General features: G+C 35.9%; 1 long non-coding RNA gene across 1 annotated transcript; it reads left to right on the top strand.

Moving 5' to 3' along the window:
• The first annotated feature begins 27,233 nt into the window (after positions 1–27,233).
• Positions 27,234–44,854, top strand: LOC114672774 (uncharacterized). Its single transcript, XR_003723237.2, has 2 exons — positions 27,234–27,956; positions 42,129–44,854. It is a non-coding gene; the product is annotated as an uncharacterized LOC114672774 (long non-coding RNA).
• The last annotated feature ends 27,235 nt before the right edge of the window (positions 44,855–72,089 follow it).

The raw sequence follows: 72,089 nt of genomic DNA, 5'->3' as shown, positions 1-72,089 counted from the left end.
CATTATATACTGAGGCACACTAGCTAAAGTCAGGGGTTTTAGAAAGATTGTCTGCATCCTGGCTTCACCACTTTCTAGGCAATGCCAATTTTCTCATTTATCATATAGGGCTGCTAACAATGCCTACCGAATATAGCTTTTTTGAGAATTAAATGAGATCAGACACACAGCATAGCACTTGGCCCATAAGAAAGACTATAAAAATGGCAAATTGTTGTGTATGACAATGATAATAAAATTGTAGCTTATAACTTTAAACAGTTTTCACATAGACTCCCTCATTTGGTTTTTATATACACACAAATTTCAACTACAGACAGAGAAATCATTGTTGTCTCCCCAGAGTTTCAAATGAGGTTAAGTTCCTTGTACCAACTCACAAAGCTAGCAAAAAAGTAGAGCTAAAATCTGAACCAAGATTTCTGAGTGCAGGTCCAGTACTCTCCCTGCTGCATCACAGTCCTACAATAAAATGTTCCTTCACAATCAATTCACTTTCATAGATAATTACATATAAGTCAATTGAAATTCTAATTACATCTTGAGAAATGAATATATACACATGGATCACCCTGCTGGAGAACTGAGCAAAAACAATTATAAATCAAATTCCTGTGAAGTGAATCATATTTTCCCATTGCAACTTATAAGAAAACAAGAATACAATTTAAGCTGATATCTGTTGATAAGCAAAATCAAAATCTAGAATGCTATATTTTGGTAATATTTTAATCTCTAAGCATACTATTCATATTCGAACCTCTGGTTGTTCACTCTGTCATTAAATTTTTCAATCCAACCTGTGCCTAGTTCATAGAAATATCTAACAGCTCCAAATTATAAACAAAATGAATTTATTAATTTTCTTTAGCCTTTGCCAACACTAATATAATTTTAAAAAACAGGTTTCAAACTATAACTTTGCATTATATCATTAGGTGTTTAAGTTGAAAATACATCAAATATATTTTCTATTGAAATGAAAACTCTGCTGTACATATATATAAATTAATCCTATCTCATTTGCCTTGTAAATGCAGTAGTCTAGGTATGTAATATCATCTGAAAATGGGAAAGTATACATTTCAATTTTTATAAGACTGTACTTCATCAGTTTCATTATCAACTTCATACTTCAAGAAATGCATTAAAATTAAAAATATTTAAGAATGTTTCTTATTAAAGAGCAGTGTTGAATCATAATCTAGTGATTTTTAGCACAAGCAACAGATGAAAGAGTCATCAGATGGCTAAAATAGCTACAATAAAGTGTACAAAATATATGATTATAATAATTAAATATTTTAATTGTTAGTAATTACTGTAAATTACTTTAAAAACTAATATAATCAAATTTGAGTAAGCTGACTTGTTTATACCCATTTCTACTTGATATCCTGGCAATAAAATGGATCTCAAAACATATTCTTATGGTTCATAAAAAGCTAACAAATGTTTTAAAAATCGTGTAAGGAAATTTAATGTAATATTATTTAGTTATTCCCAGTGTTTTTCTGAGAACAACTATTTTCTAGTTCGTATGATTAAAATAGGTAGGAAGTGCTGCTAGATAAATTAAAATAAAATATGGCAACAAGATAACTACCCAGGCTTATGCTGATTTCAAACAATTCAAACAAAAGTATAAAACAAATATCAATGGAAAGCAACCAATAAGGACACCACAACCTTAAAAGTTGTTTTTTAATTTAAAACTCTGTATTTGCCTTTGTTCAAAATCTCCATATTAAGTATGAAAAAATAAAACAATTTCAAAATTATTAATAACTTTCCAAGCATTCCAAAATACATGCCAATTAATTGGCATGGCATTGTCTCCAGTCTTAACAATTTCCAGTTTTTTTAATATGATGTGATTTCCAGTGCTAGTCATAGGTTTATTGGTCTTGGATAGACAGAGACCAAATAAAGAACAGATCAACATCAAAGAGAAAGTTTTATAAGGTCTCTAAAACAGAGTCTGGCTAATATTTATTGAGTGCCAATTTTGAACAATGTAATAAGATATTCTAAATAATTAAAAACATTAAGTAGAAGAAAAAATCCATTAGTCCATGTTGTGAGAGAGAGATACCACACATTTGCCACCATTGCAGATATTCAAATGCCATTGGATCACATTCTTCAAGTCAATAAGAAAATAGTCAGAACACCTGATAAAATTTAAGCAAGACCCTCAATACATAAGCAGAAATAAGAAATACAAAATTAATATAAGCATATTCAGTCTATTCGGTGCATTTAAATGCATTATTGCTATGACTTTGGTATATACAAGAAACACTTGAAAGCAAACTGTGAACTTAAGAATTTCTAACATTCGTAAGGCTTCTTTACATTTCAGTTCCAAATAGACTTTTAATAAATAGAAACTTGAGCTATATTTTCAGATTTTCTTATTTTAGTCATAATATACATATTGATGTTTTTATTATGACAGGTTATAGGTTTTGTTTTCGTTTATTTGGTGGCAATGATTTTAAATAACCATTCCTGTTCACTCTTGACTTAGTTTTGTTGATCTGGGTGCTAATTATTATTATTACTCTCACTGTTTTCCATCTGTCATCTCATTTGCAGGGTCTTAGACTGCTTAAGCTTACAAAAACACAAAACATTCAGGGTTGCTTCACTGTTGAGTTTTTCTATATCATTAATACCATTATCAGGAGAGCACAACTCAAAAACCAGACAAATCATCTGCAATGCATGTTTCGCTATTGACTACTTTAGCATTTTTGAATCACTTAAGTATCAGGCACTGTGCTAGGTTCCAGGGATATAAAGATGAATAAGATTAAATATTAGCAGTACATTATGTTGAGTTACAATTATGTTGTAAACATTTTTTCTTATGAACCTGATCGTATCTGTTTTCTGTGGATTTTTTTCAAGCTTTCTTAACATTGAGTTCACCTTTAAATCCAGGATTATGTAAGTATCTCCAGGTAATTCTATTCTCCCACTAAAACAGAAGCAACATTAATGTAAAATACTCCATAGTGTTTGTTATGTAGGAGATTGATCACCTAAACTAATTACTAATATGCTATCTATGATACAGTTACCTGCACTCTCCAACCTCTTCCCCATTATAGAATCAATGCTATAAATTACACTAGCAGCATTTATATCAGGGTTGTCAAATTTATTCATATTATGAATTCTGCTATAGGGTTTCAGTTTAATTACTTGAATTAGATAACCATACCATATGTATATCCAGTTAATTTATACCTGGTTTTAGGGCCTGTTCTATAGTTTAAAACTCCTATCGACTTGCTAATATAAAAGGAAATTTGAAGATAACTTGTAACATACATTTTTTATTATTCTAAAATTATACTATAAACAGAAGCATTTTTGTAAAGCTGAACACTACATTTATATTCTTCACATCACCTTTTCACAATAATCTCCAGTATTAAAATGGAGATTGATTTCCACAGAAGTAATGATGGCTCCAAAATGTAATAGAAATAATACAGAAACACAACTAATCTCTTATACATAAAGAAAATGTTTTTCTAATGAAATATTATTAACATATTTCCTCAAATTGTTAAGAAAAAACAACTTGCCAGTGATACAACATTTCATAAATATCTTCTTCGCTCTGAACAATAGAGACTATATATTGTTAATATATCTCAATTTAGCCAAGCAGAGGTAAAATATTTTTATTTGATGTTACTTTGTTTGATTCTCTGTACCTCACAGGACTCCTTTTATGCAAACCCAGGCAGGGTCATAGGTTTTAAGAAACTCCATCTCTCTGACTGCAGTCAGGGCATAGTCCCATGGTTCTGCAGTTTGTTCACTTCACAAAGCATGTTGGCTCTGGGGACAAGTAGGGACTGAAACCCAGTCATTATTGCTCCACTTGCCAAACTATGTGGTGCCCCATTACAGGACTGACAGGTGTTGTGGCATCTTAGAGGAAGGTGTACTCTTTGCAACTTTATGCCCAGGGATGCTCACTTTTTACCATTCATCTGTCAAGAGGCAGAATCTTTCAGTAATTCTCACAAGGCACTATATATGTTAACAACAAACTCACCTTTTTCTGCGGGTAGGGTAAGAATTGGAGGAGGATATAAAACTAGAATTAACAGACTCCCTCCTCTCCCTCATTATTTACATCCAAACACACCAAAATGTATCTCTAACTCTTTTGTCCCATTACCGCTGCCTTTGTTTAAGACTACACATTATCTGACCTGAAACTGACTTTGAAATGGTTTTTCCTTTAGGCTCTCTGAGTCTTCAGAGTCTAATTTATATCCCTATTTTCTGCTTACCATTCAGCCTCAAATCTGGTACACCATGCTCACCCACTCCATTTGTCTCCACTCAGTCCCATCATAGGCATTGTGAACCTGAATGTGTCATATCCTCTCCAGTCTTAATGATTCTCCTGGTGTGCTCCTGGTACCTGGTATCTATTCCTTCACTTCTTTTCTGCCTAGCTTATTGACTTTCAAGGGGAGTAGATTTGTATGTCTTTGAGGTATAACAACAAGTATAATTTTTATTCCAAATCTTCATTTTTAAATTTAATTTAGAGCTGCTTCTACTCCCCTAGTCATGTTTGTCTCAGACTTGGAAACCTGCAAAGGGCTCGGGACTGGGCAAGAGTTGGGAAGTGGCATCTTTACTGTTTTCCCTGTCTCATTCTTCAAGTCTTCCCCTGTCACTCACTGTGTTGTTTCTGGTCTCTCCCAAGTTAGAAATATGTTGGTTCTTTCAAGGAGAGCTTCTGTGAGACTCTGAAGTCCACTCTTCACACCCTGAGTTTGCTGAAGTATTTATTTCTCCTGTAACATTCACTGCTATGGGCCACGCACCCATGTACCCACTGATGCCGTGTAAAGGGGCGATTCTATTGCAGGCTTGTGGGGCCCATCCCAGAAGGCTAGTCTACCCCTCAAATCACTGCAGTCTTAGATGGGTGTGCCAAGTCAGGTAACAGCAGTTGTGAATGAATGGGAGGGGGCTTGTCCTCTGGAGTCCAGCCTCCACCACAGTAATCTGGGCACTCTTCCCCTCTCTGAGACTCAGCTTCCTTCTCTGTAAAATGAGTTGATCCCTCCTAGGGTTGCATGAGGATTGGACAAGGTCTTGCTTACACATCACTTAGCCCATGATTTTTACATATAGTAGGTGCTCATTAATGAGCAATACTGATTCAGGGTGACTGGGGCACCCAAATCATGCACCTTCTTTGGGGAAACACCCCCAGGAGCCCATGTTTGTTGTCCAAATAAACAGATGAGCCAACTGCTGTTCAGGAGGCCACAGGCTGTCCTCTATTGCTACCAACCCCTATTGCTATGTTCCCCTACATATAGACTCTCATTCTGGGGTCCTCTCACCCTGCTACTGATTAGTCCTGTTTCCGATGCTCTCTATAGTACACCAGACCAGGACATCCTCTTCTCTGTCATCAATTGTAAGAAGTACAGTCTCCTTTCAATGCAGATTTCTCTCTTTGATCTGCTATCTCAGATAGCTTTAGCTAGACTTTGGCCTTTGACGTTTTAAAGTTCAGGCAATAGTCTATGCTCTCCAAATTCCAAGGAATGAAGGTCAAATATTCCAAACACTTACCTCCACCCCACTAACTATGCTCTGATCACAAGGTGGCAAAAGGTCCCTGAGTAGTTTTGTAATATAGATTTGGATGTGTATTTACCCTTTGAAATTCACCCTCAAATATCTTCTAAGCAATTTTGTGTACCTTTACCAAGATTTCCTCCATGTTAACATCTTGCAAAATTATAATACAATATCACTACAGGATATTAACATTGAAACAAGCTACTCATCATATTCAAATTTCCTCAGTATTACTTTTACTCGTTTGTGATTTTATGTGTATTTAGTTCTATACACCTTTATATCATGAGTAGGATCATATATCTGCCATCTACCATTGCAGTCCAGATACAGAACAGCTCCAACACTTCAAGGAATGCTTGTGTTGTCTTTTTATAACCCTACCCACCCTCACCCCCACCCCCAAACTTTGTCAAGCACTAATCTTATTTCCATTTCTATAACTTAGTCATTTCAAAAGTAATAAACAAATAGAATCATATGGTATGTAAACTTTTGAGATTGGCTGTCTTATTCAGCATAATTTCCTGGAGGTTCATATAAATTGTTGATCAATATGTCATTCCTTTTTATTGCTGAGTTGTATTCTACGCAATGGGTACCACAGTCTGTTTAACCAGTCACCTAATAGAGAACCTTTTATTGATTTTATTGTTTCCTTATTTGTTGTTACCATAAAGAAATCTATAATCAACACTTCAATACTCTGTGTGTGTGTGTGTGTGTGTGTGTGTGTGTGTGTGTGTGTGTGTGTGTGTGTGATGCCTCTGTAATAAATGCCTGAGAATCCAATTTCTGGGTCATACATTAAGGACATGTTTAATTTTATATGAAACTTCCAAATTATTTTCCAATTTGTTTCCAATTTTTCCCAGTTTTAACTTCCTTAGGAAATTTCATACTGTTTTCATAATGGCTGTGCCAATTTACATTCTCACCAACAGTATATTGTCTCCCTTTTCTCCACAATTAGTAATTGTTAACCATTGCTTAATAGCTAATAAGAAAAAATTAAAGTCAAGAGGAAAAGATCTATGAAGTATGAAGTATCAAATAGAAAAAAGTATTTTGCTAATATTGAATTCTGATCACTAGCAAAGCAGCTAAATTTAATCTGGACATAAACTTTATGACACTAAATATACAAAGATTCTTTTACAGATGTCATATATGCAAGAGAATATAAATCGTTTTGCAGTCCTATGTTATAAAAACATTAATTCAGCACTTTTAATGCCACAGATACTTTACATCAACAGACACTTATAATCAAATTATACACTAATGCCCTAAGACATCAGTGAATGTAAGTTCTCTCTGCATCTAGAATGATACTAGTTATCAACCATCTTTGGAGAAACCTAAAAAATAAAATCACACAAATCATTTCCATGTGCTCCAGTTTAGATGAAAAAATTCAGCTAAGAAAGACTGAAGGAAAATGTTTGATACTTTATAGGTTTTGGACATATTGTAGTTTATTCTCTTCTTGTTAATCGTCCTAACAAAGAAATGACATTAAGTTATCAAACTGGACCCTGGGACTTGCAGAGCATCTTGTGACTACTTGCAGTCAAGAAAATGTCTAGAACTTGCTTATATAGGCTTCCTATCCACATAACTTCCAATTTTCACAAAATACCTGATTTTCCACTGTTCCCCCTTGTTGCTAGACTAGATTTGACTGATGACTTCCTTTCTCTTCTATTTATCATGTATAAGACATCTACAATAGCATCAGATATTTTATTATACTTTAAAGAAATGGTCTTATTAGCTGTTCATAGCATCACCATCTTATTTAAACATTATATTTAATATATGCAACTTGAAGATTTTTAAAGATATATGTTATACATAAAAATATTTAAAATTATGGTTTCCTTTTCTCACCTTGCAAAATGGTTAGTGTGATGGAAGAGTCTCCCAAATGTCACCATTATATTGATAGACAACCTTTCACCAGTGTTAAGTGAAGGTTGAATACTCTTAAGTGTGATCAGACTTAAACAGGCAAAAGAAATCTAAAGAAGCCTATAGTCTAATTTGAGATAAAATATTAACCCAAATTAACTAATTAAAAAGCAATGCAAAGGCTATGAAAGCATAAATGCAACTGATGTTTAATGAGTAGTATATGAAAAATTTTCTAGAGGACAGAAAACAAATGCTTGGTACTCTGGGCTGGGGCCGAGAAAACTTTGAAAAAGATGTCAGAAATAATGGAAAATACGTCAGTCTTTGCCTGGTATTATAGTGCATTCTTCCTCACACTTTCTTATTATCCCAGGTTAGATAATTTACTCGTCTCCTCACTACCAAGATCTGTGAGGTATTCTCAGTTACAACTGGCCATAGAAATACCTTCTTTTTTTATTTTTACCTTTTTCTGCCTCAAGTCCATTTAAATTCACTTACGCTGTTTTAACAGGTAACCTCAAAACTTTAGGCTGTAGGCCAAAGTGTTGGAATTTTACAACGTCCAATTCTGACATTAAGTCATCTGTATGTAATAGTAGTCACACTCTACAAATGTTACAAAGAAATTTCTGGTGCTCAGAAATGTATAGCTTAAATATCTAGCATGCTTCGGAAGAGAGTAACTTACAATTGTATACAACTATCAGTTATAGGATAGCCCTGCTTGGACCAGAGTTTTAAAATGTCCCATCAAAAACCTACTCAAAATCTTGTACTGCTCAAACTCATCAAGTGTTAATTAGATCATCCTCAAAGACAAGAGGATGGTTCAAATATATTCTGTACGATAATTTCTACTTCTGATCATTAACTTGGTGTAGATCTTTGAAATGTGATTATACTTGTTACATGAGGAACTGTGAATCAGAAGACAGAAATGAAATTATAATAATAATAGATAATATTTTCAAAGTTATAATGGCATTTGTACACCAGAATGGTTCCTTATTTGAGGTGTGTTTGCTAACTAAAGCAATTAAGTGTTTCAATTCAGGGTAACAAAATGCAGCAACTCCTTTCAAGGTTTCATTAAGTTTAAAATTTTATAGTGAACACTAGCTAAGATTATTAATATACAATATGTATTACGGTTTTGTAAAGTTTCACTGTCCTTTGCTGCACAAGCCCAAGAGTGTTTCATATTACTTAAAATGTAATCAATCAGTCTAAAAGACTGATTCACTGTTTAAGCCAGAGCAATCTTTTGAAATAAATGTGCAGTAACTGACAGCAACAGTTTTCACAAAGGTATTCTGAAAATGGAAAGAATAAATACACTTTACTTAAGTATCTTCAGTAATTTCCACTTGGTAGCACATGAGGGAACACAAAATAGCTTTAATGAGTAGTGAGTGAATTTAACTATTTGTGCATTGCACCATATTGATTTTAAGAAAAATAATAATAACATGCCAGGACTTCTCATAAATCATACTGTAATTCCTTCCAAGAGGCTATAATTCTGCATTGGCAGGCAAATGTATTTTTAATTCAATTTATAAATGGGTTAAAAAATACTAAAGGACACAAACTATGCTCTAATATTCCTCTGGAACAATGGTCTTAGAACAAGATGTTAAAAGGAGACATTTTCTGTGTTGGTTTTGGTTGAGACCCAAAAAGGAATAACCAAATAGTTGACAAGAACCTTTACATTTTTAATCACAATGCTAGGTCATCTGTGCAGAACTTGTAAAAGAGGCTTTCAAGAACCACCAGTTTTATAAGCCAGAATCCCTTGCAGCTGAAAAGTTTGGAAACAAGGAAGAAAAATATTTTTGGCTGGGAGCGGGGGCGGGAAATTGTTGAGCTGCTATAATCTCTCTACTATCACCTTACCTCAAACTTTGGAGAAACTTCAGGGAGACTGCTTCAGAAGCTTATCTGTATACAATGATGCCAGAAACAGAAGAGTTAATGTCTGATATGCATTTTAGAAGTCCTCTCCTAAGACCATTGTTGTAGGAGAATTCCAGAGGATTAGTAGAGCATAGTTTGTGTCATTCAGTATTTTTTTAAGCCACACATACATTGAATTAAAACACTGTATTCCTAGCTAAGCAGAGTGAATTTTTAGCTACAGTCTCCCTGGGAGAGGTAAGATTCTGTAAATGTTTCCTAAAGACTAAAGAGGGCAACTAAGAAGAAAGAATTTGCTGAAAGACATTTCAAATTCTGTTCAAGAACAATGCATAGGTGAAAGGAATAATCCCAACATAGGGGACGAATTTCCAGATTTCCAGGGGCTGGGGGAGAAATATTATGCATGTAACTGGAAGAAAATGCATTTCCTGTATCATAGAAAATTCAGCCAAATAGTCCCAGTATGGGACCTCTGAGAAATACAGATATCTGTCTGTCTCAATAGGTTATGTTAGGCTGTGGTAACAAACAGTCCCTTAATTTTAATGGCATAAAACCACAAGGATTAATTTGTTGTTCAAGTATAATGGTTGCTGTGGGTCTGTTGGAGGCAGAAGCTGGCTCCTCTCATCGAAGTTTCAGTGATTTCATGATGAAACAACAGCCATCTTCTGTAAAGTTGTAGACTGCAGTGTTTAAAGGAAAAGAAAGATCTCTGGAAACTCCCATCCCAGTTCAGCCTATCAGTGACATTTTTCATTTTTGTTCAAAACTTCAAAACTCATTAAACAGAACTGGTTAAAAGCCCTACCCAACCACAGAAAGCCAGGAAGTTCAATCCTACCATGTGTCTAAGAGGCACACAGCCAGAAATTTTTGATAGCATTCACATGCACTGTACCCCTTGAAGATAAAACAAAAAACTACTGAAAAAGAAAGAGAATCCACCAAACCCAGGGGAAGTTTATCCAGGGTTACATTTAAGTCAATCAAATCACAATTCATCTTTACCTCCCCTACCTTTCTGAGGCCTAACCCTAGAAGAGCCAGAGGCAGCATCCTTGAACAGGGCAGAAAGCATAGAGGCGAACTGGGGAAACACAGGAAAGGCTGACCAATTCCCCTTTTCCCAATAGAAGTGGCCAGAAAAATGCTGGGAAAACTTTCATAGTAAATAAATTTAAGACCTCCTTTTTATATGAATAGTATGTAAAAGAAATGTCACTACTCATGTGATTAGCAGTAATTGCTGAACATTTTATTCTCTAATAGTAAATGAAATAGGAAGCCTATCTGACATTTTATTCACGAGCAAGAAAATATTTAGCCCCACAGAGCAGGTTTGAATGAAAAATAGTGAAAGTAAAGTGGAGAAAGACCACTTGGCTTAAATAAGGACAAATGAAAAACAGCTCATGCTAGATGAGTAAATTTTCAGTGAACGGTAAACAGGAAAAAAGTATTCAAAGAAAAAAAAGCTTCAAAGTGAAGCTTTACGAAAACTATCAGAATACCTTAAGAATATCAGAGGAAATTATCACATATAACCAAGAGAATCTCAGAAACATTAAGATAAAAAGCTATCACAGAAATAGGAAAAACATTTAGAAATCAGGCTAGACTACCCTGGAGTTTTCCCCGGATACATGAAACCAAAATTAAAGATAAAAATGCAGTGAAAATCTGACTTAAGTCAGAAACACCTAGGAAAATGCTCCATCACAGCAAAATGAATGGCAGAAAATCTGATTAGATTCTGTAACATTGGCCAAATAGGAATGCTGGGAAGACAAAAAACGTAATTTATTTCCAACAAACTAGATTTAGGTATAGAGTGATAACCCCTTATAGTATCAGAACACATTAATAGTAAAACTCCCAAATGCAAACTACCATTAAATCAGTAACTAATCTTAACCTTTGAATTTTTCTTTTTCAGTGATATAGAAAGTATCAAAGAAGCGGATATGCATGTTTAAAGAGATCAAATATTCAAAATAAAAATGAGTAAAATACTGTTTGTTTTATGTAAATTGGCCATGTTTTAATTTTTTTTAATTATTTTTTATTATTATACTTTAAGTTCTAGGGTACATGTGCATAACGTGCGGTTTGTTACATATGTATACCTGTGCCATGTTGGTGTGCTGCACCCATCAACTTGTCAGCACCCATCAACTCGTCATTTACATCAGGTATAACTCCCAATGCAATCCCTCCCCCCTCCCCCCTTCCCATGATAGGCCCTGGTGTGTGATGTTCCCCTTCCCGAGTCCAAGTGATCTCATTGTTCAGTTCCCACCTATGAGTGAGAACGTGCGGTGTTTGGTTTTCTGTTCTTGTGATAGTTTGCTAAGAATGATGGTTTCCAGCCGCATCCATGTCCCTACAAAGGACACAAACTCATCCTTTTTTATGGCTGCATAGTATTCCATGGTGTATATGTGCCACATTTTCTTAATCCAGTCTGTCACTGATGGACATTTGGGTTGATTCCAAGTCTTTGCTATTGTGAATAGCAACATTCTTAAAGAAAAGAATTTTAAACCCAGAATTTCATATCCAGCCAAACTAAGTTTCATAAGTGAAGGAGAAATAAAATCCTTTACAGATAAGCAAATGCTTAGAGATTTTGTCACCACTAGGCCTGCCTTACAAGAGACCCTGAAGGAAGCACTAAACATGGAAAGGAACAACCGGTACCAGCCATTGCAAAAACATGCCAAAATGTAAAGACCATTGAGGCTAGGAAGAAACTGCATCAACTAACGAGCAAAATAACCAGTTAATATCATAATGGCAGGATCAAGTTCACACATAACAATATTAACCTTAAATGTCACTGGACTAAATGCTCCAATTAAAAGACACAGACTGGCAAACTGGATCAAGAGTCAAGACCCATCAGTCTGCTGTATTCAGGAGACCCATCTCACATGCAGAGACATACATAGGCTCAAAATAAAGGGATGGAGGAAGATTTACCAAGCAAATGGAGAACAAAAAAAGCAGGGGTTGCAATACTAGTCTCTGATAAAACAGACTTTAAACCATCAAAGATCAAAAGAGACAAAGAAGGCCATTACATAATGGTAAAAGGATCAATTCAACAGGAAGAGCTAACTATCCTAAATATATATGCACCCAATACAGGAGCACCCAGATTCATCAAGCAAGTCCTTAGAGACTTACAAAGAGACTTAGACTCCCATACAATAATAATGGGAGACTTCAACACCCCACTGTCAACATTAGACAGATCAATGAGACAGAAAGTTAACAAGGATATCCAGGAACTGAACTCAGCTCTGCAGCAAGCAGACCTCACAGACATCTATAGAACTCTCCACCCCAAATCAACAGAATATACATTCTTCTCAGCACCACATCACACTTATTCCAAAATTGACCACATAGTTGGAAGTAAAGCACTCCTCAGCAAATGTACAAGAACAGAAATTGTAACAAACTGTCTCTCAGACCACAGTGCAATCAAACTAGAACTCAGGACTAAGAAACTCAATCAAAACCGCTCAACTACATGGAAACTGAACAACCTGCTCCTGAATGACTACTGGGTACATAACGAAATGAAGGCAGAAATAAAGATGTTCTTTGAAACCAATGAGAACAAAGATACAACATACCAGAATCTCTGAGACACATTTAAAGCAGTGTGTAGAGGGAAATTTATAGCACTAAATGCCCACAAGAAAAAGCAGGAGAGATCTAAAATTGACACTTTAACATCACAATTAAAAGAACTAGAGAAGCAAGAGCAAACACATTCAAAACCTAGCAGAAGGCAAGAAATAATTAATTTTTAAAAGACCCTTTTAAAAAAGATATATAGAAAAATTTCATAGCACAGAGTTCTTATCTATGTTACATCCAGTTTTTCCTATTATAAACATCTTACATAAGTATGGTACATTTGTCACAATTCATGAACAAACAAAAGTTACATTACTGTTAACTACAGTACATACCTTATTCAGATCTCCCTAGTTTTTATCAAGTGTCCTTCTTCTATTGCAGGATCCCATACAGGATACTATGTATTAGTTGTCATATATCCTTAGCCTCTTCTTGGTTATGACAGTTTCTCAGACTTTCTTTGTTTTTGATGAGCTTGACAGTTTTGAGGAGTACTGACAGATATTTTGTATAATGTTCCTCGGTTGGGATTTACCTATTTTTTTCACAAATGGACTAAAGTTATGAATTTTGGGGAGGAAGACCACAGAGGTAAACCATCATTCTCACTAAATCAAGGGTACATTCTATCGTTATGATCACCACTGTTGATGTCGACCTTGGTCACCTGGTTGAGGTCATGTTTGTCTGGTTTCTGCACTGTAATGTTACTTTTTCCTCCTCCTTTCCATGCACACTGTTTAGATGGAAGTTACTATGTGCAGCCATGCTTAAAGAGTGGAAAATTATACTCCACTTCCTTGAGGGCAAGTATCTACATAAATTATTGAAATTGTTTTGCATAGATTTGCCTGTTCTTCCCAATTCAGTCATTCATTTGATAATGTGTTTATATCAGCATGAACTCATGGATATTTTAGGCACAAATTCCACATATTTTCAAAACAGCCTTACAGAGATATAATTCACATATTATACAATTTACTCACTTCAAATTGGCTCTAATTTGAAGAGATGGTAAAAATCAGTGCTTACTCAGATATAGAGTCACTCAACAATCATCAATCCAGGTCTAAATAAGTACATAAAAGTTATCAATTAAGCCATCTATGACCATGTGTTTAAACTACAATAGTCTAATTTGTATTGTTATATTTGTTCTATAACCTATAAAATCAAATTCATGTTATATTAAAATGTGATGAAACCATTATTAAAAGGCAGGAGAAATCCAATAGAAAGAAAGATATTTCAAGTTCATTGGTTTTACTTTTCTGTACAAACCTCTCATTATTAGAAAAGTAAATTATTTCATTTAAGATTATTTTATTAGTGGCTTTTAATTGTATACTTAATACAGGAATGACTTTCTGTAGGTACTGAGCACACAAATTTATTTTACACCCATGCTCCATCCTATCATCGTAAACTTCAGGTAAGACGTGCAGGCCAGAAAAGTGTTTTTCACCCCTATTTTACATATTAGGAAACTAACACGTCATGAGATGAAGAGATTGTTCAAGGTCCAATAACCGGAAATCAATGTCAGTCAGAATTTGAAACTAAATCTTAAACTTTTAGTCATTGCATGTCACCTCTTTTACCAATTGGAAATGGTATTACTATGGTTTTGGATATGATTTAAAACTGTCTAAATGTTCTAAAAATCACATTTCAATGCATTTCAAAACTATTTAATAAGAACTACATCCAAAGATATTTTTAATGGTAATAAATAAGATACAACTTTTGTCTTCCAGGACCACGATTTGGAAAGATAAATAGACCAATGAACAAAAATAATAATATATTAAATAATACATATAAAAACAGAAGCTTGTAAAAGTAGAGAGATTCCAGGACTTTTGGAATGATTTATTGAGAATATGATGCTAAGTTCATTTTTTAAGTGTAAGTCGGAGTTTTCCCATGTGATCTGAAAAAGACTATTCCAGTTGCGGGAATCTCAATGTGCAAAGCCACAGAGATACAGTTTTAAATTGAGTGGCTGTATTAGTAAGTACTAGATTATTTTACTTTTAAATACTGTTTCCAACATCTAAAAATTAAGCATAAATTAATAATTACATTCATTAGTACTTTATTCTTATAAAGTGATTCTTATATTTGATGTATCTATAGTCTTTCTAATTCCACAAGGAGAGCTAAATGGAAAGATAAATAATTATCTTCCCCAACATGCAAATAACTCCCATGGTTTTCTGCCATTATTACAGACAAAACATCTGATTATCATCCATATTCTCAAGCTGTAATTTGAAATCATTTATTTCTATTGAATCAAACTCCATACCCTTCCTTACGCTTTAACATAATCATGGAACCTTCGTTTTTGGGTCAGCTAATAATACTTTTAGTTTTAATCTCCTAATCTCTCTGTAAAACCCACAGTAACCATTCCTATGGATTGATGAATAGGACCGGAAGCTCCAGGTCCAACAGAACCATCATCAAATCCACTTGTTTTTAGCAGTCACCCAGACCTAAGTATTTTGCTAGGCTACATAAGGACCTATATAAATAACATGTGGAATGTATTCCAATTCACATTTATTTCATCAATCTTGTTCACACACATTTTAAGTGTAATTAAAGACGAAATGATAGACTAAATTTTTATTGAAAGTTTATGCAGTACCTGTGAGAAGAATCTTGAATTCAGAATCAACCATATATGCAAATGCTTCCACTTAATTTAATCATCTACAAAAATAAGGTAAGATCATGAACTCATGAATATGTTCTAGAATGATCTTCACTGATTATAATCAAAAAGTTCTTTAGAAATAAGGGGTAATGGACTACCATCAATCTATTTTAGTTAGATAGAATGAGGTTTTATGGAAAAAAAATAAAAATATCAATGAAAACCATGTACAGCCAGACAAAGTAATCTGCTACAGACTTCAGTATTTAAGGTTATGTTACACAACTACTTGGAGGGAATGTTTTGCAAGGAATGTATCTGAGGCATGGGTAAATGAACTACATGGTTAAGGCCACTTACAGAAAACATACGAGAGAGCATGACTCATGTTTTTATGACCCATGTCTTATTCACATGCTTTATGACCCATGTCCTACTTAACAAGCTCCCTCTCTCACACTGCCACCCCAACTCTGACAAAAAATAAATTCTGTCACCAACCACTACCAGGAATCCAATCACACTAGTGTTACTAACATATATGTGACTTTGTTGAACATTTTGAGATCACAGGAAGCAGTACCACTGCACAGAGTACACTGTAACTGAAAAATTCCATTGGACGTCTATCTTCTGAAGTGTTTTCTGGTCCCTGGCCACTTAATCCTCTTGTCTGTTATCCATACAGCATTTAGTCTCACTCTTCACACTTACTCACTCTGACATTTCTTGTGCAACATAGCTTCCTATTTTGTCAAACCTTAGGTACGAGGGAGCACCAGGAAGTTCCTTCACTTTGTATATTATGTATTGCTATGACATTAAATACACTTATGATGCAAATGTTTTACTTTTGTAACCAAAGAAAAATGAAAAAATAATAAAAATTACACATTAAGAAACGGGTTTCAACTCAAGACTAAATGAATGTATTAAGATGTGCCTTATGCAACTGTGAATGCACATAAAATAATGCATTTGTTCACAGTAGTGCTAGAAGAATACAGATGATGATTATGGGAATTATTCAAAGTAAGAAAAGAGTGTAATGACACAGGAAAAGTTAGTGTGATAGGGAAGTATAGTATGTACTCCTTCAGTTTACCATATATGAAGCGAAATTAGGTAAAATAGGAGAGATGAATGATTTGGATTAGTCTATTCGAAAAATAGTTCCCAACTGAATGCTCACTAGGAACCAGACACCTCTTACGAAAATTGTTCTATCTTTCTCTCAACCTCATGGATAAATTCTAGTCATTCAACTTCATTTTTTAATGCACATAACACAATTTCTCCTATTATGAATTCATTTCTCCCATTACGAATTCATCTCATTGTAAATTTCATTTATTTTAGTTGCTTGTAAATTCTTTCTCATTAGCCTGTAAGTCTCTCAAGGGCAGGATTATATCTGTCCACTTCCCACAGACAATATATGACCCAGAGCCTACCTACTCTCATGCTTAACACAAAAGAGGTACCCAATAAATACCTGAAGAATTAATCAATCAATTCACTATAGACTAAGTATTGCTCTACAACCATATTTTCCTTCTTAAAAATATATATTGGAGATTTTACCATGATGGTATTTAAAGTACAACATTCCACTTACCGTCTTAGTAAACCAGAAACATACTGCATGAATATTCCAACATTTATTTATTTTCCTATTAGACATTTGGAGTTTTTTAAATTATTTAATAAAATCATGTTTACACAGTTTTGCACCTCCTTTATAATATCTCTTCCTGAGTCTTTTTCTTGCCTTATTTAAATGATTTCCATTATAAACGTTGAGTAAAAGTGATGACAGCATACATTCTAACATTTCTTCCAAGCTTAGAGAAAAAGCACTTAGTGTTTCACCATTAAGTATGGTATTAGCTCTAGGTTTATTGCAGATGTTCCTTATCAAGTTGAGGAAGTTCCCTTCTATTCCTAATTTGCTAACAGTTTTTATCAAGAATAAATGTTGTATTTTCCAATAATTTTTCTACATCTGAGATCACCATATGGTTTTTCTTTTTCTTTTTTTTTTTTTTTAGACGGAGTCTTGCTCTGACACCAGGCTGGAGTACAGTGGCACGATCTTGGCTCACTGCAACCTCTGCATCCTGGGTTCATGCAATTCTCCTGCCTTAGCTTCCCAAGTAGCTGGACCTACAGGCGCACACCACCACACCCAGCTAATTTTTGTATTTTTAGTCGAGATGGGGTTTCACCATGTTGCCAGGATGGTCTTGATCTCTTGACCTCATTACCCACCCACCACAGCCTCCCAAAGTGCTGGGATTATAGGTGTTAGCCACCACGCTCAGCTAGTTTTTCTTTTTACTCTGTTAATATGGTGAACTATTTAATTGATTTTGCAATGTTAAACCAACATTGCATTTCTGGGATGAACCTAACTTGTTCTTGATGTATTATCTTTATTTGCCATTGCTATTTATACTTGCTAACGTTTCATTAATAATGTTTACATCTATTTTCTATAGGATATTGGCCTGTTGTTTTATTTTCTTATGATACCTTTTATGTTGGTCTCATAGTTGGAAAATGTTCCCTCCTCTGCAGTTTCCTGAAAGAGTTTATAGAGATCTGGTATTATTTCTTCCTTAAATATTAGAAATATTTTATTAGTAAGGTCATCTGTGCCTTCGGTTTACTTTGTGGGAAGATTTTTTTGTTTTGTGTTTGGGTTTTTAACAGCTGATTTGCCACATAATTCAAATACCATGTAATTTACTCATTTTATGTGAACAATTAAATGATTTTTAGTGAATTTACAGATGTGCGCAACCATCAGCACAATCCCATTACAGAATAGTTCCACTGCCCCGAAAGATTCCTTGTGCCCATATGCAGTCACTCACCACTGCCAGTGCCAGACGAAAACCACTCTACTTTCAAATTCCACAGATATGTTTTTCTGTGCATTTCATATAATTATATCATATGATGTTTTTTGTTTCTGGCTTCTTTCAAGTAGCATAATATTTTAAAGGTATATCCATGTTGTAGCATGTATCAGTACTTCATTCCTTTTCACTGATGAACATTTTCCATAGTATGGATATACCTTATTTATCCATTTGCTAATTTGGTGTGGAAAAGTTTTAACTACAGATACATTTTCTTTAAAAGACACAGAGTCATTAAAGTTATCTATTTCTTCTTGTGTATACATAATATATTGCTGGAGGTTCACGGGAGCATTTCTGAGGATAAACTTCTAAAAGAGGAACTATAAAGAAAATTATTAAGAGCATTTGTAATGTAATATATATCCAAGTAAAAATTACTTAAAATGCATGTTAGATGAGCTGAACCAGTCTACAATGACTCCAATTATGTACTGAATGTTTATTTCCCCATCCCTTACCAACACAAGGAGTCTATCAATGTTTTCATCTTTGTCCCAACTCATCAGCAAAGACTGTCTTACTATTGTGTTATTTTGCATTGCTTTAATTACTAGAGAGTTTATATATTTATTGTTTACTTTTACATATTATTTATATATTTATTGTTTACTTTTACTTTAATTACTAGAGAGTTTATATATTTATTGTTTACTTTTATATATTTATTGTTTACTTATATATTTATTGTTTACTTTTATTATACTCACTCTCAGCCCAGTTTCCTCCCCCATATGAATCTTTTCCAGACCACTCGCACTTTACCCTATCCTGAATTGCCTGGTGACACAACTTTTGTATTGTTATTTTGTATAGCCTTGGGAACAATAGATATTTAATAAGAATATCCTGAATCACGTGATAGTCTATTTTTGTTAGCTTATCATCGATTTTTGCCTTCTCTGCTTAACAAGAACACAGAATTCTTAAGAACAAGAACAAACTCTCATGTACCATTATATCCTGAATATCAAACAGAAAATTAGTTTATCAACAATAAGTATTTGCATATTAATTGATGTGAATTTAACTAATCGAGACCAAAGCTAGGCTTTTAACATTACCTACAAATAAAATTGCAAAAAGAAAAAACATTTGCACTCCATAATCATAGGCTTAACCAGCAGCTGACCTTCACATCCTCATCTCACAAGGACTGCTTTCAGCAGGCTATGTGTGTGTGTGTGTATGTGTGTGCATGTATATATGTAGATATACATATGTACATATATACACACACAGAGATTCTCCCTCCCTATGTATGCATATGCTCTCTATATACATAGACAGAACATATATATATATAAAGTATATATAAAGAAGATGTGTTCATATAATATTGTACATATACGTATATATGTATATAAAGGTCAAGTCAAAAATTAAGAAAATAAAGGCACTTTCCTTTTGAAAAATGAAGCTCACCGTTTCAAAATCAACATGTATCACAAGGCACTGTTGTTGACTCTCCTGGTACACCTGGAGCAATACAGTTTTTATGCTAATTATTTCTCTTCATGCTGGCTACTAGATAGATATCTTGCAGCTAACCATAGTTACATTATAATAGAATGAGATTGTCTGAAGACACAAAATCCTCTTATGTCGTCCAATTTAGAATCCATTTCACAAACTCTATGGTGCTACCAAGAAACTGAATGTGCTGGGAATCTTACATTTTTGCATATATTACTGTTACACTGAACTTCAGTTATGATATTTGTAAAGACAATAATTCTACCTTTATAGGCAATTTGATATAATGTTCCATCTATAACAACAAAAAATGTAATTTGTTTTCTAGTCTAGGTTCCCAGGTTTGCATTTAGTCTTACTCGTTTTGTTAGAGAAAATACACTCATAGTTTTTATTGACAACGACACCAAAACTCTAGGGAAGGAAACAGTATTTGACTTACCCTTGCAGCCAGTAAAGACAGGCTATTCTTAACATTAACTAGTGAATACATTTAGAAAATTAACAAAATGTATTCTAGTCAAATCCTAGCGAGCCTCATATTTTATAAAAACAGCATATAATTATTTCAATGGTGCTTTTAAAATTTTATTCAAATCCATGAGTCATTTAATATCTACCATTTATTTTCTTCCTAATTCACATAATGAAAATAACTTATAACTAATATTATTAGCAATAAAGCCAATAAAATAAAATAGGACAAATGGTCTATCAGTGGTCCTGGGCAAATTCCACTATAAAAAAACTAAGATAATATATTAGGTTTGTGTTCCATTTCATAGATTAAATCACTGAACAAAATATTCCACAAGCTAAATATTTTTAGTGTTCATAAAAACTGGGTAACTGACCTGACAATAATGAAAGCAAGGATAGTTCCTACCTGTGTCATATTAAGTATACTTACAAGAAGAAGAAAAATGTAGAATAGCTAAAAAATAAAAAAAAAAGAAACCCAACTGAGACTTTATTATTAAATAATATTTTAACTGTTTTTCTTTTGCCTCTTATTTGTTATCAAAACTCTTTAATAGCAGCACAAATGCCCAAATGAACTTTTATGGCCCACACAATAAGCATTACAAGATTTCCAAACATCATGAAATTTATGCCTTATTAATAACTTTGAGAAAATCATCTCCCATACATACATATTAATTTAAATTTGACTTTCATGACACCTGTTAATAGTTCATTCAGAGAAAATATTCCTCTCATCAAAGGCATATCAAAATCCACGCTGCATTACTGATGTTTTACAAGCACTCTTTAAATATATTTTATGTATTCTTCTATCAAGTGTTACAATGCCAGGCATTTACTTGGCACCTGAAAGTTTTGTTTTTCTTTTTCCAATGCTTAAACCTAGCTGTTACTAATTTTTAAACATAAAAATAGAATAGGTAGATATTAAATATTCCCATTGTACAGAAATCAACACTGAGCCTTAGAAAAAATAAGACAGCTTTACAAAGAAGACACTGCTAGTCATGAGAAACAGTAGAATTCAAGTCTTCTGGTGTCAGATCCACTGCTTTTTCTATTTATTCATGCTGCCTCCCAGTGGCACTGGATTAGTCTCTCTTGGGAGATTTTTAGAACTAGGATCTTCTCTCTTCGAGGACATTTAAGAATAGATACAGCAATTGTATCTGTTGAGTGATAACACTTTTTTAAAAAAGTAACTTTTATTAAGGTTTAGATGAAGTTAAGGTTTCCTAAAATATGATACTAATTTCTGAACCAATACACACTGACAAATGTGACTCTACTACTCGCTGAATATGAACATTACATATTTTATTACATTGGCCAATTTGTTCTCAGAGTATTAACCATATGAAAATAAGCCACTCACAGCACAAATGCACCATGTTGTTAGGCTGTCCATCTATATCAAATGAATACTTATCCATGCTTTTATACTTCCCAGAAACAAAAGGCAGTGAAGTTATAGCCAGACACAAGATGCATTTACAATTTAAGAGACTGATGACTTGAACTCCCTAAAGACCCAAACCCACCTTCTAGTCAATTTTTGCATAAAATTAAAAAATAAATGCAACAATCTTAATATTTTAAGACTGTCACCCACCTACTTAAAAGTAAATTTTTATGGACTGATCATTATAAAATAACTGTAAATTAGCATGGATTTAATTCTGAAGGAAATGTTTTGAAGAAAAAAAAAGGAAGAAGAAAAGGAAGGAAGGAAGGAAGGAAGGAAGGAAGGAAGGAAGGAAGGAAGGAAGGAAGGAAGGAAGGGAAAATTTCTTTAGAAGAATAAGAAAGAAATCACGGAAGTATATGCCATTAGATGGGTAAGCCTGATACCTGGAATTTAACCTTTCCCTCATATTCTCCCTTAATTTCCTTATCCCAAACCCTTTTTAAATTTAATTTATTTTCTTTCAGGAAATATGGTATTTTATGCTTAAATAGTTTTTAAAGCTATTATCATCAAAGTAGCCCCTGAACCATAAAGGGAAGAGGCTTGGTGACATATTTCAACAAAATTATAAATATAGTATTCACAGGTTGGTTGAGGGCTATGACAAAGAGAAATATTTATGTAAATTGAGAAAAGAGATTTTTTTTTCAATCTAACATGCTTCCTTAAGGATACAACATAACCAAACTGGAGAATCAGTAACTGACAAGCCTGTTTGCATATAGTGACCTCCTCTCCTTGTACTACAGGAAAACATTTCCACCTAGAGTCCTTTCACAGAATATCTAGAGACCAAATGAAATCAACCATAATGACTACCATAGCCAGATCATAATCAGTTTTTAATTGAAGTATCAAGCCAATTAATTTGTGACAACTTCTTATCACTTCTTATTCTTGACATGAGGTTTCAGAGGACTCAAATGGTTTTCTGATCCATGACGGCTGTGGAACATTTTAATGTTTGGTCTCTTTTAAAATCACGTTTATTAGAGAGGAAAGCATCTTTAGAGATGGAGTCCTAAAGCTGACTTGAGATTACAAACCAGCCTCACTAGTTTGATTCGATTAAATGTCAAGAAACAAAACTTCCCTTATGCATCATATACACAGAGTCTTAATAGCAGATCTTCCTTTGGTTTTAGAGGTGTCTTTCAGAAGTACATTTGAGCCCTAAATATGTATTTGTCTCGCTAAATTTAAGTCAACAAATAAATGATTAGTGTATGTATAACTTGTACTTATATTCAAATGAGTATCATTTTTTCACGTCATAAAAATTTCTAAAACACTGTATTTTAAGAACATGAACCATCCTTTTCGGGACTTCATCAAGATGTATATTCTTGCCTTCCACACAGAGCACCATCCAGTATGATACATGAAAGACAAACTTTATATAAATCTTCCTGAGATAATGCTGTGTGTTATTCCGGAATGAAAAACATCAATAAATTTTCCTGCTTCCATTTCCACTACAGTAAACTTATTATATAAAAATATTAACTTATATATGTATCTTAATCAAAAATAACAGATACCTTACATAACCAAACCACTTCTGCCATCAATAGGCAATCCATTCCATTTAAATTCTTAAGGTGAAATACCTGGCAGATCTCAAAACATTTTACTGGTTTTGAACAGGAAGTGCATTTTTTTTCTTCCTCACACTCCAACTATATTGGGAGTAATGCATGCTACTGGGTGACAGTGATAGAGCCCTAAAGAACATCTCCTTCTTTTAAAATGTTAACCACTGTTTCCAATTTCTGAAAAATATTTTTTGCCCTTTCAGTATGTGGTCAATATTTTCACCAATGATGGACCTCAGCTTCTATTTAGTATTCCTGGAATATTCCACGCCCCATGGTAATTTTTGGTCCTCCTTTAGTATTATTCTAAATATTCGTGTTTGTTAACAGCCACCTTTAGAAGATCCTGAAATTGCATTACTGAGTGTAAAATGACCACATATGGTATGCACAAACACAGCACAGCACACTGAAAAATGCATACATTACCGGCTGCCTAAAAGACACGGGGGTAATCACACCAAGCAAACACAATAAGCACTCTTTCATTTATTTATTTATTTACTGCTTAGACACACTCATCAAACATGTTCAGTGCCCACTGAGCCCAAGGCAGTACATAGCACAGATGACATCTGTTAGTGGTTTCAGCAAACTGGATTATGTCAAAGTGTGAAATGTGAAATGAATCTCACTTCATCAAATAAACTGAACTCCAAGCCCATTTCCCAGCACTCGCTCCCCCACCTCAAACACACAAGCTTAACTTCGCCCTCCTTCCTCTTTTGATGCTCAGACCATGACTTCCTTCTCATCCTTATCTCTCCTCTCTCTCTCTCTTCAAGTATTTCAGCAGCTTTCCTCTGTCCTCTGAGCCAATCCCTCGGGAAAGGAAATCAGCAAAATGCTGAATGGGGAGACTTCACCAGCAGGTGAAGAGGAAAAGAGAGGAAAAGAAGAGGGTGTGGTACTCCTTTTCTCCACCACACCCCATCCCTGGAGTCTTGCACTCCAGTCCACTGCGGCGCAAAGGGGGCACAGCAGGTTCCCTAGCTCACCTCGGAGCAGCCTGGCCCAGACCAGCCACCCAGCGTTCTCCGCAAAAAACTTCCCTTAAACCAGCCAAATATTCAAGGGAGGCGGGGGAAATCGGGCATTAGTGAATACACACACACCAGAGCACCACGGAGCGACACTGAAAGGCACCTCTTTTAGATACAGACTCTACAGACTCTCTCTCACCCTTCATTTCCTCCCACCCTGAGTATCTGACTTGAGAATTTACAGAGAACTAGGGGGCGAAAAGAGAGAGGAGGAGAAAGAGGGCATTACCTCCTGGGGCTGCCCTCAGGGCGCCGGCAAGGCTCTCATCCCCGAAGTGGCTCCAGTTCAAGGCACAGCTTTCCAGAGCTCAGCCGGGTTCGGACCCGCGTCCCCGCGGCGCGGCGCGGAGCTAGGAAGCTCGCCCGGACTCCCGCTCACGTCCCCCGCCCCTGCCGCGCGGGCTCCGCCACCCCGCGGGCACGCTAGCTCTCCGCGCTCGCCCCGCCGCCTCCCGGCGCCCCCACACCCACCCGCTCCGCGGCGCCCGCTGGGAGCCTCTAGCGGAGGCGAAGGGAACTGCAGGCGACCTGCGGCGCCCAGGTTCAGACGCGGGTTGCAGGGGGCCGGCCAGGCGGGAGCGTGAGCTTCGCGCGCCCCCGAGTCCGCCGGCCAGGTGCCGCCGCCTCTCCCACCAGTCCACCTGCGCCAGGCTCACCTGCCACCTCGTCCTAGCTGCGTTCACCGGTGCCCACAGCTCTCTATGGCAATCAAGGGGTGGGTCTGCGGTGCTAATAATAAAATTTTAAAAACTCTCTGGTAAAAAAATGAAAACCCAAAACCCAAATCCACGCTGTATATCAACCTCGACAGAGAACCCAGCCCGAAATCGATTTCCAATAGGTTTCAGAAAGTGTAAGGACAGGATACTCTCCGGCTTCCTGCCTCCCAGCTGGGCAACGCAGCACCGGCTACTTACTCCCTGACTTCCCAGCGCGGGTCGTGCGATCGCATGGCGACGCCAAGAGAGATCCTCCTAACTTGACTTAACCCCCACCCCATCTCCAACATCTATTTTAAGTTATTGTCTCTGGCAATTCAAGCAGCAGCTTTGCTGCCTCTTACCTTGAGGTGCTGTTAATTCTCCTTCGTGTCCTTAAAATCCCAAGCCAAGGATGCGACGCACACAAGTCCAGGGGCTTTTCCTGGACTTCCCCCGCCTCAGCTCTGCCGGCTCCTCCTTTCCAAGGGATCAGGAGGGGATGGCGGTTCAAAAGCCCTCACCATAGAGGCTCCTCCAAGCCTTCGTGCCAGTGGAAACGGAGACCGGGACCACCTTCCCGGCACCCGGAAGCCTCCCAGCCCCTCCTCGGCCAACTGGGCTGCCTATTCAGTTTTCTTCCGTAACCCCACAGACACGTCAGTCAATTCCCTGGCATCAGGCAGGATATTCTTAGTTGCGGCCGCTCCTCTCGCTTTCTCTCGATAATGCCCCTCCCCCTTTTCTCCCCTTAATTTGGAAAATTTTCTACTCTCTGCCCGAATTAGGTGGGCATGAGGCGGAGAGGTGTAAGAAGAGCCACTCTAAGGCACAGCTTCAGAACGCCGTCTCCCTGGGCTGCCGCAGCGCGAAGGTGTCTACGCTGGGGAAACTTTGAGGGGAGGCAGCGCCGGTGCGGGGCTGGGCTGGCGGCGGGTGGAGGCGCCAGGTGAAGAGGCTTTGAGGAGGCGGCTGCAGGGCGGACGGCTGGGGCTCGGCGGCCAGGCTCAGAGCTCGGGCTGCGCACACACACAGGCGCGCACAACCGCGCGCGCGCGCAGCTACACACGCACGCCCAGCCTTGCGCCCGCGGCCCCGGGCCACTGGCTAGCGAAAAGTCGAGAGACGTGAGGAGCAGTAGGGGTTCCAGGGATGTTGATGACAGGAAGAGTCAATCAGTCCTCTCTAGTTAGCGGATTGCCGGCAGGCAGTTCCTCGCTGCACGCGCTTAAGTCCTTTGAGCCACCTCTCGGTTCTCTGCCCTGTCTGGCATTTCGACTCCGTAGCTCTTTTCTTGAGGCCAGTTACATCCCCTTGGCACCCGGCGAGAGGTCACTAGACTAAAGATTAGCCCTGTTCCCATCGCCACCCTCCAGGGGCCACCTCCGCCCCTTCTGTAGTGGAGAATTGAAGTGGCTGCAGCAGTTCGCTGGGGAGCTGAGGGGCTCCCCGAGGTCCTTCGAATAGAGGAGCCTACACATCGCTTCGTGAACATTATCCCCTCGCATCCCGTCTTTCCTTGCCCACTCCCTCCATAACATTTCCCCCAAGGAGCTCCGGAAACTCGCTTAGATGTTTTTAAAATGAATTTCTTAGGGAATTATAATGCCTAGCTTTTGGAACTGGGTTAATTTAGGGTCTACGCTTATATTGTAAACTGGACGGTAGCAGGTGAACGGCTCAGATGGAGAAAGGGGTGGGATTAGGAGTCTGGAGACCCAACCCCTTTAGCAGCCATTTCCAAGGTTTTGCACCAAGAGTAGCTGTCCGGGTCTCTGGCTAGCTCCCGTCCCAACTTCTTTTTCTTCCCTTTACGGCCGGGAGGGATCACTGGGTGCTACACCGCTGGGGCGTCCCAGGCACGAGAGGCTTCGCTCTCAGAAGCGCCCCGGGGTCATCCACAACTCCCACGAATGGAGCTTCCCAAGAGGAGTTTGTTTTACCCGGAATGGGCTGCTGGAATTAATAGATTACAGAAAGTAAACTTTTGCCCATTGTTTATTGTGCTTTTTTTAACCAAAGCTTGCATTTGTGCTTCGCCCGGTCTATTCCAGCACAGCGCTGCTCTGCCTTTTCAAGTGCGGGACAGAGAATTGCTGAGGATTTCTCCCCTCTGGAGCTTCGCGAATATCTATGGCTTGCTACCTGCTAGCGGAAAACGCAAAGTTGCCCAGCTAGGAGATGGCGCCAGGTTCCTTTGCTCTGGCGCTGGGTGCACCGCTCCGCCACCCACTGCCACCGTCTCCATCGAGAATCTCCTCAAAATCAAGGGAGTTCTTGACTGTGCCTCTTCAAGTTGGAAGGCGGTTGACTTTGCCGGGAACCTAGTACGTGAGCGCCAAACGTGGAGTCGCAGAGCGCAGAAGTGAAGATTTAATACAAAAGATGAAACTTGTAGGATGACCTCTAGCAGCGCGCTACTCGCAGCTCTGAAATCGATCCGGAGCATTCCAAGGTGAGCGTTGCGGCTCCCAAGGATTGCGGACCGGTAACTTCAGGCGCAAGTCTGAATTTCAGGGATGAACCTGCTTTGGATTCTGTTTGAGCCAGCGGAGGCACTGACAGGGGCTGTGGGTTTAGGGGTAATGGATCCATGGAGGCTGCCACTTACTTGAAGCGAGCAGACAGTTGGCGATACCTTCCCCCTAACTTGCTGCGCTGCTCAAGGCTGCTCACAGACCCACGCGTAAGGATTCAGAGTGTATATGTCCAACGCCCAGACTTGACTTCTGGTGCAATTAAGGAAGAGCTTGAAGCTAAACCGCACAGCTTGCATGAAGAAGTGAAGAATGAAATCGGTGGTGAGATGCTAAGGAATAAAAAGAGGCATTTTGTTGCGTGTATATTAGTTTGCCAGGATTGAGTTTTTAGGTTTGATGTTCTAAAATGTATCTTCGACACAGACTCTTTTGCAGTCTTTCAAGAGGAGGATGTTCGGCAGTGTTTTGGAACCTGGTATGAATCTATACATTGTCTGCTTGCCACAATGTCTGATGCTTCTTCGAGTTCTAATTCTTATTCCTCATTAATAAATTACTGTTCCTGATAACGAAGTGGGAATAAGAATTAGAATAAACTATTTCCAACAAAAGGCCATCTTTAACTTATGATTTCTGATTATATAAGCCTACCAATTCCCAATAAAATATTCTGGCAGACTATTAGGCATGAATTGCAGAGCTGTAATCAAGAGACTCTTGGTTCAACAAAATTCAGAATTTAGAGCGACTCCTCTCCAAAAAGGTTCTGACTTGAAATTCCTTTCTTGTTTGCTGTTGGTGTGCAGGCCACTGTCTGCAACTGAAGTTTCTGTTTAAAGTAAATGTAGGTTATTTACACTACACATTCATTAACTTTAATACCTGAAGGGTGCCTTACAGTGGTAGGAAATGTTGTAGAAAGTCTTGTACCAGCCATTGCGAAGTCTTTTTCACTTGCTTTGAGTTTTTGATGTATGCGATGTGTATGCAGTAGTGGTAATCCATAGCATAATATTCTTGACATTTAAGCACCTTCAAAAATAATTTTAAAAACCTGTAGATTTATGGATCCTGTTCAAAAAATGGAAGAGGATAAGGATCACCCTTTTCCCCCTCGCCTTTTACACTTTGCTTTTATGTGGGAAAATGTTTAACAAACCAGGAGAGCAAACCTCAGGATCAGAGGATATACCCCATTCCCACTACCCTTAGATCTATCTATGGAATTGAAAAGAAACTATTGAGACTCAAAGGGACTGTCAGATCCAAGAGTCTTATTTCACCACCAAATTAAAATAACTACAGCATTGTTCCAGTGTTGTCTATGTCTTTATGTTCTCTGATAATTGAATTTGAAATATATGATATCTCTTCCGATGGAAACATCTTGATCCTTTTCCCTCCTTAAGATCATTTCTCTACAAACTGCCATTTTCAGAACACTTTTTACTTCTCTAGAGCATAGCATTCAGTCTATTGGTGTATTGTCTTTTCATAGATGAAAGCTATTCTTTCTTTACTGGTATGCCTTTGCTACTGTACTGTGAGCTCTGAGAGCAGAGATCTTGTCATATACATTGTTGTTGCCCAGAATTTATACAGAATCTAATACAGAATAAAATAGATGCATATGATGATGATGATCATGATGAAAGCTACCATGTATTGAGTAATGACTATGTAATGTGATTTATGTACATTATATCAGTTGATCCTGTTCACAACCTGTTTACCTACATTTTATGTCCTCAAATTACAGGGAGATTGAGGCTTATGCAAATTTACCTAAGGTGACAGATCTATTTTGTCACAATTGAGTTAATTATGGAACCTACACAGTATCCTTCTGACTCTGAAGCCTGCACTATTCATCATTTTGCTCTATTCAAATAGCCAGATCCCCACACTTTCAATTATTCAAGGCTAAAAGGAATTTATATGTTTTTAATGCTAAAAAGAGGCAGATTTAAAAATGAGTTCCTTACCTCTCATGCATTCGAGTCAATATCTATTTGAGTGTCAAATCACAGGAACAGTTTACTTCTCTTATTGCGTTAAAATAGGAGAGTGTCTTCTTGGCATTATTTTCATGGGAATGCCAAATGCTGAATTAGGGTTTCCTTTCAGAGAGGGGAGTCAGGCCATTGGGAATTTTATGGATATAGAAAACTTTTTATTATTTACTTCCATGTTGATATTCTTATGTAAAACAGAGAGGATGCTATTATAAAATCTCAACTGTATAAGATGAATAAATTCTAGAGATCTATTGTACAATAATGTGCCTATAGTTAACCATACTGTATTATATACTTAAAAATGTGTTAAGAGGACAGATCCCATGTTGGCTAATGGCCACAATTTAAAAAATAATAAAAATAGAAGCCTCAAAACACAGACAACACTGAGTATAGAATGACATAGGAACATGCCATAGAAATGTGTTATAGTTGTCAATTTCAACAGCTCATATTATAAAACATCTTTTAAACCTTGGATCATTACAGTACAAATACAGAATATCCATATTGTGGAAGATTAAGCTGCTGTGTAAAAGAATGAGGGAATTCTTAATCGGTATAAAAAGGTCTCCATGGTATTTTTAGGTGAAAATTGCAAGGTGAAGCAAGGTGTTTTCTCCAAAAATTAATAAAATTGGTTGGGGTCATGGTGTAAGTGGGCAGATGGTATCAAAGATAGAGGTTAGACTTTTTATGTTCTTTTGATTTTGGCACCATGTATAAGTTTTACCTTATAAAATAAAAGAGTGCCTTTGAGGGGTTGCATGGAAAGAAAAGTATAACAGATGTATCTCTTCCTTTTACTTTAAAAAAAGTTTTTGTTGTTGTTGTAGTTGTTTATAAAAAGGGTAGATGAAAGTTGTGAAATAACCTGGCCTGCAATACATTTGCTCATTTACTCCTTCTACGAGGGAGAGACCTTGAGGGAAAGAAGCAAAAAGGGGTTTCTTAGTTCAGGCTACTATAACAAAATACCATCGCCTGGGTAGCTTAAATAGTAGGAATGTATTTCTCACAGTTCTGGAGTTCTGTGAGAAACATTTTTCACAGTTCTTGGAAGGCCAAGATTAAGATGCTCGCCAATTTGGTTCTTGGTGATGGCTCTTTTCCTAGCTTGCAAACAGCTGCCTTCTAACTATGTCCTCACATGGCCTTTTCTCAGTGTGTGTTGTGGAGGGGAACAGAGAAAAAGAAACAGACATTTTATCCCCAGTTTATATAGCAACTAATCCTATTATGACAGCCCCTAATCCCATCATGAAGGTTAGACATGACCTGTCTAACCCTAATTACCTCCCAAAGGCCTCATCCCTACATAGCACCACATTAGATGGTTAGAGCTTCAACATAGGAATTTGGGGTGGAAAGAAGGTACAATGTTTAGTCCATAACAAGTGAACAGGTCTAATCTCCTTGCAATTCTACCTCCCCTGGGTAAATAGACTAATGATATTTGCTAGAAGGAAGAGCGCTGTCTTTGTGCCTTTAGTAGGATATCGGACTAAGGATTACCTATAATAGATAGAACCAGAATTTATAAGGGATGGCTTCCTGGAAAATGGCATATAGTGTGTCCAGTGCTGGGTATAAAATGGAGATGTTTTGTAATTGAAGCACTACCCTCTGTATGAGGAACCATGAACACCTCACTTGGAGGCTTTGTCTATTCTGGGCTACAGAGATGTGACTTTCACAGGAAAGAAAGACCTGGAGAGCCATTATTTTGAAGCTTTTGATAAGCCTTTTGTTTGTACCGTTGAAATATTTAGTTTAGGCTAATACTGCTTAGGATCTCTAATTCATGTTAGTCCAATTTGAGAAATTCACTATTAAGAAATAGCTTGGAAATGGCTTAATTCAGATAGTGAGCAACTTAAATGACACATTTTATGTACCAGAAACATTCTAGGAGAACTAGATTTATTTATTCATTTAATCCTAACAACAAATCTAATAATTATTATCTTCGTTGTATAGATGAAGAAACAGTCACAGAAAAGTCAAGTAGCCTTGCCAAGGTCACATAGCTGCTTAAGTGGTACAGTCAGGGTTTAAACCGTGGCCGTCTAACGTTAGATCATAGCTTTTTACCCTACACCAGAAGGTTCTATATTAGCTATAAGGTCTGTTAGAACAGGGACTTGGCTTTACTGTTGATTACAGGCTTACTAGGCCAAAAATGGTACATGGATCCTGACTAGATAAAAACCATGGACAGTGGTGAGACAACTGAGTATACCTGTTTGCCACACACTGTGCTAATTGCATTATATATGTTACCTTGTTTAATTTCTTTCTTTTTTTTTTTTTTTTTTTTTTTTTTGAGAGATAGTCTCGCTGTGTCGCCCAGGCTGGAGTGTAGTGGTGTGATCTCGACTCACTGCGACTTTTGCCTTCCGGGTTCAAGTGATTCTCCTGTTTCAGCCTCCCAAGTAGCTGGGATTACAGGCACCCAACACCATGCCCAGCTAATTTCTTTATTTTTTGGTAGGGACGGGGTTTCACCATGTTGGCCAGGCTGATCTCGAACTCCTGACCTCATGTGATCCCCATGACTCGGCCTCCCAGAGTGCTAGGATTACAGCCACAAGCCACCATGCCCAGCCTTTTATTGAATTTTCAAAACAACTCCATGGTTTAGGCAATACTATTATTACTCTGCTAATGATCAACATGAAGTTAATTGTTTCCTCTAAGTGTCCCAGTGGTTCAGTACAGAAACAGAATCTCAACTCAGCACCATTGTGCCACACTGCTTTTAAACTAAACTAACATTTTATACAATAATATTGTGTTGTAATTGAGTCGCTTGCTTACAATTCTGTCGTTATTCTAGTGTTCAAAACACATGCTACAATGAAATAAACAGATCAAACATAGAGTTTGAATAAACATCTTTCAAAGCAATTGGAGTGTTTTGCTGGAGAAACTACTTAAGTGTCAGTGATTTACCACTTGTCATCCTCCTAATATAAGTGGGTGTCCTGGTGACTAGTTCTGATATTTTTTGGACAGGGAGGAAATCAGACAAGGTAATGTGGTCAGGAAAAGAATCATAAATGTTCCTTTCTTTTTACAACAATTTTGGCCCATTTGATATCTTACAAAGAAGAGTGCTTGTTTTCTTCAACTGTGTCTCTGTTTGTCAGTCAGTGGATTCATAAGCCATCCTATAAAATTTCAAAGTGCTATTCTCTATTGCACATTATAAAAACGAAACAACCAATAGAAAGCTTTCAGTTATACCTTGGTTCAAATTTCCCTTTTCCTTAAATCTTACATATAAGGCAGTGCTTGCAATGGCAGTTGAAAGATGATACTGGAGCTGTCACCTAGGGGCCGGCTACTGATGAACTCACATACTAGGACAAGGAGTTTAAAATTCACCTTGATGATAATGGGCACTTTATAAGCAATTTATCTCCAGATTCATGCATCTCTGTATTATGGTTAATCTGCAGTCTTTGGAGTTAGACCTCCTGGATTTGAATTCTGGCTCTGAGACTTGCTAGGTCTAGGACAAGGGTGCTGTAGAAGCACATAGGAGGGCCCTCTGAATCATTTTAGGGACATGGGAACAGGGAAAGATCAGACAGGGTAGTTCAGAGAGTGCTACCCGGAGGAAAATATTCTAAGCAGAATTGCAAAGGAAGACTTGGCAGAAGCCTTAATATGCAAACAAAGAGGTTGAGAGCTGTGCAAAGTTTTCAAAAATGAGATAGGGGCAGGGGGTGGGAGGAAGAGACAGGAAGAGAATCTGTTATCATTGTGGACTGCAGACAGATGTTTAAGCTAAAGTTTAAGAAGTTGCTAACTCCCACTACCTAAGAATGTAACTATATTAAAAGATAGAGTCTTTAAAGAGGTGATTAAGTAAAAAGGAAGCTATTGGGGTGAATCCAAATCCAATGTGCCTGATTTCCTTATAAAAAGAAGAGATTAGGACACACAGAGAGACACCAGGGTTGCCTGTGCCCAAAGGGTGGACCATGTGAAGAGGCAGCAAGAGGACAGCCAAGTCAAGTAGAGAGAACGTGGGAGAAAACAACCCTGCTGACAATTTGAAATTAGACTTCTTGTCTCCTGAACTGTGTGAGAAAATAAATTTATGTTGCTAATAAACCCACTCTGCGGTTCTTTGTTATGACAGCTCTAGCAAAACTAAGAAGGGAAAAGCAACTAATAGTGCGATTGGAGAAGTCAGCTTGAAGCCTGGACATTAATAAGCTCATTCTCATAAGATCATGTCAGAGGAAGAAGAATGAAGAAGGAAAAGCAAGGTCAGTTAGCAATTAAAGACATTCCCTGAACTAAGACAGTGAGCATAAGTATGGAAAGAGATTGACAAATTCCAGACAGATAAGACAAATTACATAATTTAGAGACGGATTTCATGCGAGTAGCAGTGGTGTGGGAGAAGTATAGAACTAAATGATAGTATCCATTTACAAACGAGAAAAGAGGTAAAGGAGGGAAAATTTTTTGTAGTATGTTTTTGCTGGATAGATGATTTAATCAGAGTTGGGGTGACAAATACAAATGAACACATACAATGCTCAAAACAAACATTAAACACCAATGTAGGAAAACAATATAACATGTGTCTTAAAGCTGTATACAATTAGGTACAAATGCTTGTTTAACAAACTAGGCTTATAAACATGGAGAAATGGAATTCCCTAAACTGGAAGATGAAAAAGAATTCCTGAAGGTTGGAGCTGGTTTTTTAACAATGTAATACTTGAGAATGTGAGGTTGAATGGAGAGAGAAAGAAAATGAGTAAAATGAACCAAGATACTGTGGGAGTATGTAAAGGATATTTGTACACAGGAAGCAAAACAGCTTGGGCGAACAGATTAGTGGAAAAACATAGCTGGAAGTGGTTTCAAAACTCAATTTGAAAGAGACTGTTGAGTCTTGAATTCTGACATGCATGTGGGGTTTTAATTATCTTGATTATATTGGGGGTAGGATACAGTTGTCCGCAAATTTGTGACTTATGGAATATAGTACTTTGTTTCTCTTGTAGGAAAGAAGTCTAGAGATGAGCAGCTTAGGGGTTATATTGTGTCATTCAAAGATTGTCCTATGCATTGTTCTGCTACATGTGGCTTACATTCCCAAGGTCATTTTATGATCCAGGAATTCAGCAAAAACGCTAATCATCAAAAAGAATAAGTCCAAAGAGAGTAAAAAGGCAACCTCAAATATGTCCCACACAATACTTCTGCCAACATATCTTCACCCAGATTTTAATCATTTGGCTACCAGAACCGTAAGGCAGGCTGAGGAACTGTTCTCTTTTAGCCCTATGGCAATATTCCCAGCTGTTAAGTGGAGATCTCTTATTGACAGTTAAAGAGACAGTGAATGTTCAAGATAAAGGCTTGAATACTGTGCTACTGGTTATTTTTTGGCTCAAATTCATTTTCTTGGAAGAATTATTTGTGTCTTATTATTGTTGTTTAGTTTCTCTGGATACCAAATATTTTTACTTTTTGTGTCCTTTTATTTCAAATTATAAACCATTTTCTTCTCACTAAAACTTGATATTACCTAAATAGTACCAAATATTAACATATAGGATACTTTGGTTTTGCATGCTTTTTGTTTTACACACACATAAATATAAAAAATATATTTTAAAATGTTTTCATGCATACAATATATGAACAATGTAACCTGAAGTCTAAACTAATGAAATCTTTGTGTGACAATACCATGTAGTCAATATTAGTACAAAGTAGCAGGAAAGTAAACTTTTGTCACCTTGAGAATTTATAGCTTCCAAAATATTTTAACCAATAAAAAAATTTTGTAATTTCCTTTTACATATTCCTGCACTCACAGACTTATATCTCTTAATAAAATATAATTCTGAAGAAATTGTTGCTAAAATTGTATTCTAAAGCCAGCAACATAACATAAAACATCAATGAAAAATGTTGTTGTTACACTGAATGTGGTATAACATGCTTCAATCCTCTTCCAGTTGGCTTGGGTTTTTGAAGCTTTACAAACATCAAGAAGACAAAGTATAGCTTCTTTTCCAAGAACTATACTTACGGTTAGATGAGTGTGTCTTTCTGAAAGAGTGCCAACTCACAAATGTTCTCAGTGGGGAGATAAAGCAATATCATAGATAGATTCAGTTGCCGACTGTGTTGAGTAAAGAAAGCAATGACCCACTTGTTCAAAACAGGAACTTTTTGAAAGAAAAAAAAAAGTACATGGTACAATTTTAGTTAATGCATTTTATTTATGTTTCCGGGATACAAGGTTTCTTGTGTGTTGTTATTATTTATTAATTTATTTAAATGGTACTAAATAGTTTCTGTTGTATAAGCACTAGAAACAAAGAGGGTAGTACTTGCTTGAATCTCCTGCCCAAGTTGAGCAACAATATCATACAGACAATTTCTTGTCCCTTGCTTCTCAATAGTGTTCAATTGTTGAATTGCAATGTAATCCAGAAAGTCTTAAATAGTAGGTGACCTTATTAGCAATGAAACTATGATTTGCTCTTTCTTTCCTTCATTAAAATAATAATAGTAAGACAACTTGGCCCTTCTAACAGTACTTATGTTATTTCCACCAAGAACTGGTTGTGGAGTATAAGAGAGAACGTTACTGGTTGACTATGTGAAATACAGAACAGTCTAAATTATCCAGAAATGAATTAACTGTAATTATTTTTAATTTATTTTTATTTTTTATTTTTTGAGATGGAGTTTTGCTCTTGTCACCCAGGCTGGATTGCAGTGGTGCCATCTCGGTTCACTACAACCTTCCCCTCCTAGGTTCAAGTGATTCTCCTGCCTCAGCCTCCCCAGTAGCTGGGATTACAGGTGCCCATCACCATGCCAGCTAATTTTTGTATTTTTAGTAGAGATGAGGTTTCACCAAGTTGGTCAGGCTGGTCTCGAACTCCTGGCCTCAGGTGATCTGCCCACCTTGGCCTCCCAAAGTGCTGGAATTACAGGCATGAGCCACCGTGCCCAGCCAACTGTAATTATTTTTTAGAGTTCTTAAATTATATATATTTAAGGTATACAATACAATCTTTTGACATACAAATACATAGTGAAATGATTACTGCTCCCAAATAAAATACTATATTCATCTCCTTTTACATAGTTACTGTATATATAGTTACCATATATATGTAACCAAATATATTCACTATGTAAAACCAAAGTTACCATATACATGGTAACTATGTAAAACCAAAATATCCTATACATTAATATTTGGTACTATTTAGGTAATACCAAGTTTTAGTGAGAAGAAAATGGTTTATAATTTGAAATAGAAGGGCACAAAAAGTAAAAATATTTGGTATCCAGAGAAACTAAACAACAATAATAAGACACAAATAATTCTTCCAAGAAAATGAGTTTAAATATATGGTAGCTATGCAAATATATACGTGTCTGTATGTGTGTGTATATATAAAGTAACTATGTAAGAGGTATGTATATATATGTATACACACACACACATATATGAGCACTTGAAATTTATCTTGGCAAACTACAGTGTTATCAAAGGTGCTGGGACAGGAGAGAGGGTAGAAGTAGGAGGGAGATGGGGAGATGTTGGTCAAAGAATACAAAGGATACAAAATTGCAGTTATGTAGGATGAAAAGACAGCTAATGTATAGCATGATGACCATATTAACCTTAATTCTTAAGCAAGATTATATGGTACTTTGCTTCCCTGACAGGAATATCAGAGAAGAGGTTATCAGGCATATACCGTAAGCAACATATTAACTTATAAGCTTGATCTAGGTAATTTAGCATAATATCATATCTTTTCATTATTGTACATTTGCACACATACAGAAACACAAAATTTTATTAATATTAACAATTGGTTCATGACAGACCTCATCATTGTTCTATGAATTGCCTATTTTTAAAAAAATATAATTAACTTTTTATTAGAATGTAACAAGTAACATAAACCCATGACTCATAATGAAAGTTGGGATCTTGGAAAAAAAAATGTATCTAACCATATATCCTCTATTCCTTTAATTAACCTGTCTTCCTTCTTCAACATCTTTTTAAATCCTGTGTTCGGCCTGGCATGGTGGCTCATGCCTATAATCCCAGCACTTTCGGAGGCTGAGGCGGGCAGATTGCAATGTCAGGAGATTGAGACCATCCTGGCCAACATGGTGAAACCCTGTCTCTACTAAAAATACAAAAATTAGCTGGGCATAGTGGCGCATGCCTATAGTCCCAGCTACTCAGGAGGCTAAGGCAGCAGAATCGCTTGAACCGAGGAGGTGGAGGTTGCAGTGAGCTGAGACTGGTCCATTGCACTCCAGCCTGGTGACAGAGTGTGACTCTGTGTCAAAAAAAAAAAAAAAAAAAAATCCTGTGTTCATCATTTATTTCCTTTTTATATTTTTTCCTGTATCTGTATCTGTTCTAAAAGATAATTTAGTTTTATTTATTCATTGAATTTTACATGTATTTTTATATTATCTATATGTTGAATGATAGTTCAGTTTTTAAAGTGCTCTCTTATGTGAATATTCATGTACTATCCCATGATGGACATTTAGGTGACTTCCACATTTTTTAACATTGTGAATAATTCTGTCATAAACATTTTTGCATATGTCCCCTGCTGTACATGTACAAATAGAACAGCCGGATCATACAGGATACGCTTCTTCAACAATAGAAGGAAATTTTGAATTCCTTTTGAAAGTGTTTGTACAAATTTACATTTCAAGTAGCAATGTATAAAATAGCATGTGAATATACAACATCTCCATTATGAGTTTATTTTCAGATGTTTTCATTTTTGTAATCAAAAGGGCACAAAATGGTAACTTAATGTGGGATTTATGTATCTTTGTGATCAATTATGATTCTCAACATCTCTACATGTTTGTTAGTCATTCTTATTCCCTCTTTTGTGAAGTGCCTGCACGTGATTCTTGCCCATTTTCTAGTGGGTTGTTTGTGTTTTTATTGATTTGTAGGAGTTCTCTATATATTCTGAGATCTGATTCCTTTTGTCACTACAAATGCAAAATCTTCTCATGTGTAATTAATCTCACCTGTTAACTTACCCTTTTTCTCATTTAATCTTTTGTTAACCTGAAATGATCATAATAAATGATCCAAGCTCAAAAAGGAACTAAACCACTAAATGGGACAACTGCCACTCTTTTATCAGTATTACCACAACCAATGCCACATCAAATATTGTGGCATTTTATATTTCATTTACCTGAGAGATAATCAAAAAAAGATTAGTGCTGTAATAACTAGAAATCAATCATTGCAAGCTGCCAACTCAAGCAGGAAACATGCATAAATGCTCAGAATTTTCATGATTGGATCCATAGTTTAAGAATACGAATATAGCCATTATTACACTAACTCATACAATGACAACATTGCTCCAGATAAAACATCTTTGGAAAAGAGATATGTTTATTACTTCTATAATACAACAGACCATTGCCTCTGTCACTGCTTGTTATGATTAATTATATCTCCTGTGGTATAGCAACTATGTACAGCAAAATTTGTAAACATTGATAATATTGTGCTATTTACCTTAACCAGAGCAATATAAAAGACAATATGTTGGCCGGGCGCGGTGGCTCAAGCCTGTAATCCCAGCACTTTGGGAGGCCGAGGCGGGCGGATCACAAGGTCAGGAGATCGAGACCACAGTGAAACCCCGTCTCTACTAAAAATACAAAAAATTAGCCGGGCGCGGTGGCGGGCGCCTGTAGTCCTAGCTACTCAGGAGGCTGAGGCAGGAGAATGGCGTGAACCCAGGAGGCGGAGCTTGCAGTGAGCCGAGATCGCGCCACTGCACTCTAGCCTGGGCAACAGCGTGAGACTCCGTCTCAAAAAAAAAAAAAAAAAAAAGAAAAGACAATATGTTGAATTTCTATTTGAATATAGAAATGTAATCTATGCTATCTTAAATCTTTTTCCTGAGCCAATACATCTTTGGCTTTTTTGAGAACTTGTCTAAAAAAATAGTGTACTAGGATTTTACCCTCCAAGAGTCCATTGTTTGCACTTGTTAAGAAAATCTCAGACCTACTACCCACATCTTGCTTTCCTGCCTAAGATCTCTTTTTCTATCTTTATGTGTCGTGGTTTAATACTTACCTAGATAGGCAATAATATCAACTTCTCATAAAATTTTTTATTCTGTAATATAGATAATATTAGGATTTGTATTAATTTTATTTATTCAATGCCTTAAGATTTTAGGAAGTAGTTTATACATAGATATCAACAAAAATAAATTTTAAAAAATTAAGAGGGGAAGATAATTTGTTACATAGATTCCATGTTCTTATATAAAAATTCAAAACTAGCAAACATAAATTTTTCTGGCTTTAATACTTATGGCTCATTTAACTTAAGGAGTACTTCCTAATTCATAAAGAAAAGGGTTAATTTCTTCTTATTCTACTGTTGTTTTTCTGTTTGTTTTAACTGTAATAACTGGTAATATCTTTTCTTCATTTTTAATGTATTCAGTGAAAAAGTTCTTGTTTCATTTTGTTTGAAAGCAATATGCTTCCCTATAGGAACGTAAATGCAAAAGTATTTTCTTCAGATGTTCCTGCCTTTCCTGGCAGAGGTGAGCATGCTCACCATGCTCAACAGAGTTACTTCTATATCTTAAGTACGCATCTATTCTTATAACTTCTTATAACTTACCTTCTTCTTATAACTTACCTTCAGAACGTACTTGCTTAAATGTCTAGTTCTTAGATTGACTCTTGAACATGGATAATAATACATATATATTTTTTTCTCTGGTTCCCAACAAAATTATTGGCACATAGCAGGTGCTAATTGAATATTTAAATGATTCTTTAACCAAATTAATGTTAATCTACTATATGTTATAATTAGATTTGTTTTCAGCATCCTCAACAATATGCAGAGCTGATATTCTTTGTATATTTTTATTCATAGAAATAGTTTGTCATGATCACCACTCCTTCTATTTTATCCAATCATATAAGTAACCTATGTTGATAGGAAGGGTCAGGACATGCATGATTGGAAGAGTCTTATGCACCATGATTGGGATGACTCACCTTCATGTAGATACAACAACTTATGAATTGATAAATTTTTTAATTATTTGTAATACTATTCAAAGTGGGATGACCTCCCTTCAACTGTACCTTAAAATTTTTTACTTTTGCGTTATTTATTGTGCATATGCTAAATCAACAAAATGGCAGAGCCTAAAAATTATGGTATATTTAATTAGATAGAGCACTGCTAGTGCTCTTACACATTTGGTGGGACAGAATGATGTTTTGTAGGCAGAGTTTACCAAAACCTTAGTAGAATTTGTGTGCGATACACCTATTTTGCTTATAATTGACTCTGTCAAAATCTGAATGAATTAATCAGTGTCTTCTTTATTTAAAGTGTCCATTTATCTGTTTTCTTTTTGCAATAGTTTAATTATAACCCGCTTCTAACTGCTTCTTTACTTCCCTTTAGCTGTGTGGGCTCCTTCCACCTTCAGTATTGCTACATGCAGGAATTCAACTTCAGTTGTAAAGGGATCTTAATTTGTTAGTTCATGAATTACATTATCAAAGCACTTGTAAATGTGACTTCAGGACTATCTTTGGAGAACTCTGATAAATCATAGAGGACCTGTGAGAGATTAAAAATGGAAATTAGCAAATGGTTTGCTTTGCCAAAAGGCAGCAAGGATGAACCTTGAGAAATACAAGTTGATTAAGAGAAAACTCAACCATGGAAAAAAAAATAGACATTTTTTATTTAATGATTTTTAAGAAAATTTAGAAAGTATAGGCACTAAGAACATATATTAATCTAAGAATGTGTGAACGTATACTTTTTAAATAGGAGAAAGCCTGGTATATCAGGTGAGAACATAATAAAGGTATATTTTACTTTACAAAAAGTAATTCAAATGACTTCCTTTGAGATAAGATGGTGACATTTTGTTTGCATGCAAAACTAGTAGTATCAGAATACTCAATGCAGTTTTGTTAATAACTTACTATCAAACTAATAAGAGGGCATAAGTAAATTGACGTAATTTTTTTTCTTTGGCTTTCCTTTTTATTCAGATTGCATCAATGCCGGAGATCAAAACATATAAAGGATGCAGATGACACAAAGCTGGGAGACATTGCCAATAAAAACAAAGATAGAATCCAGAATGAAAATGATTTGGTAATCTCTTCATTCCTATTGAAATTCAACAGGAATTTAAAGCCCAGCCTGTATGCTAAAAACATCAAACACATAGAGAAGAAATGCCTTGGCAACTCTTTCACAGGAGGGGACATCTGTGTTTATACTGATCGATGATGTGATAATGTTACAACACATTTAATATGGTCTTAAATTGTTTCAAAAGAAACACGGATTCAGGTTTACATGAAGTAATAGATTCAGAAAATATGCTGCTACTCAGACCGTATCTGAATTGTTTTGTTAAATTATCTGTTATATTTTTGGGTGTATAGTGTCAAAATCTGTCTCTGCAGAGGAAGCTAGCCAGCATTGCGTGAGAATCTAAATATCATGTCATATATGGAATAGTTGAAGAGTCTCTTTCACCATTACAAATAACATGACACATGCACTAATTTGCTGAAATATGAATATGTAAAGATTCCATGGTTGAATAAAAGCTAATCAAAATGAAAGGGTTTCTTTACTATAGGACACCTCAGTAAAATCAAAATTTTGATAAAGCGCTTGATGACATTTTAAGCAGTTGATATAAAGAAGTATTTTCCCATATTATTGAACCATGGAATTCCATTGAACATTTTTTTTTCAACTCTGGTCAAAAAAATATATACTGTAAGAAGAAATGATGGTTATAGAGGAAGTAACAAATTTGTTCTATGCCCTGTTTCAAAGGGAGAATCAGGCAATTTTAGGTTCAATTTAAGAAAAATAAAAGATCTTTACAATTGTATTCGAAAAGACTTACATCCTACAGGTAGGATGTAAGGAGAATCCACATGCAGCTGAGATTGGGTGAGATGACCTTTGAAGTTAATGCCAACACTTTCAAAGTAATAAACTTTGCTCCAGAAAGCACTACCTGCTGCCATCTGTAAAAGAGACCTCCAGTGATCCTGTGATCCTAGATTTAAGAAGTCCTCAAGACCTGTGAATCCTTCTTCCAGAATATGCATTGAAAGAGGCTAATTGTTCATGCTTTTATTATGACCCCATACTATGTTGCTGAGACAGGAATAATACAGGGTGGTTGCAGGAGATTAGAAAATGCCAGGCAGCAGTTTCACATAACTAGTAAAATAGCTTGTTGAAATAGCTGCAGAAACTATGTGTCCATAAGATCTTGAAAAATCAGGATGTGAACCAAGCTGGTTAAACCAACTGGACTCAGCATGACATTGGATTTGACCTAGGATTCACCTCAAACCTCATTATGCAAATCACACAGCCACCAGTGCCCTAACAGTTTCAAGAATACCCATATTTGGTGTAAAAATGGGTGGCACCCCAGTGACACATTTTTCCAATAATTTTCATGAATATTCCACACCTTGGTTAAAGAAACTCATAAAGGTTGCAACCCCAAACCCTCTTGAGCATGACTCTCTCTTAAGTATGCCCCCACTCCCTTTTTGTCATTTTTGTTGTTGTTGAGATGCAGTTTCGCTCTTGTTGCCCAGCCTGGAGTACAATGGTGTGATCTCAGCTCACTGCAACCTCTGCCTCGTGGGTTGAAGCGATTCTCCTGCTTCAGCCTCTGGAGTTGCTGGGATTACAGGAGTGCACCACCACACCTGTCTAATTTTGTATTTTTAGTAGAGAGTAGTTTTGCCATGTTGGTCAGGCTGGTCTCTAATGCCTAACCTCAGGTGATCTGCCCATCTTGGCCTCCCAAAGTGCTGGGATTACAGACATGAGCCACCATGCCCTGCCCCTTAAATTCTTGAGTGTATACTTTTCCCTTTGCAATAAGTCATTTTACTTTCACAATTTACCAGCTTATCCTTGAATTCATTCTCATGAAGGTGTCAAGAGCCTAGATCACTAGCTGGGGTGGAGGCCCCACTGGCATTTGGAGACCCCCCGCCAACCCACCAGTATCATTGCCATTACTTCTCTTTAGAGTCTAGTGGTGTAATTCTGACTGCTCTTAAGTTTCCATTCTTGCCTTGCCTTCCTTCCCTGCTCCCCCCTGCACTCTATTTCTACACACAATAGTCAGAGTACATTTTTGAAAACTCTAAACCAGATTACACTCTATCTATTCATGTTACACTAACCTCTTGCTATACTGGCCTTCATTCTGTTCCCTGGATCTTGTTAGGTTCTTATTCCTTTGCCTGGAGTAAATCACCCCAGGATGTTCTAATGTCTTTACTTCATTCAGATCTATGTTTAAATGTCACCTTTCCAAATAGGCCTTTCTGGTCTACTCTATAAATAGAAAACTTGCCTTTTTGCAAACTTCCTTACATTCCCCACTCCCAAGCCCAGGTCATTCTCTATGATTGTATTTTGCTTTCTTTTAAAAACATGCATATGTTTTAGTTCTGTCTCCTACAATGAAATTGAAGCTCAAAAGGGCAGAGACCTTGTTTTGTCATTTATTTATCTTAGGACAGTGTCTTGCAGAACAGAATGCTAAATATTCCTTTTTTTTTTTTCAACAAGCAAGTATACAAAAGCATGGTTCATTTTCTAAAATGTAACTGGGTTAGTAATAGCTTATTTTTACATAAGATAACTATAAAATTACCAAAATGACACTATGTTACAGCCAAATTAAAATTGCTGTTATTAAGCTAAAATACAAAAATATGTGTTCTTCAAGTCGTTTTTTAAAGTAGACTATATGGCATTTTAAAAAAACGGTTCAGAATATAAAAGAGGCATTTATTTACAACCCACATTGCAACAAGTTGCTAAGGTAACTACAGTATGGATAAAGCATTTCATCACTTTAATAATTGTATAGATTTTCAGTAAGCAGCACACAAGACATATTAAGTAAGATGTATCATTGTGTAAATTACCTTAGTCTAGAAACCAAGCTGCATAGCACATATTTACAAGAGGTGCTTTTCAAGGACATCACCTCATAAGGATGAAAGACTAAACATGCCTAAATATTAATAAGTATGCCATTCATAATACAAAGTTATTTTCAAATGCTTGTCTTTACAGTTTCATAAATTGAAATATGTACAAATTAATAATTTGATCTAGAATTTTGCCTAATGCACTATGTCATGGCTAAAAGCCCTCAAAGTGACATTGTGAATAGTTCTTCAGATTTTCTTACTAAAAATGAAAAGAGCTTTCATGCATTATTACCTATGTGGTAGGTACCATTATAAACCACACTTTATATACACAGGAAAACTAGACAAAGACGTCTTAGGTCAGTACTTTCCTTAAAGAGCCTCACTACCTCAAAATAGAGTCAGTAACAAAGTTCAGGGGGTCTTATTCCCAGGTCTGTGCTAGCAATCACTATGATGTTCTGTCTCTCCTTTATATACTTTCTTTACTAGATATTCAAGATACAAATTGTATTTTCTTTAGAATGTAAGTTGCTAGAGATTCTGGAACTTTCCTGGATGTGTAGTCAATGTAACGGTCAATATAATGAAGTTAGTCAGCACTGTGAGTAGAAGAGGAAGCGGAGAGGTCAGAGGAACTGTAGCAAAAGGCACTTTATGACATTAGCATCCTATAGAAGTCCTGGTATTTGCATTGCCTGAGATCAAGTTTCCTTTGCCTTTTGACAATTGATTTGACAGCAGTTAGCTGGTTGAGCTACTTAAGCTCCATGCACCAGTGATGTTAGTGCTCAATCAGTTGAAAATAAAGAAAGTGTATATGCCTAACAGGTCTCACATCATCAAATGCAGATCAGAAGTAAATAGTGCTGCATGTGTGCTCCGCCCAAGAATTTCTAGATCCCAGTTTGAGTTAATAGATTCCCAAGGAGACTGGGAACAATCACCTGGGGAGCCCAAGTTAAGGACTAAGATCATCCATCTTCCCTTCCAATTTCCTTTCAAAGGATTGATTAAGAAAACAACAGGCAACAGCAGCATTTATCTTAATTATGGTAACTAAATGCAGGATTTGGACAATGTGATACTTAGATATCTATATACTAAGGATGAAAGTTCCTAAAGTGACTAGTGCTTAGTCTTTTACTTAGTTCATTTGAATTGATATTAGATTTCTCAATGATAATTCATTGCTAATTAAAAAATATAAACGGAAAGTAAGCACAGACTTTTCATTACAAATGAAAAACTTCTGGAGCTCACTTCTAGCAAGCAATTTTGTGGGTGTTAATGTTCCTCCAACATCTAATGCATCTAAAAAATATTAGCAATCATCTTTTCTAAATAGCACTTCACAATTTTCTAACACTGCAATATCCATTTTGTTACAGGATTTTCATAATACTAAAAGCTAGTATGTTTAATTATTTTTACCCAAGAGAAAACAAACTCAAAGCCTAACTTGTGAATGGAAAGTCTAAGACTGATCAGATTTTCTGATTGGCATGCTTATGTGTCTCTGGAATTTCATTATACTTCCAAAATATACTTAAGCAGTTTCTTTTTTTCTTTTCCTTTTTTTTTTTTTTTTTTTTTGGATACGGAGTCTCGCTCTGTCGCCCAGGCTGGAGTGCAGTGGCTCGATCTCGGCTTGGCTCACTGCAAGCTCCGCCTCCCAGGTTCATGCCATTCTCCTGCCTCAGCCTCTGGAGTAGCTGGGACTACAGGCACCCACCACCACGCCCGGCTAATTTTTTTGTATTTTTAGTAGAGACAGGGTTTCACTGTGTTTTAGCCAGTATGGTCTCGATCTTCTGACCTCGTGATCCTCCCGCCTCTGCCTCCCAAAGTACTGAGATTACAGGCGTGAGCCACTGCGCCAAGGCCAAGCAGTTTCTTTTTAGCTAGAGACTTCAGCAGACTTAAGGGACAACTGAATAGTCAGTTGATCTGTATTTGTTCTATAAGATACATCATAAATATGGCAGTCATGTTACATTTAGTAATGAGCAAGTGGCAATGGATTAAGGAAAAATTGAGTCTCACCTCAGTAACTAAACTATGCAACTTTCAGCCATTCATGACCTCAGTATTCTCACCTATAAAATAAAAAGGTAAAATCAAATGATATCCAAAGTCATCGATAGTCTACTTTTAAAATTATAATGTAAATCATTATAATCAATTATTGGGAATATTTTACAATATTTATATCTTAATGTCTTCTAAAAGAGGTATACTAGAAATTTTTCTGGAGGCTGGAGATTTTTATTTTCCCACAGAAAATCTCTCTCATGTTCTCAGAATTTCTGGGATTATAATAACAGAAGTAAATTGGTTTTGCGTAATTGTGTAGTAACAAGAATTTTCTCTGTTATAGAGACTATAAATTCATATATTTCCTCGTGGGACATTTTTGCATTTTTCTTACATTTTGAAAACCTGGTTTATTCAATGTTTTTCTAGATATAAATGTTTTCTTCTTTGATTTTGATGAAAACCAGAGACAGTTCAAATAGGAATATTAACGTTTTTGTGTTTGTTTTCCTTACTGACTGAGGAATGCAAAGTTTGGTGACTCAGGTTAGTCTGTAAAAATAACATATAAGAGCCAAATATAAAGATAAATATAAGAGGCATATATCCTAGCCGGGCGCGGTGGCTCAAGCCTGTAATCCCAGCACTTTGGGAGGCTGAGACGGGCGGATCACAAGGTCAGGAGATCGAGACCATCCTGGCTAACACGGTGAAACCCCGTCTCTACTAAAAAATACAAAAAGCTAGCCGGGCGAGGTGGCGGGCGCCTGTAGTCCCAGCTACTCGGGAGGCTGAGGCAGGAGAATGGCGTGAACCCGGGAGGCGGAGCTTGCAGTGAGCTGAGATCCGGCCACCGCACTCCAGCCCGGGTGACAGAGCGAGACTCCGTCTCAAAAAAAAAAAAAAAAAAAGAGGCATATATCCTTCACATGTCTTATGAAGACATATGGCAGAGCACAAATGCTCATTTGAGGTTTGAAATTTTAATCAAAACAAATTGAACTACATGATTCTGAAATATTTTATCAATTTAAGGATAAAACATAAATTATGAGTTCTATTTCTAATATTTTCAAGTGATGTCTATACACTCACCCACCCACCACCTACATACAGAACTTTCAACCATGCTGTGTCCACCTTGACAGGGCCAATATTTTATACAAAGTTTCAGGAAGAGCAAACTTCACCCTCATGAGGACTTTTGGAGAAGCTCTACTGATTTCATGTATTCTGTTTCACTTTGACATGATATTGTTGAACAGGAAGGATAATACCAGCTATTAGCAAAAAATTAGACTAATTTATTTGTATGCCTAGAACCACATGTTTAAGTAATATAATGTATGTAGGCAATGACTGTGGTATAGTGGAAAGGACACTGAACATGAAGATAGAAATCCTGAATTTGATATCATGTGTACATTTTATGAACTTCCTTTACATTCATATATAAATTGAGATTATATATGCCTCACAAGTCTGTTCTGAGTATTAAATAGGAAAAAAGTTAACTCTTATGCAAGACAAAGCTATCAACAAATACTGAGTATTATTATTAATATGGATATAAGTATAAATAAGACATACGAACCTCCTAAAAATCTCCTCTTTACATAAAAAAAATGAAATTCAAATGCTATTGACCCTCTCCATCCATTTCTTATTTCCATAGGATGGATGGTTCTGCAAGTAAAGGAAGACAGGGATCCTGATATTGTTTCATAAGTCCCAAAGATAGTAAAGTCTCCACAGCTTTGGTTTCCATTATAGCATTGTAAATAGATAAAATTTTTCTTCTTAATGTATTAAACACCAATATTGTGTTAAATTAGAGAATTCTGAGTCCATTGTCAAGTTGAGACAGAATATGTTCAGCACTATGCCAGAAAAAATAAACAACAATATAATCCTAATCTGTAGTAACTGCAGGTGTTCATGGTACAAATACTCCTACTATAGCCAATTCCAGGCTACCAACTTGTCATCAATAAAAGTGCAGTTGGGAAAAAAAAGTTGGGAGAAGATGATCAACAATCAACTCTCTAATCCAGTGCAAGCTGGTTCCAGCAGACACCTGACAGGGAGGCCACTGATATTTGTTTTGGCATCTAGTTAGTTTAAGCAAATACAAGAAGAATATTGGAGGTGCTTATACCTTGCCTTTATTTATACAGGCTTCTGTTATATTTAATTTAAATCAGAAATGTCACCTTTTTTTTTTAAACTTATATTTTACAGGTAAACTGACGCATTTAATGCTGCCCAGTTAAAATAGTTTTGAGTTCAAAACATCTTTTTCCTATTTTCTCTGTTCCCAAAGAAGCAACAAGAAATGATTTAACTATAATTCTAGTTTCAGGATTGCTCAGAAAAGAAGGCACCAAATGATAGAAGACTGGCTCAATTTTTAACTGCAGATTCTTTATTTAGGAAAGTTAATTCCCAATGGGCTATGTCAGCAATTGCATGAAATACATATAGCCAGACACAATAACAACATGAGGCAGTATATATTTCACTCTGTTGCCCAGGCTGGAGTGCAGTGGTGCAGTCTCGGCTCACTGCAACCACCGCCATCCAGGCTCAAGTGATCCTCTGAGGAGGTATATCTTTTTACCTCCCAAAGCCTTTAAATGTGACCCATATTAATGTCAGTGTTATCAGTGAGGTCTAACATCTTTCTTTATAAGAGAAATGTAGTACCCCCGGAGAGTGATGTCAAAGTAAATAATTAAATCAACATTCTAATGATTATATTTGGTTTATAAGACACTCGGACAGCAAAGGAATTGAGGTTTAAAGAACAGTTAGAACAAATATTTTAGCTAGCACTTGCAATTCTTATCAGGGAATATCAATTTCATAGCAAAATATCCATTAGTGCAACTAGAGTTTCACATGTGGTGTGCTGGCCAAAGCACTGAACTAGGAGAAAATAAATTCTGTTTCTAAGGCTGGTTCTAATGCTGCCACCAACAAGCTATGTGATTAGATCATGACCTAACCTCTTCGTGCCTCTCTCCTACTGTAAAATGTCAGAGGAGTCTGACACATTCAAGTATTCTTTCCAATTCAATACTTCCTGAATTTATGAATCATGGTGTTTACTGACAAATTCCTTCTTTGCAGCTGTAATTAAAATTTTTGGATTTGTAAATGAACATTTTAAATTGTCATTTTTTTTTTTTGCAATGCCCCAACTGGACAATATGATTAAATTCATGTAAATGCATAAACTACATGGATAAACTATTAAATTACATAACTCATACTTCATTCGAGAATAAAGTTTCCATCCAATGCACTGTTTTTACCTAAATACTAATTATTAAAAAAGACAGAAGTCCTAATTTTAAATAGATAATTCAGTCAGTCCTTCTGCTATGAACTGAATTGTGTCTCCTCCAAATTTATATGTGAAGCTCAAACCTCCAATTTTACTGTGTTTAGAGAAAGGGCTTGTGAGGGCATGATAAAGATTAAATGAGGTTGTGATGGTGAGGCCGTAATTCTACAGGGCTTGTGCCCTTATAAGAAAAGAAAGAAACACCAGAGTTCTCTCTCCTCATCATTTGACGACACAGTGAGAAGGTGGCTTTCTGTAAGCCAGGAAGAGAGCCCTCATCAGAAACCAAATCAGCAGGCACTTTAATCTTGGACTAGCCAGCCTCTGGAAATGTGACGGAATAAATTTCTGTTTTTTAAACCCACTCAGTCTATGGTATTTTGTGATGGCAGGATGAGCTAACTAAGGCACTTTCCTTTAATTTTTTCATTTGAAACATTATGAGGCCTCAGTTTTATTTTTCTCATTAATTGAATAATTAAACTTCCATTTCATTGTTTATAGTCCTTGTAGTTTTCTATTCGTGCTAATAAAATGAATTTAGTCAGGAAGAGTATACATTCTACGTCCTTCTTTCTTCTTTATCGCCAATTCTGAAGAGTTATCCTGTTCAGTTATTCTATTTGCCTATCTGCTAAATTTTCTTTCTTCCCCCCGCTTAATTTTTCTTCCTTACTTCCCTAATTCAGATTCCTTTGCTACGTTATGGTTTCCTAATTGGACTCTCTCAACAGCCCCCAATTTTTGCTTCAAAATGACCCTACAATGACCTTCTTCACATCTACATTTTTGGGTTAAAATTTTTCAATGGTTCCTGGACACCCATAAGACAACAATCTCAAACTTCCGCACAGATCTTTAGATCCTTCATGATCAGCCCTTTGTTTATCTTTGTTTATGTTGTTGCCTTTCTTTGGAATATTTTCCTACAATTATTTACACACCAAACTGTTCTATATCCCTCAAATAATAATATCAAACACTTAATGCTATTTGTTAGACATTGTCTTACATATTTTATGTGTATATATCTATGCATTTAATCCTACAAAACTCATGAGGGGTTTTGTAATAACTATTCTTACAATGATTGTATAACTATTCTTATAACTAATGTATTACTATTTTTATCTGAGTTTCTTTAATTCAGAGTACCGCGTGTCATAAGGATTAATAAGTTGGCCCATCACACAGCTAGTAAGTGGTAAAGCTGAGCATCTAACCTAAGCTGTCAAGAACCAGAATGTAGGTTTTTCTAACCTTAAAGCATACTGCCTCTCTGAATACAAATGTCATTCATTTACTTTGTGAAGTCTTCTCTAAATTTACCAGAAAATCTCTGATGATTTTTTCTTTTGTGCCTCACTGCACATTACTCTACTTTATTAGTTAACTTGTTCCAGTTTCAGGTTATTTTATTCTTCTTCACTTAACTGAAAACTCATTTAAAGCAGAGACCACAAATTTTACCATTTTATCCTTGTAGCAGTGCTTAGTACATGGTCAATATTTAATAAGCGAATTATAAATAAGATCATTTTAGCATTTTGCAGAGATCTTAAAATATTTTATTTTCTTTGAAAAAAGGAATCAACTCTTGAAATGATTATATAATTTATTATCTTTATTTTGATTGTATAACTTTCAAGGAAATAATACAATAACAGAATAAACTATGTCAATAATTTTTTAGCAATTATAATCTATCCTTAGAATTAAACAAAATATTTTTCTATCTATAAAATATTTTTAGAAGGATGACATATTTTTCTTATTTTGAAAATATTCAAGCATCTCCTAAAATAAAACTATGAGCTGAAGTAAGAAGTCATCATTTTAAAAATTAGCTATTTTTGGCATTACATATGGCTTGAAAATTGATATAATAATTAAAGTTTAAACAATTAAAAACGGAGGTTTTTTATTCAAACAAGCTAATTATATTCCAGTTTATTAACCATGAGTCTAAACAATAAAACACGACACCACTGAAATCCACATGAGCTGCCACCACCATATAGAGAACTATTATCACAGTTGGGCTTATTGAAATCATAAAACACAGTATGCTTTACCAATATCAGGTCCAGGTCTGATTCGACACCATTATATTTCTGTCTTTTTTCAATATAAACAATTGTCCATTCATCTTTATTGAATCCTATCTAAAGAGTCATTGTCAATTCAAGTTTGTAATGAGAATTCTGCCTGTATACTTATAAATTATAGGAGAAGTAAAGTGTTTGAAAGGCTTTTCATACACCTACAGATATTTCCTATTTATTGAAGAAGAGAGGTAATCAAGAGTCTCTGTCATGTATACTTATGTAGCAACACATATAAAATGAAAACAAATTTAAGCAAAATTAAGTAAAATGAGGGTAGTTTCAAAGTTTAGGGAATAACTTTTACGTCGGTTGGTGAAACTTAGATCACAGTAAACCATGAGATAATGTCTCACTACTCTGTAGTCAGTCCTGAAACCTAATTCCTCAATCTTTCTCTGTAAAAGGGAAAATTCAAGTTTCCCTGAACTTCTGTTTATGAACAAACAGTCATGATGAGCATAAGGTATATTTCATTGAGTTAGTGTACTGGAACATCAAAATATTTTACAAATCAACTAGAGCTAAGTCGACATTTTAGTTACTTCCTCAGGCTTTTTATAATTTTTATAATTTCATCTCCAGTATAGTCCCTAGGTTAGCACATCATAATCTGTAATAAGGTTATTGAGATTGGATTTATAATGTAATTCAATAAAACAAAGTACGGCCCCTTCAACCAGCCTATGAAATACAAAATAAGGTAATACAGAATGGTTTTTACTTGAATTTAACACCTAAAGAGTCTGAGATTGTAAAGATTAAAAGTAACACGCTTGTGCTCATGTACATGGTTGGGAAAATTGAGTTTTACACAAACTTTGTGAAAATGTAAAAAAAATGTGTTAATATGATATTTTATTAAATTTTTATTTTTATTTTATGAATTACTTCATGACACCCTAATTTGGCTTCTCTAAATTCTAAACTATAGAGACTTTTAATCTATGTGACATCACAGTCAACTATTATAGGCTATAATGTTTACTATATCAATGCAGTATATGGTCACAAATTCATTTAAACAAAATGAGCAAGAATGCTGGTGGTGAAGACATTAAAAACTGCTATATGTCACAAATAGTGAAATAGTTCTCTTTTATGTAGCAGGTTGTTCAGGAATGTTAGTCTATTTGTTACCTGATTAGAGCCTTCAAATCTCATAGAATGCCTGGATCTTCCAATCCTGGCTAAGGCTTAAGGATGATTGAAACAAAATTATATGTAATCATGTTCTGAATTATACCATTTACATCAGTCCCAAGGCCCCTTGTATTTTGTGGTAAGCGTATTTTAGTGGATTTCTTAGAGTGGAATTACAGACTACTTTATTGCCATGGAGGAAGTGGTTTCAAGTTTTAAAAGTTCTGCAACCATATATATGTGAATTAATTTGGAGTTTAACTGATGCTATGTTCTTGGTACCCAAATATTTGTGGTGAGGAAAGTTTTATAGTAAGGAGTCAAACTAAAGTTTTAAAAAGAACAACTAATGCTAATAGGGATTTTAAACTTTTTTTAAAGGTTTTTGTCATTTCTCCAGAGTCCTTATGAGCTCAGGACTTATTTCTGCGGGTCCAGGCCTCTCCGTAATGTAGAAGAAAGTAATTTCTAAGAGTCCTTGCTATGCACGGAGAGGGAGATTTACTATCTTAGCCACTGCATTCTTTAATTTTTTAAGTGTTGTCTTTGGCTTAAAGAAATTATTATTTTTCTAAATTTATTTTTTATTGTATATATTTAAGGTGTACAACATGGTTGTGTAATATACATAATCATGGTAAGATAATTACTACAGTTAAACAAATTAACGTATCTGTCACTTTCCATAGTTACTTTTGTATGTGTGTGGTAAGAGCACCAAAAATCTACTCTGGAAATTTTCTGTATTCAACACAATATTATCAACTATAATGTTCATGCCGTGCCTTAGATCTCTAGACTTACACATTCTACATATCTACAAGTGTGTACCTTCTGATCTACTCCTAATTTCCTCCCTCTTCCTGCTCCTCGTAAATGAAGGAGATACTGCCATTTGCAACTACATGGATGAACCTGGAAGACGTTATGGAAGGTGAAATTACTCAAATGCAGAAAGGAAAAACTGCATAAAATCACTTATATGTGGAATCTATAAAAAGCCACTACATTCTTGGAGTGAATACAGAGTCATGAGGCAGTCATATGGGAAGGGAATATCAGTAGTGAGCTGCCTTATGGAGTTTGAAAACTCATGTTTTACTCATTAAGGATGATACAACCAAGATGATGATGTAAAATAGCTCTGGTACTCTAGGAATTACATCTATATCTATCTATATATATTTTAACATAATGTATTTTACCTTCTCATTTTGTGTTTATTTTAATCAGGAACTTTAGCATAAGTCAATAATTCATGGGTAAGAAACACTGTGAAAACTCAACCTGAAATTAAAAAGTAAGAGGCAAAAGAAATCTGATCCAGGAAGAAAGGTTTAGTTGTCAGAGAAAAGAAGAATTTTGAGAGTAAGCTGGTGACTTTTCCGTGTTCTTGCCCTGATTGATCTCCAGGATTGAGAAAAATGAGGCTGACATTAATTTCCGCAAAAATAGTTTCAAAAAGCTCCGTGAAATGTGGAGTCATCTATAACAGTGCTTTGTGATCCTTCTCACAGAGTTAGCACAAATGGGAGAGAGGCTTTTGCTCCTATCTCCCTTTCCCACACTTTTCTTTAAGCTCCATGTTCCTTAGCAACTGTAGATGCTTCAGTGCACTGGTGCTGGTGCCCATTGAGAAAGACTCACAGAAAGAACTCCAGGAAGGAGAACCATTAAGCGAGTGAAACATTTGTTATTATTACTAACTTGATGTCATTTGTACAAAGGGCAGATATAGCTCTGAATACATAGAGATGGCAGTATTTTTTCCTGCTTTTCATCATGTATACACATTTACATGTGCAAAAAGACATTCTTTTAAATTCATATAGGTCTAATTCAGCATAGACTATTGTTTTAGGTAAGGTTCCTTAGAAGCAGAGCCTCAGATATAAATTCTTATGCACATGAAGCAAGAGAGGGCTCTCAGGTGAAAAATATGACACTTAGTGAAGCAGGTGGAACAAGGTAAGGAGGTAGGCAAAGATGTGAGTTCAACTCTGTGGTTTTTAAAATGTGATCCCCAGACCCACAGCATCAGCATGACCTGAGAACTTTTTAACATGTAAATTCTCAGGCCTAGATCTACTGAATCAGAAATTTGAGGATTGGACCCAGTAATCTGTATTTTAACAAGCCCTCCAGGTGATTTTGATGCACACTAAAATTTGAGAATCACTGGCCCATCTAAAGTCTAACCTCAGCCTGCTCTTACAGAGAATCCTGGAGCATTAATGGCACTGCAGACTTATCCCTCTTTGAGGCAATTAAGGCAGTTTTTGTACTCCCTGTGAATTAGTTATTGGCTGCAGACCAACCCTGGGAGCGGGGCATAGTCTCCCAGCATTTCTGGGGGAGGCATTACTATAGACCATTCTCATGAGAAGGATGCCACTGAGGACTTCTGGAAAAGAGCACCTAACCAAGGCACCAACTGCATCTACTACAACTGTATGTCCCACCAAATGGAGTTTTGAGTAGATAGAAAAAGTTTTGCCACAACTTGAAATCCAGACTTCTAGGAGCTTCTCCTGACATTTAAGAATCTAACTTTGGTATCTACTACATCCCCACTTCATCGTTTTTTTCCTAAACCAGCATTCTGATTCCCAATTCAAAGTGAAATGTTCAATCCTAGAGCACTATGGACCCACGAGGGAAGAAAATCTAATAAAACTATTGATAATATTGAAGACTTCTCACTCCTTTAAACATCTTATTCAGTAGGTATTTATTGGGCCCTACCTGAGGAAAAAAACAATTTCTTAAATTAGAATTACTAGGGAAAGGATATAGAACAGGACATGAAAAGAACAATAGCAGTTTTCTGCAATTTGGGGGAGTCCTTCTGAGGAAGTACCCTGAACAAAAAAGGAACTTCCAGGAATTGGTTACATGTCTGAAGGAAGACAATACCAGTGGCCTAAATGGACATGCATCCAGCACGGTGTCCAAAGTGGGAGGTAACATGGAAAGAAAGCCACAGAAATTGAAGAGGCCTATGTCCCGATGTCATTTCTGTCCTGTTGCTGGGACTTTCGCTTGTTTCTTCTTCTGCTTATTCTCACTTTTGATAGCTGTGACATGACACTCCAAAAGGAATTGTTATGTGTAGACTTCAGTCATCTTTGATCTGGCCTTGCGGCTGAATAAACTTCAGCGTTCATGTCATACTGGAAGCTTCCCTTGAGGAAAGCATGTTTTCTCAGAACAACACATTTAGGTCCTAGATTATTTTTAAGTTGGCATTTTCATGTTTATTAACCTTGATTGTCTCCCAGATTTGTGGCGTCTTTAAAGGGCAGGAGATTTCTAACAGGTGTACCGTATTTACAGTCTCCTCGAATCTAACACAGTGTTGCACAAACGGTACATGCTCTTAAAAATCTTGCTGAATCGGTTTCTTTCATTTTATCAGGAGTTTTTCACTTCTCAGCTTAAAAAAATACCCTGCTGAAGTAACACAGAAATATAAATCAACTCCAAATAAGGCAAATAGTAAAAATCTGAAGGATACCACCTGCTATTCTCCAAGCACACACAAAAAGCAATATTTTAACACTTATGTGAGTCTTTGGGCCTCTTATCTCTGACACCATCCTTACATTTTAACACAATGCAATTTTCTTTTGTTCTCAGTTTCCCACTGCTGCTGTATTGTACCATGCTTAGGAAATTCAGGGGCCATACATAAATTTTTATACTAAAATTTGCATTCAACATTGGCTTGTTTCAGGTATACATAAACATAAGCACACTAAAAATTATTACCTGAACCAACCAAAAAATGATAATTTAAATTTCCCATTAATAGCACATGAGGGTGTGTGTCTGACACTAAACTGCTGAATATTTGCTCAGTAAAAGCACAGGCAACAGGTCCAAGCACCAGAAAATCTACATGCCAGCTGAAGTTTGAGTCATCCCAGGCCTCATCAGGAAAAGTTGATAAATAGCTTTTCCTGTTTAAGAGGAGGGTGATGGATGGCAATGCTGGTTTCAGACAACTGAAATGCAATGATTGTCATAAATCATCAAAGACAAATGGTGTCACTTTATTAGCACTGAGATTGCGGAGGACAAGTCTTGATATGCTCCTCCGAGACACAACTATTTATACAGAAACCACCTCTTTTTATCTTGAGGTCCTTCCATCCCTTAAAGGAAAATTTAAAAAAATACTCAAATCTGTGGTACTTTCACACAGTTGAATCCTAATTTTTTCATTGCAAAGAGCAAACAAAACTAAGACTTTGTTCTGATACAGAATAATAGAAATATCTTCTCTTCAGTGTAAGTTGCATCAATTCAGAAGCAGACAAGGGAATCAATTAGCTAACAAATGAAGTGGATTGTTCAATGAAAAAACATATTGCAGTATATTATACTCTAAATCCTGGTAGTATTTTCTAAGTGGATTGAACCCAGATGAAGGCAAGAACAATCCGCAGAACTTTTGTAAATTCTAAGACAATACCATATATTAATAATATCAGTGCTAAATTAATGTTTTGATTAATTGATTACTTTGATTTTCATATGATTGTTAATTTTTTGCTTTATTTTCTCCTTTCATAGGTGATGCTTTAAAATGGACTTTAATCATAGTAATTTACTGTATTTTATGTTCATGTTTACAATTTCATTAATGCTAATTCTAACGTTCACCTTGTGCCCAGTCTTTTTGTAATGGATTTAATGCTTAGAAGGATTAACAATGTTACTTTCAAGACACTTGCAGATCACCAAATTATTCCAAATAGTATGAAGTTTTATCAGTTTATGTAAACATTCTAGAAGACTCTCTTTCCCTCAAGCTAATATTTGTGCCATATAACTAGTGAAAAAGATAAAATTATTATTATTATTATGGTTTTTTTTGAGAAATGGACAGCATTTCTCCACAGACTATTTCAGTTTGTATTCTTTCGGCATTCCAGTATGTAAATACTAAAATCTCAAAATTATAATCATCCCACTCAATTCAAGGTTTGGTTTCCTTAGTGCCCATCAACAGTGGATTAGATAAAGAAAATGTTGTACATATATATCATAGAACACTGCACAGCCATAAAAAGGAACAAAATCATGCCCATTGCTGCAACATGGATGGAGCTGGAGGCCATTATCCTCAGTGACCTAACACAGAGACAGAAAGCCAAATACCACATGTCCTCACTTACAAATCAAAATTAAACATTTGATACATATGATTGTAAAGATAAGAGCAGTAGACACTGGGAATCCTTAGATGTGGTGGGAGGGAGGAAGGTGAAGGCTGAACTGCCTGTTGGGTACTATGTTTATGGCCTGAGTGACAGGAGCATCGGGACCGCAAGCCTCAGTATCACACAATTTACTCATGAAACAAAGCTGCATGTGTGCCCTTTAATCTATAATAAAAGTTTAATTTAAAAAAAGACAAGGCAGGTAAGATATTTGAAATTGGATATGAAACACAAAGAGAGAAAACTTCAGTGAGAATAAGGTGGTATAATGGCTTATAGCCTTCACTATCCATGTCATCATCTTCGGTGAGCAGATCTCCAGAGAAAACACAAAGGGAATAGAAAAAAAGAAAGAAAGGTGAGCACAGAGGGAGGGTATCAGAAGAAAAACTGAAGGAGGAAAAATGGAGACAGTTACAAAAAGGTTATTTTATATAGGCTATGAACAAAATTCACAGCATTAAGTAAAACTAATTTTTGCCTTCATAAAAACAGAATTCTGAAGTGAATTGATACATATGCATATTCATCAAATGGATATTATTTTCATCTATTCATTTATTCATTCAAAAAGTAAACTAGATCGTCTTGTTAATTCATTACTAATGATGTTAAAGAAATTTTCGTATTTGTAAAAGACTTTTTCTCTCCTCTAAAACTGTAAAAAAATCCATATGCTCTATCTCTCTCTCTCACTTTCTTCACTTGAGACTTCGGAAGCCTTTAAGGACATTTGTTTTCTCTCCAGTTCAAGAGTACTGGCACTTATGGCTGGGTGTAAGCTTATAGGAGAGAAAAGAAGAAAATTCAGGATTCATCTGATTATCTAATTAACTACAGTCAGGGTCTTATTCAAGGTCATTGTGTTCATTTGGAATTTTGGAATAAAATCTCCTTTGTGACTGTGAACTTTTTTTTTTTTTGGTAAGAATACAACAGGCAATTTCATGGACGTGCAAAGATGAGAAATAAAATAAGATGATCTTATGTGGAATGAAATCAGAAATTCAGAGAACAATTTCTCTCAATCTCTCTCTTCTTTTCTCTTTTTTAACAGTGCTTTCCTCTGCTGTGGAATATTATGGTACAGGGTTTAAGGGTTCCTTTGTTAAGTGCATTAAATTGTCTTAAACATGATAGACAAAAATACTTGCTGGACATACTTGAAACCAAACACATGGTAATTTTGTACTGTGTCTGTTTAGCTAAACTAGAACTATGTTCTTTGGAATTTCCCTTCCTATAAATTTCTAGGTTAGGATTGGCCACCAGAAAAATTAGCATGAGAATTAGAAGGCAAGATGTGAAACAACAACCCTTACCTTTTGAAGGTTGATTTAGGGTAACAAGCTGCAGCTTGAAGGAGTGGCTGCTAATTTGCCTTTTCACCTTATTGGTCATACCCAGCAGTAATTCAGTTCCTACCTGGACTTCCTCTTGCAACTTCTCCAAGTCCTAAGTGAAGCTTGAACTGCAGTTTCTTTTGAGGATCATGTGTGGCAAAAGGTTGCAGTTTCTTTTGAAGATCATTTGTGTTGTTGAGTTTGGGGCTGGAGGAAGATGGGTTTTGGTTTGTCTTCATGTCTTCTACTTTGTCCTTATTTGTCTCACCTCCCCCAACACACTTTATGTCCAGGTTTGCTTTCAGAGAGCTGGTCCTGCTTACATTTAACAATTTAAGGCCCACCACTAGATGAAGAAAATAGCTTTGCGTAGACTTTTTCATCAATTTCTACAACTATGTAAGGTTCAATCTCTATAACAAAATCTCTTGTTGCATACCATTCTAGCAATGCACCTCCTGATGAAACCTTAATTGGTACAGAAATGCACTAAACAAAGTGGTTCCAAAGGAAATAACTTATGGATGGCTTATGTGAATTGATTCTGGGTTATCTGGAACTGTTTTTATCTGAGCAGACTTAACTGCATTAGTAAATCTGTTGCTACCATTAAAGACGACACTACCAGCTTATGACATGCAGTGACATAAAATTTATTGAGTTGCAACAACATGCAGATACCTTTAATCAAGTGCCTATAGAAGGAAGATCTTTGAGTGGCCAAGTATTTGCTGCCATGGGGCATTTTAATAAAAAATAAAGATGATCCTGTTGCTTGGTGACTTCTAAAGGTGCCAGAACACTTGGGGAGAGGAAATAGCTAAAGGCTTTCAGTTCCCACCACGAGATCCAAGTAAAGAAGCAGAAATCTTCTATGACTGCTCTGAGACAAAGCAAAGCAAAACAAAACAAAACAACACTTAACTTTATCTTTCATGGCTCCAGCAACAAAGTTTGAAATGAAACTAAAGCAAAATGAAAACCAGACTCAAATTATGTGAGTAAATGGATTTGATTAAAGCAAACAGAATTCATAGCTTCACAGGGTCTCTTATTTTAGGTTTAGGCATTGATTGGGAAAGAGTTGCACCCTGGTCAAGGCTATGTCAGAAAATCTGAAGCTAATGTCCTTGAACCCCTAAATTTTGCCAAGTATCTTTTGCTAGTAGAAGGCGCCTTCTCTCCCCAGTCTGGGGAAAAATAATTGAAACAGTTTTATAAAAAAGACTACTAGTCCTTCTTAGGACCTACCCTCCCTACCTCTCATTGTTTCTAGCACACGGATTCAAGGATTGTCACACACTATAATTGAATCACAGCGCTAATTCTTTAAGTTTTTGTACAAAGTCATGGCATCCTGTCTAACTTCTCTCTTGAGAAATAGCTTCTGGCCTACGACCCAGCCATTGTAGAGATTGTTTTACCAAGGGCCATTATGTTTTGATGTGACTTGAGCTCTCTGTCATGAAGTAGATGTTTCCTGACATATCCATTCCTAAAGCTGGGCATGCACAAAAGGATTCCGTCATTGCACAGATGTGACAGGTAAGAGACTGAGCTCAATGAAGTCCAAAGTCACCACTAAGTTACATGAGCAAGTGGTGCAGATGCTCATGGCCCCTACTCCTTCTACACTGCTTTCTTGCTCCCAACTTGAACACTTAGCTACATATAAGGCTCCTTTATATCCATTTACTGAGGAAGAAAAAAACTCGGGGCTAGCTTATAGATGGTTCTACATGACATGCTGGCATCACCCAAAAGTGGATGGCAGCAGCATTAGAATTCCACTTATGGGTCTGAAGAAGGGTGGTTAAGGGAAATCCTCTTAGTGAATACAAAGCAGCAAATTTGTTTGTTTACTTTGTGTAGAAGGACATATGCCTAGAGATATGGCTGAAGTATAGACCTACACTGATTCATAGGCATAAACTAATTATTTTTATGGAAAATCAGGGACTTAGAAAGGAGCACAACTGGTAATTTAGTGATAAGGAGTTATAGGGCACAGATATGTGGAAAGATCTGTCCAAATGGACGAAAACAGCAGAATTATGTGTACTCCATGTAAATGCTCTTCAGAGAGCAAACTGGCAGATGAAGACCTTAACAGTCTGAGGTACAAAATGATCAATTCTGTAGATACTAGTTAGCTTCTTTTCTCAGCTACCACTTTTTTGCCCAATGGACTCTTGAACAAAGTTGTCATAGTGGCAAGGATGGAGGTTATGCATGGGCTAAGCAACACCGGTTTCCACTCTTCAAAGCCAATATGGCTGCAGCCACTGCTTAGGCCTTAGTTTGCCAACATCAGATTCTAACTTCTAAGTTATGTATGTGTGACTTAACTAGAAGAGAAATGAACAAGTTCCAAAGTTTGTGAAAATTTATCACTTAGTAAAGTCATATTTTTACTTGTATAGTAGATGGTTTTATCAAGTTAGATTTTATTAATGTCTTTATTTGGAAGTTAAATATAGATAAAAGATTGCATGGATGTCGCTTCAGCAAGGATAAACTGCGCTGTTTCAGCCCGGTTAAGCCAAACCTTCCCCCAGAATCTCTGTCTCTTTATGGCTTCAGGTTAGAGCCGAGATCACACCAATGCACTCCAGCCTGGGTGACAGAGTGATACTCCATCTCAAAAAAAAAAAAGAAAAAAAGGTAGAAGTGGAGCATAAGACATATACTAAAGGCTATGGGATGCCAGATCCCACTGCAGCTTGTGCCAATTATCGGCAAGCTGGTGACACATTTTTGATATGGGCAGTAGCCAAGCCTGCGGCTCCCTATATTTCCACCAGATACTCTTTTTCACCTTCTCCTAATCTTGGATCAGGCACCTGTGCAGCTTTATGGTAAGTCACAGCTTTTTATTCAGGTTACCCAGCTCATTGCAATTGGACATAGTTTCAGTTTGTTTTTGTGGGTAGCAGTTGGTTATGTCTTTCCACTGCTTCACATTCACCTTTTCATCTTGACTGCTGTCGCTTGTGATCTACAGGCTCTTCAAGCCCATCACCATATGCACAGGCAAATGCCTCTCATGAACTCTGTAAGGTCTAATCCCTATAATAACTCCCTTGTTTTGTATCACTCGTGGGAGTTCTGCTTTTTTGATGGAGCCCTAACTGAAACAGTCCGTGGAAGTCAGTGTTTAATAAAGAATAAGAAAGGAATTTCCCAATAGTCATTGCCAATCTAATCCCTGTAGAAACAGCCGGCTGGGCATTGACCAATTGCTGAATTTTCTCAATTGTTAATGTTTAGAAGTATGCATTTAATCTTCTATGTCAGCTAAAAAAGCTGTTGCAGTGGACAACTCTAGAGGACAGAAGCATTATGGGAACAGCATTTTGTGCTTTCACTGAGCTAGCAATTGCTGACTTAGTAAGTCCAAAGATCCAGGATATGTCTGGAAAAGAGTATATGTCTTCACATTTGCTGTGAAGAGTATATGTCTTCTGCTTCAGAGAACTCATGCTGTTTAGCTGGTCTAAAATATCCTATTTTAGACGCTGGTCATTAGAAGGTGACCAAGTTGCCCTGTTTAAGTGCTGTACTGCAAATAATTGGTTTCTATGTTTACAAAGTTGGTTTAGAAATGAGAGTTGGTTTACAGGACTATTCCTGCAGGAGAAGTGGGGCCTTCCTAGTGAAAAAAATAAAAACCTGGAAGGGAAGTGATGTTTACAGAGAAGAACTCTTATCTAAATACAAGTCACAAAAGAGGTTCAGTTTTTCCCAGGATACCAATATTTGTGCACAAGGCTTAGAATCTAGGTTAGAATTTTATATTTTGTGGTAATAGTGGAGAAGAATAATATTATGAATATCTTCTATGGATTTCTTTAAGTATCTTTGAGGGTTATAGCACCTCAAATTGGATTGAGACTTATGATCTTCATGTTTAGCAACCATTATCCACATATCATTAGCTATATACTTATTTTTTTCATTTTGAAACACATAAGCAGCACCAAACATATTTACATGTATAAACAAAATATATTTTAAAAATTAAATATTTTACCAAATGTACCTTTTAAAATTAAAAATATAGATAGAAAAAAGAAAAAAAAGAAAGAGAAAGAAAGGAGAATTTATAATGGTTTGTTATATTTAGAGTTATTAAAAAAAAAACTAGTTTTAATGCCCTCAACTTACTAATTGTATTTTATCTCTTGTGTTTGGAAATTAATTACCAAGTACAGTAAGAGAGAAGGGATAGATGCCCTTCCCCTTTTCTTGTACAACCACCTCCCACAGTACAAGCCAATGTGCATAGGATGACATCTCATTTGGACCTCATTGTTGTCTTTGAAAGCAGATATCAGTGGTACATGGGGAACTGAAGTATTTGTTGTAAGTAGATAATAATCTCCTCTGTTCTGGAAACTTTATTTTACATTCAGAATAATATTTAAAAATATAGATATTAAAAATGTAATAAGCCCTTAAGAATGAAATGCAATATGGGGGCATTTCCTTTTCTACATTTGTCCACAAATAAGGAAATGTTTAAAAATACCAAAACTAATAGAATTTTCTAGCAACCCTTAGTCTTGAGGTTCTCTGAACTAGTTATTCTCTGAAAAGGCTTTGGGGGCTATGGGATCCATTGTTCATTGGATCGAAGAAACTATTCATAGTCCCTCCCTAAAAAATAAGTTTAAGACCCATTGTAAATCCCAGACAGAGCTTTGTGCTACTTTCTTTGCACCCACTCTTTTTCCAGAGTCAGAAGCCAGAAATATTTGGTATAAATAAACTTTGACCAAGCTTATGAGGACAAACTGGCTTAGACAGAATGTGAATTGAATATACTGTACAATCCATAAGTAACAGGTAATTAAATGATGTTTTAAATGTTAAACCCACTAGAAAATGTCTTACTTTCTGTCTCTCTCCATAAATGCAATTATTTGTGTGGTGTATCAACATAAATAAGCTCATTTAATTGAAATCCTCTTATATGAAATGATTTTCACAGATTTAAAATGTTTATTACAGTCATTATGAGATATCGATGCTACTACCATTCAAACAAAACTTTAGCAGTTACGTTCAGTTGAACATAGTTAAAATAAGACATACGATAGAAAAATCTAAGTTAGTAGAGCTTACAACTAGACATGGTGAAACATGAATAAAATATTCCACATAAATTATTGTGACACTGTATGTCCTTTTAAAAAATACATAGGAGAAGGCAGAGGGATTGATAATCCAAGCATTTAAAGCTGAATTCGGAAATCTACATTAAGGCACTTTTATGACACACAGCAGAGAAACCAGAATGACTAGTCTCATGTGAGTTCAGTTCTAAGTTTCTCCATCAACTTATTGCATCCCCTTAGGAAAATTTATTAACTTAGCAGTTTTTCACCATCTGTAATAAGGGAATAAAATATTTGGTACTTACGGCTCACTGACTCTGTGAAGAAAACCAGGTCATATTTGTAGCATCTCATCAAATCTTACAGGAAGAAAATACTCTAAAATATGAGGCTTTATTGTATCTTTTCTTTGAAGAAGGAACAGATGCTAACATTTCTCTAGGCTAAAACAATTAAAGTGGATCTGTAAAAGCATGCCTTATTACACAGATATATTTCTAGGCATTTCATCCTCATCTCCCCACCAGTATTGGTAGTGCTGAGTTATTTCTATTAACAGATACCTTTTTCTAGAGTAATACATGCAAATTAATTATCTTAAAGTTAAGATAATAATTTTTTTTCTGGAGTCATTTCAATTAATCTCCTTGCACTTCAGCCAAAAGTAAGAAATAATAATTCTCATGAAACCTTGGTAGGGTCATAGTTCTTGCTACCTAGAAAGGCCAGAGAAAAATACAGTCATCTCACTTCTAAGAATAAAAGGAAAATATATTTATCACCACTTTTACATGTTCTTTCAAACTTTAAAAAAGTATTATTAAAAGAATTATTTTGTGTTTTCACATTAAATGCTTTATAACATGATGTGTGGGAGAACCCAGCGGGGAAAATTACTGGCAGTTTCCATGAACAGGCTTACTGCCTTTTTGAAGTGTGGCAAGTAATTGAAACCTTTAAAAAAATACCCCCCATTTCCATTCCTAAACACCAAGCTGCCTTTAGACAGATGCAACATGACCAACCTTCAGCCTGAAACAATAGCATCTTCAATCCCAAGACATTTAATTTTATTTCTTCTTTTCACATGAACTATGTTGAAAATTTGACAACTAATAAGCATCTGATTGGGGCTGCTTTCTATCAGGAAAGTATTGTTATAAAATTTAACTATGTAATATTTACATCACTACGCCTTTCAATAATAAGCTCAACATGAAATGCTTCAACTTGCAATCTCATATTGATATCATGACCACATTAAATCCATGATTAGTGAGCTTTTTGTTATTCCCAGGTAACTTAAATCAATATATGTTTATTTCTCTAAATAATAACATGTTGTGTATTGTCTTGGAAATAAATCTATCAAAATCAGAGTAAAAGTTTGACCACTGTGACTGCTTAAGAGGATATATGAATTAAAGAGCAATTGAGTCAACAAATGTTCATTGAGTACCTCTTGTATGTAGAATATGGCTCCAGTCAATACAAATAATAATACAAATAGACACTGTATTTTCCTTTCATGAAGACTACTTTTTATAAAGAGCCTTCCATAATTAGTATCTTATCTGGTTTAGTCTTCACAGTAGCTCATTGGATCATGTACTATTCTTATGACCATTTTTCAAAGAAACAAATGTTTAGAAGTTGTATAAACTTTGCAAGTTTACAAATCCTAAAGTGGTAGTGCTAAAACTTTAGGACAATTCATTCTGATAGTAGGGTCTATGGCTTAGCTGTTAATAAAGCCACTGTGTATCTTCACAATAACAAGTTTACATGTGGGTCCTAATTTTAAAATAAATAAATTTCCCTAGGTTTTATCCTTAGCTTATTGGTTAGATCTCAGATTGTTTGAAGGGTAAGGCACAAAAGCTGTTTTACCATTTATGTGGCGGAACTGCTATACTGATTAAATTAACCAGAGTAGCCAGACAGCATTTTCCATATTTAAGTGCAACCCCTTAGCAAAGGCTCTGACACACAGTTGAGCCTCTCATTCTACTTCAACCCCTCAGTTTCCATTATGAGAACTGATTTACCTTAGCTACAAATGCTTCGCATTCTGTAGGACTTTTAGTGTGGGGGTGTGTGTATGGGTGGAGGAGAAATACATTCAATTGGACTTAACTGTTAAATTTTTATCATTATCTCAAAGATTGTAATAAAAATTTCAAATCTAGGAAAATCACCCTGTGTGAGAGAATTTTCATTTAATAAGCTTACTTATGTTGATGTAGCAAACAATAACATTCATAGAGAGATACAGAAAGTAATACATTTTCTGTGGGTTTAAGACTTAAAACATTATTTGAATGCCTGTTACTTTTTGTATATGTAGTATATTTAATCACACACCACTACCTTTATCCCAACAGTGGAATACCTCATTCCAAGAAAAAGCCAGAATCTCAACAAGCTACAGTCAGCACTTAAGGAACAGGGTATTGGGGAAACCATTCTATCTTCAGAGAAATCAATCATTGATATAGAAGAAATAATAAACTCTAGCTCTCCCTGCCCCTCTCCTAGCCAAGAATTTGGTAAAACTCAGTTTCAATTAATGAGTAGAAAGGATGGGAGCTAATTTTGTTAATTCTCAAAGGCGGGTCACTTAAGTTTCCAATGGTTCATTTGTAACAAGTGTGTCACTTTGGGGCACATTTCTTTATGCTTTTCTCGATGTTAGTCACCCACATGAGTAAGAAAGACTTTTCTGGAACTTGCAGGGAAAGTTGAACAGTGAGAAGTCTTGTATGTTTATTATTCATTTTCAAAATTGACCTGATATTAAAGACTGGGTTAACTCTGGGTCTTTGGGCTTTTGGCCTTTAGTGGTACCTTCTTCAGTGCAGTCTCCAAATGCTAGGTGACCAGCATCTATGAAGATAATGGTTCATTCAAATGTTTGGGTCATTCTCAACAGTGTTGATAAAACGAGGACAGACTGTATTAATCTTTGTTGACTTAAAAACATAGCTTCAATAACAAATGTACAATGAATAAAGAGTTCTGTTTTGACTTTTGCAAGACAAACTTTTAGCATAAGGCAGACCAGAACATGAGTGAAGGAAAACTGTGAAGAACTCTTAAAAAGTGGGAAAAAAACTGACCTTAACTGATTTTATATCCCTATGATCACAAAACTAGCAGCACACCTTTCAATTCTCTCTACCCCTTTTTGGGAAATTGCAAATTATAAAACTATCACAGAGAAACATTTCTTACTCCTTTAGGTACATAATAAATAAAACAGCCATTGACCTTATCATAAGAGCCTTATGACTTTTTTCCTGTCCTGGTGAGCTACATGAGTTACAAAACTCACATAACAGAGATAAACTTAGTTAACCTGTTGTAACAAAAATAAGATATGAGCCCCACAACTATCAATTTGCTAAGTAGCCAAATAAAGCATCTGTCACTTCTTTAATATTCATTTTTGTCTAGGTTATTTTGTCTCCTAATTTATGATGTTTATGAGCACAAAGTTTCTAGATTCTTCTTTTGAGACCATTTCAGTAAGAAACAAATAAATAGAGTCCTCAGTCATGTTGTCTGCTGGCTATTTATAAATTTTTTGTGACACATTCAAAAAAGTTAAAAAGAGTTGCTTCATAGGATCTTTTATCTTACAGTGATGATTTATTTATTTCAGTTTCAAAATTTAATGTTATTCTCTAATCTTATAGAGAAAATTATATTATTTTTCATTTTTTTCCTCAACATTTTCTCCCTTTGAAAGGTGCTTACTTTAAGCAACTCATAATTTATTATTAATTTTCTACATCAGGAAATTTATTTACTTTATTGTTCTTAAAGTGTTGTTTAATGTCCTCCTAAGGGATACTCTATACCTATTGTTTCATAACACAGGATACCAATAGCAATCTTAGTAAATCATCACCTAGGAACTATTGCTTAGCTTTTCACATGCAGATACTATACTTTGTCAGCACATCTAGGATGAACTTTTAAAAGCAGTTTCAAATTTAACAAGTTCAATGACATATAAAACCACATTGATTAATTAAAGTTGATATATATAAGAGGAATCAGAATACTGAAGTTTGCATAAACAACTCATTCTCCTCCTATGTATTAACTTAATAATGCCAATCTGTTCATTTAAGCTGAAAAGTGAACATCACATAAATATTCAAAGTCCACGTAACTTGACATGGTGGCCATGAAAATGTACCTCTCAGATCTCCTGTTTAGGGCATTAAAATTGACTGATGACCCTAGCTGCTGTACACTGATTTCACCACCTTGTTTAAACCAAGGCGACAACAACGAGTCGTTAACTTCATATGGAGAGCACTAGGGCAAGGCCTGTGAGATGAAGGACTTCTCTAACAGATGGGTTTGGCTGCTGGACTCCCCATTGGCCTTGCTGAAACTTTACAAGAACTTCATGAGCATTGAAGAATTTTTCTCCTAACCTTCCTTGCCTCTCTTTTCCCCATATCTCACATATAGGAATCAAGCCTGTGGTTTACAGTAGCCCAATCCTCTTGGATTATCATATTGTTTTAAAATATTTATAAACATTTCAGTTTAGCCCTACAGATGTATTTTGAATAAATTTACATATTTTTTCCTAACCAGTTATGTATTATAGTTCATAACATTTCAAGTTTGTAGGAAGCATTTTACTGGGTTCCCCAAGTAGTAAACACCAAAAGATATAATGTAAAATTATAAGGGGTTATGTTATTCATCAAAATTAAAAATAATTTCTAATTGACTAAAATGTTATATTATAAATCTATTAAACATTAATAGATTTAAAATATTTATGCAGCCAAATCTAAGTAAGTATCCACGTAAGTATAGAACCTGCAGTGCAGCAACATTAGAAGAAATCAAAACAAAAATATAATGTCTTCATTCTGCTCTCAGAATAATTTCTTTTATGTAATGTGCCAATTAGAAAGTCTATACATTATCCTCAATTCTGCTTACAGATGAGGAAGAACATTCGAAAATGTATAGAAAGAAATAAAACAACATAGTGAAATAATTGTTAATTAGTTTACAAAAGAGATGAAAAATAAATGTGGTAGATATTTGTGAAATGTTGAAAAGAGGTCGTGTAGAAAAATTGTTGATATTTTCCAGTGATTCAGCAGAGGACAGAACAAGAATTAGTGGCTGACAGTTGATAGTAGGCAAGATTTTATTCAATATGAAGATAAACATTCTCACAATAAGTGTTAATTATATTACAGATTTGATTACCTCACTTTAGTATGATATTTTAAGCGTAAGTTAATCCTAATTTTGGAAAAAAAAATATATATACATACATATATATTTCTAGTACTCTTGTAAGTTGGAACATGAATATATTTTTATTAGGTTGTTCACAGAAATGAATGACACATTAGCACAGGAATCAAGGATGAACTTTTTAGCACAAAATATCTTTTAAAGAAAATCGTCACCCAGATGTTTCCTCAGATTTAATGATCTCAGCTGAGTGTTCCAACCAGTTCTTTGTGACTTTCCTAGAGTACTCTATCCCAGCAACAGGTGGCACTTCACAGAGATCCAATGGCCTTTGCCCCTGTCTCTGTTGTCTAAGTCCCATGCTTCCTTTCAGGCCTTGGTCAACTGTTTGTGTGTCGTGCTAGCCCACGGTCCCTCTAAAATTAGCAGCTTGATATTTCTGTGTGTCTGCCACTATCCTCAGAAGTAAAGAGTGAGTAGAGACTTTGAAATTACATCAACATAGAAAAACATTAAGAATATTTATTAGTAACTTGGTATGTGAGTATATGTATTTATAGATCCCTATATAAAATCTATCTATAAAATATAGTTATCACATATATACATATACATACATTGTCTTTTTAAAAAGTCTCATTGGCTCCTTTACAAAGTTAATTGCAGTGGCCTGATTGCTTATATACACATATTATATATATAATATATATAAAACATGCTTATAGGTAGAACCCATGCCTCCTCCTCAAATGACATATATCCTGTAGAGAACAAAGGAACCCTCATTAATTTATATATTCAACTATGAGCCATAAAAAATAATGTCCTTTGCAGCAACATGGATGCAGCTTGAGGCCATTATCCTAAGCCAATTAACACAGGAACAGAAAACTAAATACCACATGTTCTCACATATAAGTGGAAGCTAAACATTGAGTAGACATGGACATAGGGATGTGAACAATAAGAACATACAATGGGAACAATAGACACTGGTGGACTACTAGAGCAGGGAGAGAGGGAGGGAGTCACAGGCTGAAAAAGTACCTAGGGGCACTGTGCTCATTACCTGGTTGATGAGATCATCTGTACTTCTATCTTCAGCATCAAGCGGTATACCCATGTAACAAACCTGCACATGTGCCCACTGAATCCAAAACAAAAGTTAAAAATAAAATAATGCATTATAATATAAAATATACATTCATAAAATACCTCGGTATGCTAGGGACAAAGAGTACAAAAACAAGGTTGTTTACTGTCCAAAGACATTTTAGATGGAGAACATGGGCTAAAAATTACTATAGTATGTCCTTTTATACTTATGCACAGTATACTCCTGCATACAGGTGTCCAATAAGAGTTGGCTGATAAAAGGATAGAGAATTTATCTACTGTGGCTCAGCACACCTTCTCCTGGCTCTTTTCTGACTCTGAATGTGG

The sequence above is a fragment of the Macaca mulatta genome, chromosome 15 (genome assembly GCF_049350105.2).
Source record: "Macaca mulatta isolate MMU2019108-1 chromosome 15, T2T-MMU8v2.0, whole genome shotgun sequence".
In the NCBI taxonomy this organism is placed as follows: domain Eukaryota; kingdom Metazoa; phylum Chordata; class Mammalia; order Primates; family Cercopithecidae; genus Macaca; species Macaca mulatta.
Note: the sequence above shows the minus strand (reverse complement) of the source record. Positions and strands in the feature narration are given on the sequence as shown.